Raw genomic sequence first — 72089 nt, forward strand, 5'->3', positions numbered from 1 at the left:
AACATTGTTTCCATAAGTAGTTCAAGATTCAAATACTGCTGAACTAAGTAGTGTTTAGTCTACTTGTATAAGTAGTACTATGAAGTACTTTTACTGTGTATTTTTCGATTAATCCTTTGTCAAAATCCATACCAAGGAACAAGAATAAGTCTTTTCACCCAGATTCATATACTGCTGAACTTAGCACTTCCTAGACTACTTGACCCAAAAAAACCCAAACATTGTTTCCATAAGTAGCTCAAGATTCAAATACTGCTGAACTAAGTAGTTTTTAGTCTACTTGTATAAGTAGTACTATGAAGTACTTTTACCGTGTACCTTTCGAGTAATCCTTTGGCAAAATCCTTACCAGAGAACAAAAATAAGTATTTTCGCCCAACTTTGATGTGGAATAAAAAACCTATTTTCCATAAGTAGTCCAATATTCATACATGGCTGACCTAAGTACCTCCTAGACTACTTGCTTGAATAATATGAAGTACTTTTACTGTATACTTTACTTTAAGTAATCCTTTGGCAAAATTCTTACCAGAGAACGAGAGTAAGTATTTTCGCTCCAACTTTAATGTGGAATAAAAAACATTTCTTTTAAAAATAGTTCAAGATGCATATACTGTTGAAGTAGTAGTTTGTCACCTTCATATTGGGCTGGATTAGTGGCAAGAAAGCGATAGGCTGGCGTAGCTGGCAGAGCAGGAAGAGGGCAAGATGGTGTGGCTAGCAAGACTAGCTGAGAGCAAGCTGGTGGCTGGAGAGTACCAAAGCATTCAAACATGTACAGTAGTTGTGGGATGACTGCTCTGTTGTTTCTGGCTTTTGATGTTATACATACCCAAGGTTGCTTTGATGTTGCAATAAACACACATACAAGCATCTCTTAAATTAGAATGATCTATTTCAAATACAAAATACTATTTACATTTTTTCACATTTTTAAAATAAAGAAAAAAATATACTTAAAATGTGTTTTTGAAAATTAAACAAAATGAACACCTTTAATTACATACATCTATCTAGTTATTTAAATTTTAAATCACACCATTGATTCAAACATGAAACACACTGTCATTCAAAGACCTTAAGATCCCCTTAAGATCTTAAGTCCTATGTGCACACAAAGCAATTCCAGTTGCCCGCCCTGGCATCTTTCAGTTGGTCTTTACTCTTCCCCAGGCACTGCACGTGTAACCATCTGCCACAGCTATCGCACCGTATCTGTAAACTGAAACAAGTGATTATAAAATCTAATTAACCTTTAATCAGAAATAATGGAGAAGATGTACAATAGAGGATAATTTCTCGTTATTGGCGAGGCAATCGGTCTTTATAATAATTTTCTCTTTAGATTTCTATATGACGTATTATGTCCACTTTATTACATGTAGCAACTAGTCTGTAGCATACTGGCCTCAAAGACTGGTGATGAATATCAAAATATACTAAGCCTCCAATATTTGAGGTATATCTTTCTGTGAGGATCCTTCATTTTAGAACTTTCAATATTTTATTAAACAATGTTACGCTTTACAATTTAAGTGAATCCTTGCAACATATTATATCATGTCTAATTTTTAAAACCAGGCCTTTTTTAAAATTCAAAAACTGTTCTAAGTATTACTTAAGTTTCTAGGACAAACCATCCATCTTATCACTGCCATTGGAAGTCTACGGTCACTACACTACAATTTTTACTTTTTGGTACTATTCATTGATAAGTTATGCAGTGCATGTGACCTGCTTATCCCTGCTTCCCATATTTTGAGAGTGACCGACAGGATGCTGGTGTGATGAAGAGGAGGACAACGTCTGAAAACACACAAGCCTCTTTTTCAGTGATCCCTTCTCCATTATGAGTGGTGCTTCAATGCATTCAAGGCATGCCATAAAAAGTAAGTAAAACCTATTTCAGCGAAGAATAGCAGAATTTCATATGATGGACTGTTTTGGTATGTTGATTATAGTAAAGCCACATATAATGAGTAAATGCAGCTTTAAATTGTATGCAGTGGACTGAGTTTTTTCAGGCAGGGTTTTCTCATGTTTCTCACCAAGGGCGCAATTTCCACTGGGGACAGGGGGGACATGTCCCCCCCACTTTTCAAAATCATGTTTTTGTCCCCCCCACTTTTTACAGTATGAAAACTAACAGTAGGCACAGGCTGTAATTGCAAAACAACAAGAAACCCTGCGTATACTGACCGCTCGGAACAACACCGTTACCTGTTGTATACTGGCTTCAGGCTGTACGATCGCTAAAACGCTGACGACCAGTGAGTAACGAGAGTAGCCTCTAACTTCATGAACGCAGCTCAAACCAACCCGGTGCCTCAGCATGGTGACCAAGCTTTGATAAATACACCGGATCAGCGCAAACTCACGCATTTCAGCCGGGTCGCTACCGGAGCTAAATAAAAAAATAAAATAAAATAAAAGCGCTCCTCGCGGTGGAGCTGAGAACAGCGGAGTTTCCTCTACTACAGCTGAACAGCTGACATGTGGTCAAGACGTACAGACCTGTCACAGTCTCACGGTGCATTTCATAATTATAAACTTCAACCTCAGAGCTCTCTGTCCTCAGACTGTCCTCACCTGTCCTGAACATCACACAGGGACAACATGGAGCCATGGAGCTGCTTGTGTGATTGGTTACTGAGTTGAGTTGATTTGTGTCTGACTGTCAGTCTGTGACCAACATTGTCTATGGTGCTGAAAGCTCAAGCAGGTTGATGTCTGGCTGAGTCAGTAGCTACCATGTCTTTGGTACAACACAAACATTAAATGGACACAGACAGTCTACAATTAACATGGTAGCTACATGGCTTAGACATGGTAGCCACTGACTCAGACAGTGACCTGTGTGCGTGTGTGTGTGTGTGTGTGTGTGTGTGTGTCAGAGGGGGTGATCTGTGGCATTGCCTTCTGCAGAAATATTTAGTGTGACTTTTTAAATAACTATCACAAGGGCCCATCGAGAATGCTCCTCCCTCTCTGTGCTGAGACCCACGCTCCGCCACTGGCAGTATGGCTAATGACAAAATAGTAGGCTAGGGTTAAATAGAAATGGCATGATTTAAGCTCTACGCAGGCAGAAATCGAGCGCACTATGCACGCACAAATTTGCCGTTCCTACTTGTGTCCCCCCCACCTCTGAAACTAAAGTTTCGCCCTTGTCCATGTGTCTCCTTCATTGTGTAATTTGGCGATAATTACACGTGGCTTGTCTCCTGGTTTTCTTTGCGCCAGGCCGCGATGTGAGCGCTCCACCACAATATCTTTGTCCATCTGGAAAACTTCCCGGAGTAGTTTTGAAACTGCCGTGGGAGAGCTTGATCCCAGCTGCTCCGCGACCCCCGTGATCCGAGTATTGCCTCTCCTCATCCTCCCCTCTAAGTCTTTACACTTTTCTTTTAAATCTTCCACTTTTTCCTGAGGTCCGTCACTGTGTTTTGTGTTGATACCACCTCGTCCGTCCACGTTGACAGTCCCTCCTCGGTGGCTCTCACATTAGCTTTCATGCGGTCAGTCTCAGCGCGGGCCGCCGTTGTATTGTTGGTGATTTCCGTTTTCACTGCCGTTATTTCCCTCTTTAATGATTCAAAATCGTCAGCCAAGGCATTCTTCAGCTCCTCTCTTATAATGGAGGTAATGTCTTTTCTTAAAGAGGAGAGGATATCAGGTGTCAACGTCTCCGCGGGAGTAGGCGAGGCCTGCGTGGCGTCTCCTGGACTCTTCCCCGAGGAGGCATTGGGCCTTGTGTTGGACGAGCCGTCGTATTTGTATTTTCGGAGATTGGACGCCATCCACTTCGATTTTACTTACTTTTGACACCGCTTTGGTATGTTAAAGGTGGGCTTTCAGTGTTTTTCGTGTAATTTAGGGTATAAAAGTCGTTTAATTATGAAATTATTAAGGATTCTGCAGGAGCTCCGAGAAACACATCTTACTCCATTGTGGCTCACTAGCGCCCCCCCAAATTCTGTTATTTTAATGCCAGGTCCACCCTTACATTGATACCTGCCAGGCTCAGCAGGAGAGTCTTTTAATTTTGTAGATGTTCCAGCTTTTGCCTTTTCTAATTATTTACTTGGATATGTTGAAATCTGCAGCAGTTGTACAGGTCGAATGTCAATATTTCCCCCGTGTTATTACACAAGCTCAACAGAGTATATCCTAGGACATCTAGAAAGAGAGGACAATACGAAGAAGTTTATTGTTCAAGTAACTTTATCTGTTCTTAACTCCTAATTCAGCCTACTCTTATATGTTTTACAATGGAAATATTAAAGTGAACATTAAAAAATATTATGGTAAATAACATGGAGTGATTCACACATGGCTGATCATGTGACCTGTGAAAACAGCAGGGTGTAGCCATGTCTGCCATCATAACAGCACATTGAGTATTCATTCGCTGTATGACTGATGACTAATATTAATACTGATGGCTTAATTTGACTTTTACAGTCTCATGTATAAATTAATGTCACTACAAGGTTAAGTCCCCCAAAACAATACAGCTGCCCTCTCATACTAATGACATAGATTATTGCAACACACAACTGTCATGTGACTGCAGATGTAATTTAAACATGCACACACACACACACACACACACACACACACACACACACACACACACACACACACACACACACACACACACACACACATTGCTGGCTCATTGCATCCTCCCCCATGTTTGCTAATATTACATTTAGGCCTCTTGCTCACATAAGACTAAAGCCATTTATTGCATTTATAATAAGGTTACTGAAGAGCTATAAATAAATAAATATTGCTAGCTAGATAAATATTTGTATGCAAATAAAATACTCAAAATATACAAGTGCTACAACAGAAACTTGCATGTTACAAAACAGTTCATCCCACGTACTCTATCTGGCAAAAATATTGTGGTCAACTTAAAATTTCTTCCAGTCCGTTGACTGCTATTTCTTGAGAACCTAAATTCTAGAAAGGGAACAGTTGGCAGGACACTGCAGAGATCCTTCCACAGGTTGAAATGAGGGTGAGTGTTTTCATTATCTCATTAATCTTTTGTAAATACAGGAAGATGTAAGAGTGACTTCCTGATGTATTTTAACGCATGTACAATGCTGCTATTTGACCTCTTAACTAATGCACAAGTGATTGTGTGCCTACAGTATATGAAAGCCCATAATGGCCAAAAGTGCAATTATTTTTTAAACTAATTAATCTCGTTATCTCACGAAGACAAGCTTTTGTTATCCTGAGATAACAAGATAAATGAATCCATTATAACAAGAAAACAAAAGGTTGTTCCCTCTCATCACTGATAGCTGAATGTTTAGTAGATCAGCAGTGCCATGCCAGCATGCACACATGGTGTCTTGACAAGTGTAGCAACAGATTTAAAGGTGTTATTGATCACATTCAGCCACTAAATGTGGCTTATTACATCTTTCCCACAAACTGGCAACTACTAAGACTGTTGCTGCTGACGAAACACAGTTACCACATGATATTAATGGCTTTATACTATTGGCTGACAAACCTTGTTGGATGCTGGAACCAACTGTCAGAATTAAATCATTTTGGACCTGACACATTTTTTCAAGTATTAACTCACAATCATAATAATGTTTTTAAGGAGAAGAGACACTTGCACCTTGCTACAAGCTCTGTAGATGTACTATTTAAAAAAAAACGATTATCAATATGACCTTTCAGCTGAAAAAGTCAGATCAAGGAATGCCCACAACTGATCAATATATCACATTGTACATCAATCTTTATAATGAATATATAGACACTATTAGCCTATACAATTCAAACACTCACCAATGTGGTTAGTTTCTTTTCCTGAGGCCCACGAGAGGTTGTAGTCTCCTGGACAGAAACACATGTGCTTTGAGTTGAACACTGTATGTCAGACTGTTGTTCATTCTTGCCTGACTCAACACAGAATAATAGACCATTAAAGCATTTTCAGCTGCTTACACCATTATTACATCCGTCACAGACTTACAGACTTGGCATAACAAACACTCAGCCAGCTACTCCTGTGTCTCACTCTAAAGAGTCTGTTCATAAACAAGCACTGCATTTTTACACCTATCACTTGCAGTAGTCAGAATGTAAATACTCTCATATCAAATCAATAAGTAAAACATTTATATGGAAAAAGTTAATACGGCTTGCTTTGAAACTCACAAACTCACCCCATAGTGCAGCGTGTATATGTCACAGTCCATTCTTATGGATCTAATGAAATCATTTGCTCATGATAAAAGATGTCATTATCTCCGGAAAACAACCTGTGTTATTCTGTGATAATGACATAAATAAATGTCGTCAAGTGATGTCACTTGAGTCAGTGTCGGCTGGGGATGAAGACCAAAACTAATACACTCTGGGGGTATGGATTTATAAAGAATTGAGTTTCCCAAATCTCTACCCGACCCCTCATCTCTGCTCAAGGCTATGCTAAAGAATAACAAAGACAGATGAGTTGCATTATGGGTAGGATGTATGGACTAAAAAGACGATGAACTAAAAAGGACACAGTCTCCTGTTCTGCTGCTTCAATTTTGATTATTTTTCATGTGTGTAGGATTTAGGGGGACCTCCTTTTGAATATATATTCATAATTATGTCTTCATTAATGTAAAATCACCCTGAAAATAATAGTTGTAGCACTTTTGCTTCCTAAGAATGGACCTATTCCACTGTCAATGCTAAATAGTAATCAACACATTCACACTATCAACTTTGATGCTCTACCTACCCCTCTAGCACCAGTTTTGCCCATGAAAGGCTTTGCACTCAAGTTAGCGATAATAAGTTATATGCTACGTCCAGTGATGTCATTTCTGTATGTTTACTTACTCAAATAACATAATTTGCAAACAAATCACTCTAGGTCACCAGGACCACCCCTAACTCAGACTTTTCTCTGTCTTTGTAGTGCTGCTTCAAGAAGTGATGCCAGAGTGGTAACAACAGCATCAAACTGAGAAGCATAGGGCTACTGACCAGGCTGCTATATTTGAAGCGTTGGGAGAAAGAACGGGGTGATAGTAACTGATAGTTTCTTTATTGTGCATTTTGTAAAAACTAATCCTGATTTATAATGTGCTAACTCAGTGGTTAAAATCTGGTTAGGTTTCGGCAAAAAAAGGAGAAACAAAAAAATCTTTCATGGGTCTGTGGTTACCAGGCCCGTCCACCATATTGCACCAACATGTTTCTATAGTAGTTCAGAGCAGACAAACCAAACAGTGGCTGTATAAAGGGCCCCTTCACGTTTTAGGCGGCCACCTTGGGTTCTCTGACATGACTGCAAGGGAAGAGTGAGTGGAGTCCCAATTGGAGGGTGGACCAATCTGCAACCTCACTGCTAGATGCCACTAAATCCTACACAGTGGACCTTGACATTGTCCACTGAGAGTCTGAAAATGTAATTGAAGTGTGATCCTAAATCATTGCAGTACTCTTAACAATGTAACAGATCAATATCACCTCCCCAGAGAATTCTTTATTAATCTGGCTTGCTTTCTCTCTAGTGAATAAGAGAAAAACAAGCGTTGTCTATATGTTTCACATTAAGATATTGCCCCCATCGTCATCAACGATAGGCCTACCAGTATAACAATAACTAAACTGACAATATTCAAGGAAAACGTTAGGTTTGGGGTTTTTGTTTGGACCCAAAATGCAGAGAACGGAGGCAGGTGTTCAGTCCAAGGGTGAACACAATGAGGTGAACGAGGAGGGCAGGCAGGCAAGACGGTGTGGTAAGGAGATGGTGGAGAGTGTGCTTCCAGGTGGGCTAGAGACGCTGGGAGGCAGGCAGAGAGACGCTGGAGAGATCTGTTTACCGAAGAAGGAAAAAACACAAGAATGAGCTGTGATCCAATATCCAAAAGGACTGTAGCAAAACACTGGAAACGTAGAGATTAAATTCACTCAGGAAGTAGCTCAAAAACTCTCATATCTTCACCATACATGACGGAGTAGTGAAGAGACCAGGGATATAGTCAGAGGCTGATGAGTTGATGGGATACAGGTGCGTCTCTTTGCTGCAGCGGGAACCGGTGACCATGCCCTCACACACAGACACACACACAAACACACATTCACAGGAAGAAGCAGGAGAAGTGGAACAAACAAAAACCCCAACTGCCATGGCAGGCACCATGACAGGAAAATATGTGTCTGTGCAGTGTTTGTTCAGAACACTGTCCACTGAAAAGTCCTCACTCAGTGAATGTGCTCCCTGGAGGTTTCAAGTATCAACATCACAATTGTGCTTCGAAACTAGTTTTAATGTCATAAAACCATCTTGTAGTTACACATCTAAAGCTGAGGTTTAAGGTGAGTACAAATAACTTTCACTCACTCACTGAATATGAAAACAAACTGCACATACATTGTTTGCACAGTGCAAGTCAAACTCCAAGTGAGGTAATAACTAGCAAAACACATTTTTGAGTAGAGGGGAGCTTTAAAGCTGCACAAGGTAATCTGCAAAATAGCACATAAATTTGAATCTTCTATATGACAAGACAATAATTACAGGGCCAGATGTTGTGGCTGTTTTTCCTTTATTAGGTAGAAATCTTGAATTATTTTTCGAATTACAGAGAAGATTTGAGTGTCGCAAATGTGAAGACTACTAAGCCTGTTGGTGTTGCTGCCCTTTTAAATCTAACAATATTTTAGTTTAACTTTCTTGCCTTTTGTGTCTTTTGCCCTCCTTTGGGGGAAAGGATAGCATGAGGGAGGGAATTAAGAACTGTTTGTTAGTGCTGGGGTTTTAGCCTTCTAATGCATTGATTAAAAAATTATATTCAATAATTGTGGGTGGCTTCATCAATTTTCAAAAAAGGTATATCTATATATATATACATATATGTGTGTGTGTATATGTATGTGTATATTATATACACATAATATATTTATACACACACACACACATACACACACATATATATATATATATATATACTGCCACAACTTTAAAACCACCTGCTTAATATAGTGCAGGTTCCCCTTGTGCTGCCAAAACAGCTCTGACCTGTCAAAGCATGGTCACAAGACCTCTGGTGGTGTCCTGTGGTGTCTGGCATCAGGACAGTGGATTCTTGGGGTCTTGTATGTTGGGGGGCTGGACATGGATCAGACTTGTTCCAGCCCGTCCCACAGGTGCTCAATCCGATTGGGGAATTTGATGACCTGGTCAACACCTTGAGCTCTTCCTTGTGTTCCTCAAGCCGCTCCTGATCCGTTGTGATGAGGGGGTGTACCTGGTCCACAACGGTGTTTGGATGGGTGGTGTGTGTCAAGTGGCATCCATATGAATGACAGCACCCAAGGTTTCCCAGCAGAACACTGAAAATCAGGCTAATTCACCCAAATTATTCATAAAGAGTGAGAGCAAAATTGTGTTATAAACCAATCTTGGAATTATGGAGCAGTTGAGGTGAAAAACATAATATCATGCAAGAAAGAGCTTTTGCAGCTCGTTTTTCTGAGTAAACAAACTGTAGCTGCAGACTCCAGAACACCAGAGCTGCTCTGGTCAACAACAAACGTCATTTAAAGGGGGAGATGACAGTCACGTGGTCATGTCAGCTTCCTGTTTACCGCCTGTTGTACCTTCAGACTGTAGTACACAGATTGCAACACCACTCTGCACTGCTGGGTCTTTCATCCATAACAAACATTTGCAGCACTGAGACCCCACAGTCACAGGCTCCAATATTGCATTACTTTAATCCGTTTATCATCATGGCCGTGGTTACTAAGGAGACATGACGACGTGACATTGAGGAAACGTGAGCAGGCCGGGAAGGATCCGGGAGATTTCCTGACTCCAGCTGACCGGAGTTGCTGAGAGTCCGCGATCACTTCAACAGATGTCTCAAACAAAACAATGGTGATGTGGAGGACTACAAAGGTCTGATATTGTCTCAAATGAGTATTTCGAGGTTTTTGAGTTAGTGGAAACGACCAACCAACGCCTGGGAAGCTGAACTAGCCTGTTAGCTAGTCGTGCTAACTCCGGTAGCAGCAGCTGCCGTGGTCCGAGTGGCTGGCTGTGCGGGCTGGCGACAGGGTTGTGTTCGGAGCGTGGAGCAGCTCGCCGGTGCCCTGAATTCAGGAAGACTCCCCGGCTCTGGCCCCCTCAAGCGGGCAGTCAGGAAGAAGCTGGCTGGGAAGGGATGGCCTGGTCGGTCTTCCCGTTCCAGAGGACAAGGCTCTGCGGTGTTTGAAGGAGGTCGAGTTCGGCTCGAGGCCACCACAGCGGGTCGAGGCGCTATGATGGCAGCCTCCCCCTCCGCGGCCGGCGGCTTCACGGCCACCGGTGTGTCGGTCAGAAAGAGCGAGGAGATAGCAGATTTGATAGATTTGTTTTCCAAGATGCAATACAGAGCAAAGGAAGTCACTCCTCGGGTAAGATTGGTCACTCAATGTACTTCAGCTACTTCACCATCTGTCGGAATCAAGGAAATTAAAGTGCCCTTGTACACCAGTAAAACATATTCTGTGGGTAGTGATATATAACCTCAACAACCTTAAGAAGCACTGCTCTGTTCGGCATACATGCGATCCACCAAGCTAGACTGTCTGTAAATGTGTTGTTCTGCATGGACTCCGCGTTCTTGATGCATTTCCTGCTGCGGTGTAACTCCTCTCCTGTATTTATAGCCTCATTAATGTCTGAAATGGATATGATTTTGATGAAAAACCACATTGCTAGCTGTATTTAATTACATTTTTGCCCTAGGAATATAGTCATCTGAGCAGTTCTCAAAATGTCATTGTATCTTCGATATGCTATTGCTCAATCAAGAAGAATTCAGTAAATTAATGTTTTGAAAGAAAAGTAGTTGTTTAGGGGTGGACAGCAAAATAGACTAAAGCTGTCTCATATCTGGCAAGTGCCTGATGGACAATGTCTGCAATTTTTAAATTGTAATGATCCCGAATTCCACACATGAGGACTTCATTGATGTTAATCCATACACAAGACATAATAACATATTGAATGGGTAAGCGAAATTCATATTACTGGTAGATATTGAAGTCTGCCTCTAAGTTTGCCACCCTCTGCCACGAAACTCAGTAGAGCGCATACCTCTGTCAAGGCCCAACAGCCCCCTTTAACTAAATCAAGCGTAATCCAATTGAAAACAACAACATATTTAATCCCCTAGATCCAGATTTTTTAAATCAATATCCATGAATTATTCCCTGAGAAATTAACAAAAATGTCAAAAAACGCCCCATCTCCCAATGTTACAGAAAGTGGGGAAAAAAATCCTTGATCCGTTTATTTGGATCCACACCAAAAGTTAATGAGGTCTATTCTGGGCTGAGACCCATCCTCCATCCAAGTTATGTGGAACACCATTCAATAGTTTTTTTGTTAACCTGCTGTCAAACCAACCAACAAACAGACAAGGGCAAAAGCATTAACTTATTTTTACAAGGACTGACGTCATTGTAATATATGTATCATCAAGCTAACTGTATAGTGGTAACATTGGTCTTGAATGCTACATGATTTATATCTTTGGATATACCTTCCATACTTTAAATTCCCAGATATTTATGATTGATCAGTGAATGTGGACTCCGTGGCTAGACCTTTAATATATCCAGTTTAGTTAACCATTTATTTCCATGCAAAATGACCCATTTCAAAGTTCTGTCATTTTCCGGATTAGGCTCTTTTTAAACCATGAGTTTTACTTTTGTTGTGTGTTTCTTTTCAGGTGGAGGAGATAGAGAAGCGTTGTCTGGAGTTATTTGCCAGAGATTACAAATACAGTATCATCCACAACGCCAATGGAGAGGTGTGCGGCCATTACCCCCGGCAGATCGTGTTCCTGGAGTATGAATGCACAGATGTTGAGAGAGACAGGTACCTCTCCACTACTCAGTCTGTCTGTCATGTTCAATACAAAGTCCAGTCCACTCAGTTACCAATTACCCTTTTGTGGTTGTTTGTGTCACTCCTCTAATCATGCACACCTTACTGCGATGCGGGGAGCAAAGGTCAGCCTCCATCTCCAGGCCCTCTGAACGCATCAAGGCAGCACAAGTATAAAGTCACTCTTCTGTCACATGAGGTCATATTGTAGCCTGAAAATTTTTTTTGCTATGATTCAATAAATGCTCATTTCTCACTGCTGATTAATGCATACTATTTTCCACTGTAGTGCTGGAAATGGACGATGTGCTCTAACATAGGAGGCTTTTCATATACTTCATTAAAAAAGCCTCCTTGTATGGCAAATCCCTCGTGCACAGAAAAAGTTTGCTCACAGCATAATGTTCCATTTCATAGTCTGGTCTGCAGTTTCCCACAGTTAAAGTAAGACACTGGGAAATAACTTTTGAGTTATTCATAGCAGCGTTTGTGTTGAGGTTAAATGAAAAATTGTGAACAAAAACATTTACAAAGAGTAAGTAGTAGTGTTGGAACAATTTGTCAGTCTGTAAGCTGATGGGGAGAAATTTAATTTACAAGTATCTATCAAGCAAAAACACGAAACGTGCACTGGTTCTAGCAAAGGGTGGCAATAAGAATAAAATCCTCACTCTACAACTTATTTTGTATACCAGTATTGATATATATCATGATATAGTGCCTTTTCTGGAAAATCATCAGACTGTTTCCAGATAAAGTATCTATTTTTGTCTTATCCAGTTAATTACATACCTGAAAAATCCAGGTCCATCACTTTCATTATATTTTTTGATGTCCTGACTGAAACAATGATCAGCTGGGCTGCCTGTGTCACTCCTCACCAGATGTTGGCTGCATTGCTGTTTGCCAACAGAAAAGAAGAAGAGACTTAGCCATTTTCATGTTGTTTTGTTGTTTCATTGTCAATGAAGATCTCTATCAAAACTGCCTGGAAACACTAATCTGGAAGCAAATGGGTTTCACACGAAACCAGCAGTTTACATTTTAGATGGCTTAAAGTAGATGTAGTCTGAATCACAAAAAAAACCCTTTGTTGGTTTTTTGGCAGTTTACTCTGGATTAAATTAAATGTTCTTGTGGCCTTTAAGATTTCCCCTGTGACTTATTTAACCCTTTAGATAAACATTCAAGTGTTCGTCTTTTTTATTGGCAGAATAGTAGCAGTCAGGCAGTTAAGATGTGTTGGTAGTGAATGTAATGAGATAATCAATAGTGGTTAAGTCTCGTTGAATGTCCCACTTAACTGTAACTTACATCTCAGAAGATAAGAATTGATTATGTGGAGGCGTCAGCAGTGTTAGCTTGTTTCAGCTGACTCTAAAGCGTGTAGTTAATGCTAACTGTTGTGATGCCAAGTGCTCTATAGTGGCATTTTCTGTATGACATGCTGAACTAGCCTGAAGTGGACTGACTGATGGATAACATGCTGTGGTTTGTGTGTGCAGGTTTGAAAGCACAGTGCAGATCAGTAAGCTGCAGGACCTGGTGAACCGGAGCAAGCTGGCTCGCTGCAGAGGGAGGTTTGTCTGTCCGGTCATCCTCTACAATGGCAAGGTACTGCTGCTCAGTCTCTACTCAGAGTTTCATATGGGTTATATTCCACTTTCTGTTCACAAGCAACAAATTCAAAACATTGTGTTAAAGTCCTGTCTTTATTGTTTCTGGTGTAAATTCCTGTAAATTCCTTCCTTCCTCGCTATTTACTGTCATGCTTGTTTCCATTTTGTTTGTTTTCTCCAACATTCCTAATTTCAGTTATTATTTAAAGGTACTATAGCCAAACTGACATAGATTGCTATTATTGGTCGGTCACAGCCTTTCACAGATATATTGGTATTGACGTATATGTTTTCTAATATGTGCTGATATGAAAACTTTTTGTAGTGATTATAAGCTTGATACCAGAACTTATTTTACTCCCTAGTATCAGTAGCAGCATTGCCCCTAAAATTGCTTTGGCTCTAAAAGGTCCAGGAGACTTTTTTTAAGAATAATCCTTTTTCCCACATGTATAGGTAGGTTTGTATGTAATGTACTATGAAAAGCATTTACAGTGTTAGTTACGCAATTACACAGAACATGACCCAACAGGTTAAAATCACAATTGTTCAGACTTTGCTCATGGACCACTAGACACAAAAATGATGTATCTGTTTCTATGAGATGCAAAAAAAAAGTGGGCTTGTGGTCTCAGATACTGTATGTCCCCTGCACTAAGAACAAATAATGGCAAAACAACACCCAAAAAACTTCAAAGTGCGTTACAACATCAAATTCATGTGGTTTAGGTTGCATTTGTCTGTGCTTAACACTGTCAGACTATCAATACATCTGAGGAATGAGACTGAACAACCCTGTGGATTGCAAAAGAAGGCATATTTAAGGCAGAGAGAGGTTGAGGGATCCCTCATGTAACAATGCAAACAAAATTCCAACTTGGAGCTGCTGTGCATTAAATCTTGTGTACTAGTCCGGTATGTTTTCTGTCCAGTCAAAAAGAGTCAATATCAGTCATACAAATAGCCTTTTTCTTTGTTTTTTTTATAGCAACAAATTCTGCCACATGTTTGTTTCACCTTCAATACTCCTTGCATTGTTCACCCCTTCACAGATGTTGGTAAAACACCTACTCTTGACATGGGAGTGATTAACAGCAGCTGATTGCAAGACCGTTGACATGATCAATACTCATTTTGTTACGCGTTTAGTTTTCCTGTTTTACTTCCTCTAAAAGAAAACATTGCCTCGTTCACATCTTAAAATTAGTGCATTTGTTAGAGCCCGACTGATACTCAATTTTTGGAACCAATGCCGATACCAATATTAGGGAGTAAGTAATGTGATTATCAAACACAGGTTTTGTAACAGAGGGCAGGATATTTACTATGTAAACAATACACTGTTACTGAAATGGCCTCAGCACACAGTACATTTCTCTGCGAATTGAATGATTATAAATCACCCCAAGCATGTTTTTCTGCATTATAATTCCTATATATTATTCTGCTAATAATCCATGGCAAATGGATATCATGCTCTAGTATTTGTAAGAAACTGTTCTGAAAGACAATAGCAGCACTGCAACTTTTTACTAAAACACACTGTGACGGGGATAAAAGCAGGGCTGGTTATAATTAGGGCTGGGACTTTGTAATTAATTAATCGAAATTAATCGCATTTTTAATCGCATATAAATATTTGACCTGAGAACAGTGAGAACCAATTTTTTTCATATGGGTTTTAGTATACCATTGAATAATGACTGAATACATAAGCTTAAGCAACAAAACATTGTTTTGTTTTTTTTCAAGGTGGTACTTAACCAAGAGGTTGAAGTCTTATGCACCGTGAGACAGTGACAGGTCTGTAGGCTACCTACGTCTTGACCACATGTCAGCTGTTCAGCTGCAGCAGAGGAAACTCCGCTGTTCTCAGCTCCACTGCGACGAGCGCTTTTGAAATTTAAAAAAAAAAAATTAAGCTCCAGTAGCGACCGGCTAAACGACGGGAGGATACTGTAAACCGGCGCAGATCCGGTGTGTTTATCAAAGCTTGGTCGCAGTGCTGAGGCACCAGGTCGGTTTGAGCTGCGTTCAGGCTACATTAAACTTTATAGATCCATGGGCAGTGATCAGTGTCGGCGGCTTTTTAACTCGTTAAATAATTGTGCTCCAGTATAATCGGTACGCCTGAAACTCATCCAGTGAGAAACGTTCCGCGGTGCAAAAATAAGTGCGATTAAAATGCGTTAATTTTTTTAACGCGTTAATTTTTGTGTAATTAATTAATCTTTATTAACGCGTTAAAGTCCCAGCCCTAGTTATAATATAATGCACAGATCTTCTGTGGCCGCCACTACCTCTTTTCTGTATGTTTAGGCCGGACAGGTGACAAGACTATTAATAATTTTTCAAGTTCACATGCTGGTATGAGCAGTAAAATGGTGCTGATCCTGTATGGTTTGTTCCTCATTACAGCATATATGCCGGTCGTCCACTCTGGCAGGATGGGGGGAGCTGTACGGACGCACAGGCTACAACTACATCTTCTCAGGTACAACACTAACAGGCACATGCATACACACACATACACAAAACTTAAATTTAGCCTAAACAGGGGAAGTTGTGATTGTCTTATTTTCCATGGTAGGTTTCAGTTCCCTGTATGCTCTCTGCCCTGTAGTGAGTAGTTGCAGCAGTTGTCAGACAGCTGCCAAAGTTTTCCTATTTGGACTTAATGTTCCTCTGAAAAATGACTGCGGGTTAGCTTCATTCATAATGAGTCAACAAATATAAAGAAATGTTTCTTTCCGGCACATATTGTGATGTGTAAGGTATAATGCCCAAAGAAGTGTCCATTTTCAGGAAATAATGGACAACGTGGAGGCCCACTTATACCATGGTCATTTCATGTGTTTTGCGATCATAGTATAACATTTTTCACAAACAGTAACTCTGTTTCCCTGGTAACACCTGAGAGTTTAGCTGAAAAGAGCCATTACAATTCCATCAGGTACTCATGTAATGGAAACGTTGTTCACTACTCCAGTAAATAGGATGGACTTTAAATACAACTTAGCAAAGGTAGATAAACTAGTCCGCTCAGCTCAATGAATCCTTTGGTTCAGCTGTTAGCCAGACATATTATGCTTGCAAGATTCAAAGTCAACAACATTGTGTATGGTCGACAAACGGTGAATATAATTTCACAGCATGTTTAACAACAAGACAAACTATCTAACCAGCCATGTCACTGTCCCCAAATAAAATTAAAAACCTTTCACTAACAAATGTGTGTCCGGCTGCAGCCTGAAGTAGTGAGTTAAACAGTGAACAGGATGTGGGAGGATCTCTTGATACAGTCAGCTCAGAGGAACAGTGTAGCGGCTGTAGTGAGGAGTAAACACACATAAAGTCAGTTTAATTAAACCAAAAGGGTTTACTCACCTATTCAGATTCAGACAACTTTATTAATCCCACCAGCTTGCCTTGCACACATACTAAAACGTACAGTAACATGTACACACAAAAATAGATTAGTAATAAATAAAAGAAGTATAAAATAGAATAAAATAAAATAGACCAGCAGATACATGAAAAACACAGGAGGCTTTCAATAAAAGATTGATAAAAGCAACAGAGGATGACAGGACTGATGAGTTAAGAGTTATCCATTACTTGTTACGGACAGTTCAGCCAGTGGACACTTAGGTTACCACATTTTAATTTACTACCACCCTGAATGTAGGCTTCTTGTTGCAGCGTGTGTGTTACAGCTAACCTGTGGCGTTCAGAGAATGATTCTCTCTCATTTTAGATACAGGATATCGCACCATTCAGAATGGTGAACAGCAAGTTTCAACGGAACTAATTAAGGAGTTCCAGAGGTGTCCTTATATCAAAACTTAATTTGCACCTTCCAGCCAATCAGAATCGAGTATTCACCCAGACCATGGTATAAGATAAAATTATGATGGAAGTAAGCAACAACCATGGTATGCTCTAGAAAATGTTTGCTGCAGTGATTTGTGTTAAGTGAGCTAAAATATGCAATGTGCAATGAGGGGTTATTATAGACAATATATGTGCACTTTCTTTCAGTTGAGTCTCCAGTTTGATTATGGCTACAGCTCATAATTATTTGTATTATGTATTTTATGACCCCCCACAGTAATTACTCAAAAGAGGACTAACATAAATAACCAAGCCAAGTTGCAGTTGAGAAGAAGATGATTTTTTTAAATAAACCACAACCGAACAAAAGGAAAACCCCCCCCCCCCAAAAAAAATCAAACAAACAAACTGATTGGCCGATCAAAATAAACAAAATAAGGACAGCCTCCCAGACCAACCCACAAGGGCCGCCGGAGCTGGGCTCTAACCCTCTACCCTAACACAAAGAAACAAACTAAACCTAACTGAAACAAAGCCACAAAAGGAGAGCTACTGAACCTCTCAGATAAACGCAACAAAACATAATACCACAGTCAGCTTCCAGGCTAACTGACTGCTGCTCTGGTCAGATGGCGGAAGGAAGAGAAAGTAGCCCCATTCACACTGCCCTTTGAGTGCGGGGATCCTGAGCCAATTCTCAGCATCCTCCTCTGTGTGAAAGTTTCAGATGCGGCGGGGGGTGAAATTTCACTGCGGCTCTGATGCGCCTCCGGAGGTAGTATCAGAGGTGCAGCAGAGGTGGATGAATGGATAACCCAGCGGCACAGAGTGGGGGCGTGACGATCTGATGGTGTTCACTGTCTGATAACTAAACAGATCCTTCACTCAACAAAATATAGAGAAATGTCCCACAAAGCAACGTTACAGGACCATCAGTAACGTAGTGACTGGTAGTGTCTTTGGCAACTTATATGAGGAAAGAAATACCGCAGTTATACGTGGAAAAGCCTCTGTCCTCCTGTCTGTCCGACTGACTCTTCGTCACATTCCTGCCCGAAAAACAGCGTCTGTCCCCGGCAAAAACTTTAACTCACCAAGTGTTTGTCTCCTTCACTATTGTGTTGTTGTAGTTACTGTCTTGAAAAAAAATCACTGCAACGGTCAGCCCTCCTGACCGCGACTTCAGTGAACTTTCCCCCAGAAAACAGCCTCCCTCCCCGCGAGTGAAAGACTCAGACAGCGTCCTGTTTACTGATGGTGATAATGTAATTATGTAATTTAGAGAGAAAAACGTAACTTTGTCACTTTCCAGGATGCATGGTGGGCCAGGATCTCAATCACAACACATTATAACTGCATCCATATGATTATAAACAGTCAGCATGTAATGTTTAGATTAACAGGAGGACACCGGGGGAAATGCTTTGAAAAAAACACACAGACGTCATCATCATCATGACATGTACACGTACGCCTCTTTTGGATCCACAGCGCCGGCTTGCTGTATGAATTAACACTGGTGCGTCTTTACGCCGGAGTTGCTTGGTTCTGTGTGAACAAACAGGTGTAGAATTGTCGAACCTCCGCTGCGGAGATCATGCAGAGTCTCTGTGTGAAAAGGGCTAATGAGAGCCTAGTGCCCTGCCCCCTCTTATTGGTTGTCCTCATTCAGTCAGACCACTTTCACCTGGGAAGGGAGGAGCCTAAGCATCAGCCACAGTTGCGTGTCCTGGCCAGCAGAGCATGTAACATCAATTGCTGTGCTGATAATTTTCTCAATTAATCCATTAATCATTTGATTTACAAAACAGGCCAAATGGGGAAAGGGAAAACTGGGAAAAAATGTTGTCATGATATCCTTAATATTAAGGATTTATTCTTAAATATTCAAAATAATATTCAGTTTACTTGGAACCATCAAATATAAATCAAAATGTCAATGATTAATCAGCTATTGGTTGTCAGGTAGTTTGATTGTTTGACTGCGCGTGTTTCTGATTGAATTTATAGTTACATTGTCAATCGTTAATAAAGTGTGAATTAGTAATAAGTTATGTTTGAATGTATTCTGATCCATGTCTATAGTATTTGAAGGAAAGAACTCATAGGTCAGCTCCAGACCTGCTGTCTGCAATCTGCTATGTGATGATGTGTAGGTCAAAGGTGTACACAGGTGTAACATTGGTGTGTGTTTCTTTACCTTCAGTGGGTTCTGTGATGCAGTAACAGGACCTCACGCAGTGCCAAAGTTTAGACTTTTAGTTTAGGTTCCTGATCTCTAAAGCCGTTTTTTTCACATATGAACATATGAGTTGCCCTTTCACACATGTGGCACACTGTTTTTGTGGTGATATCAACACTACTTGAACTTGTCCAAAATATGAACAGAAGACTGGAAAACAGTATACAGGCAAACAGGAAAGAACACCAAATAGTTGTAACATCAACATCATTAACATGACCACTCTCTCGCTTTGAATTCTCTTGAAAATCACCTGCTCTGTTCATATATGAGCTCAATAAGACATTACACATTGTACTAGGGAGCTGGCAGGGTGAAGTCCAGGCCAATTGATTAGGACGTTTGTGTTCACACATACAGCTCCTCTGGGTAATACCTGAACAATGTCACGATAGCAGTGCCTGTATAAAAGGCACTTTAAATACTTATACATGGCCTAAAACAGGTTTTGTGAACCATTAGGGAAAGAGGTTATCTGGAGAAGCCTGCAGACCCAGTCTGCTGACTGGGCTTTTACATTACCGCCATTCATTTGGCAGATGCCTTTATCCAAAGCACTTACAATAAGTGCGTTCAACCTCCATAAGAACAGGAGCGAGATGTCATCAGAAAGTGCATCCTTCCCAAACAAACAACTAAGAGTGTGCTCACACTTGCTGTATCAACTGCCCGTCTGTAATTATTACGACAAACACAAATAGTTGCTGGTCCACCTTAAAAGTTCTATGAGGACTGAAACTGCTAAAATCAGAATGGAATAGAATAAAGTAATATTCCATTAAATGCAACAAAAATAACATTAAACATAAATGTAGGCATTAACTAGTTTTTAATGTGACGTAATTTGATAATTTGCCTTATTCATTTACTTTTGTATTAATTCAACTATTTATTTACTTTCACATTTAATTAAAACAATTTTCGTTTACATTTCTTTATTAATTTCTGCTTCGTTATGCTGTTGTGGGGGCTATCAATTAAAGTGTGTCATGGAGTCAACTTTTCACTTCTTGGTTGATCGACACCAGAGTGCATAGATCTGACTACACATGCCTTGCTCCCACACCGGAGGCCTGGCTCACTTTGGGTCTTCAGCTAAAGATAAAGTTAGCTTGCTAGTCTTAATGTAGTACGTGTCTATAATTTTTTCAACCCACTCTGCATTCATGTGGGGCCTGCAAAGTATGACAGCTTCAATAGCTTGCATTACAATGATATGGGGATATTTGCTACTTGTATGTTTACAATGGTTTTTGAACTAAAATGTGTTATACATTTTTATAAAATCCCATGATGCTTAGGCCTAATATTCAAAATCCATATGTATCAAAAAATCGATATTTTTGACATCTCTATTCTCTACTGCAACTCGCTGTTACTCTTATATATGTTCACACAGATCACACATCAGTGATGAGCAGAAACTGGGTAATCATTTTGGGCTGCTGATTCATTTGTCAGGCTTATAATTGTTTTATAAATGTCATACAATATATACTTGCTTTGCATAAATGAGCATTAGGTAAATACATGTATTATTTAAGTTTGTATGTGTCCCTAAAATGATACTTATAATGACATTCCAAAATGTATGTGATTGCGAGTATAAAGGAGATGGCCCAGATGACAGAACATAGCAAAAGTCTTTCCTATTTTAAATCATCAATAAAAAATATTTTCAGTTGCTCTTATTCAGTGCCTGTTCCCAACACAATCACGTCCCTTATATCTGACTTAATATTCGCAGAGCGAAATGGCTCTAAAAGATACTATATTTAGAACTTAACTTGTTTTCAACCCTGAAACCAACCCAATAGGCTGGTATTTGAAATAACAAATGTTGTAAGTTTGTGTCCTAATCATTCGCCTCACTTTGAGTGATTATATTCTGTGTTTTTTCAGGGGGTGCTGATGATACATGGACAGAGTCTGAGGAGGTTCTAGAGGATGACAGCGCAGTCAGGTAATCAGTTCACTTTAACTAGATTAGTGCACAATGACCATCTGACACTGGTGTGTCTGTGAGCTCAGGCCATGTGTGACACTAATCACATGTGACAACAATAAAACACAACAGTGACTGACCTCATTGTAAAAAAGGAATACATTACTAACTGAGATATGGCTTTTAAACGTGTGATCAAAGTAAAACATCTTGCCAGAGATAGTCCATTTTATTCTGTTAATTTAATTTTCCTCCTTTTCTTCCTCTCTCCTCCTTTACTCCCTCCACACACTTTGTGTCTCCCTCCTTCCCTCTCCTCTCCTCAGGAATGGGGACTCCCAGCTCTTTGACAAGGTTCGAGGTCACGACATTAAGCTGCTGCGTTACCTCTCAGTTCGCTACATCTGTGACCTGATGGTGGAGAACAAGAAGGTTAAGTTTGGCCTAAAGTAAGGAACAGCACGGACTAGTTCTTCCACAAGCTGCCTGTTATTTAGGTCACTGTTTCCACTGGACTTTGTAGGGAGGCATCTGACTATAGACTCTTGTGTTTGGCTTCAGCTTCTGCCATGAATTGAATTAGGAGACTGAGTATGCTTGTGATTTTCCAGCTCTGTGTATATACACAGATCTTGGTTCTTGCTGCCACATCATTTATCATAGTTTAGGGGCTAATCCACTGCAGTTGTTGATATTGGCTGGTAGGCTACATGTGGAACAGAGGGTGCTGGTACTTTTTTGAAATATATATTTCATAAGAGATGGTTGACTGAAAATGCATAGTGAATGATCAAAGAGCAGCTGATATATGAGGACCAACCCCTAACCCTAAAGAAGGATGCAAGGAATGGAATAATGTTAGCCCAATAGTGAAAGGTAAACAATCAGTATAGCAATTATTCAACAGCATTTTAAAGAATGATTTAAATACAATGTAATACTTCAAATTCTGAATTACAAGAGCACTAACAATCAAAGGTTGGAGACCATATTTCCACTGCCAGCATTGTCCTTTGCATATGTGCCAAAATAAACACTGATACTGCTTCTGCTGTGGTTTTGCCCCTTTGGTCAGTAAAGAAGCCCTGTATTGTGCACAAAAATACTGTATTTGCCCATGAGTGTTCACAGTGATTCTCTTCCGGCTCTCTGCAGTGTGACTTCCTCCGAGAAGGCGGACAAGGCCCAACGCTATGCAGACTTCACTTTGCTCTCTGTGCCTTACCCAGGTAAGCTCCTCGTGTTAACGCTCTCAGTCACTCCAGTAGAACTCCACTATGAACTGCCCAGACCGACACTGTACACGAATACTGGGAAATATCTGAAGTAGACAGGTCTCCGTATTGTGGTGCCTTCTCCCTACAATATCCATGTGTTTGAATGCAAGCTATCTTAAGAAATGAACAGATTTCTACTTTTGCTTTTTACGTTCTTTATAATGTTGCTCTTGACAACAATGTTTAGGACATCAGGGAAAACCTGTGTAGTCCTCAGCAGCTTCAACAGTTGTCAAAAACATACAATACAAAAACCTTTACTTGACGAAGAGTGCCCCTGTCCGAGACCATAACATTACTCTGTTCATAGATTCATTGTACGTGCAGAGGACCAAGATGTTCACAGGAAGAGGACCAATAATTATCATTATTGTTATCGTTTAATTGATTAATTCATCACTTGAATGTGGTAGGTGGTCAGGTTTTTTTTCTGTTTCCCATTATCTATTCTGACTTTTGTTGTTAGAAATGTCTAATATGTAAAATCTGAATGATGTTGAGATTGCCATCTTTATGAAGAACCTTCATGATTAACTGGGGACCACTGTCGAACATTTTCAGTCTAATTTTGTCAGCAGGCAGCAGCATCACTTACACAGCTCTTTTTTAACACTGTAAAAATCCTCCTCAGTACATATTTGGGTCAAAATTCTTCAAAAACACAACACATACATCACAGCTATATCACACATCCTTGTTCACAAAGTTGTTCACTTTTCTTATTGAATTTATGAAAAAAATGGCCAATGCTATTTCAAATACTTTCACATCTATAACTGTGTGTAACATAGAGGGGAAAAATATTTTACTTTCAAATGATCGTTTTGAAGTCCTTTACAAAAAACGGACAGCACAAAACGAAAGTAGAAAGTAGCAGAACTAAAACATTTGTCCTGTTTTATCATTATGGAATAATGGACAAAAAAAACATCTCATCTCTCCCCTCATCTCATTTTCTTTTTGCCGCTTATCCATGAGGGTCGCGGGAGATGTTGCCTCTTTATCCCCCCCTTTCGGGGGGTTGCGGGGTTGCTGGAGCCAATCCCAGTTTCTTATGGGCGGAGGTTAGGGTATATTCCTGGACAAGTCGCCAGTTCATCGCAGGGCCCTTCCGGCGGCAGAGGCTGCCCCACAGGGTGCCAGCTGCACGCCAGGAGCAGTTTTGGGGTTCAGTATCTTGCTCAAGGATACTTTGGCATGTAGCTTGGTTCCGCCCAGGGGAGCCGGGTTTGAACCAGCCTGCTGCTCTACCCACTGAGCTGCAGCCGCGACCCCCCCCCCCCCCCCCCAAAAAAAAAAAAAAAACATGTTAAAATTATTGACATAATGTTCAATTTAATAAATCGGTCAAATCAGACACAACACACTTTCAAATGTCATGAAACAGGATTTAAAAACATAATAAAATAGTTTCTCACTAGAGAATGTGTTAATATTCTCAAACCATGTAAAAGAGTATGTAAAAGTATGGTTTTTGATTTTACATTTATGAAAACAGATTTTCCATGTAGTTTCTAAAGCTGGACCACAGTGTAATAAAGTCATAACAGTTTATTATTTGAATTTTGAAGAAAATTCCTTCATTTATGTAAATATGTCTTTCTTGTCTTTTTTTAGGATGCGAGTTTTTTAAGGACTACAAAGACCGAGACTACACAGCAGAGGGTCTGGTGTTCAACTGGAATCAGGTACAGAGCCTGCTGTGAGGCTACCCAGTCTGGGATTAAACAGTTGTTTGGCTCTGTAGTATTGATCTGATGTCACTGTGTCTTCACTGACAGGACTATGTGGACGCTCCTTTGACAATCCCTGTGTGCTTTACTCAGAACTTGAACATTGATTGGACACAATATCAGGTGACCTCCCCTCCTCTCCCCTCCCCTCCTCTCCCCTGCCCTCTGGTTGTGACTCAGTTTCTCTCAGTACGTGTTTGTGGTGTGTCACTGCCATCTGTTGTTCAACTTGCAAAGTGCTTTGGTCATGATTCACAACCACTTGCACTGCACACATACATTAATATTCACAGTGTGGTTTAAACCTCAGTGACTCATGTTAAGCAGCCAAACATAGTTTAAACCCACAGACCTTTATTTTAGAAGCCAATTAGCATATATGTAAAGCTGCATTTGAAGAAATGTGTATAAAATGATGTTGCAGCCTTAAACAACAGGGTTGGTCTTAAATGTTTAGTTTAATTAAAGAAAGAACTGGAAAAAGCTGATACAGAACATGCTGTATGATTCTGAAGATGATGTTTTCAACTTTAATGTAAGGGCCTGGTTTAAATCCTCACTGTGCAACCAAAGCTTTAATTTCTCTGTCGAAACAACAGTGTATTTACTCTTATGTGTGTGTGTTGTTCAGTCTTGGGACCTGGTGGAGCAGACCCAGAACTACCTGAAGCTGCTGCTCCACATCATCAACAGTGATGGTAGGTGGTGGTGGTGTTAGCGGGAGAAGGATCAGATAAAGTTGTGTTGAGGGTTCATAGTAGTTTTGGACTGTGACTGATGGCTGGTCAACTGATGGCTGACTTGCTTATTCCTTTCTTGTATTGATACAGAGCCAAATGTTTAGTCAACAGATATCAAAGTAATACCTTAAAATACTTCCAGACTTTAGCAGTACTCAATTAGGTAATAAATTTACAATGACACAGAAAAAAATCTAAGTTGCCATAGTCATTTTCAACCAACTGATTATTTGTAATAACTGAGAATATTGATCGTTAATTTACTTTATTAGTTAATGTTGATGATGGATTAATAATTTGAGTCATCTTTCAAACAAAGATTTATTCTAGTTTCAGGTTCTCAGTGTGCAGATTTGCTGCTTTTCTTTATCTTATATAACTGTAAAGTAAATATCTTTCCGTTTTGGATTGTTTGCCAGAAATAACAAGCGGCTTGAAGTTGTCACCTTGGGTTTGGGGAAATTGTATTGTTTTTTTAAAATAATATCATGACATTTTTATAGACATAATGATTTATTAATCATTCATGATATAAATAATCAGTTAGATGCAGCTCTAAATAATACAAGTGTGTGGTGCTTGTTTCAATTCACCTGTTTCAAGTGTGTACTGCTGTGGCCCAGAGCAACAACTATGCTAATACCCCCAGGAGAATGAACATATCACAAATTACTGTCTGTGTTAATCAGCTGCTCAGACATTATGTGACACTCAGTGAATACGTTGCATTATGTTTTATTATGCCTAATCAGAATATAGCATTTTTTTTTTTCAGTATCTTTATTTAAACAGGAGAGTAACTTAACAGAATCACCTTTTAAAAAAGGAGGAAGTAAAGGTGGAAAACTGAAAAAGCATTTTGACCAATAATTATTATTTTTTTTTTCAATAAGTGAAACTAAACATTCCTGTCTTACAGCTTGGCTACACTGCACACTACGTGTCCACTGTAATCAGTGAAATTGGCTACACCAGGCAAGACAGCAGCACATAAATCGTGCATATGTGCCACGGAAATACACCAGTCTTTAATTTATACTTTTTGTATAGTGGCCCTTTCACACAAAAATGTGTCAAAGTGTCAAAATGTTAGTTAAAATGAACTACCTGTATGCAGGAAATGACTACAGCTGGCATTGAGGTTTTGAGAGTTTCTATTATTATTTATTGTTTCCTCTCACCAGCATCATTTGATAAAGATTGGTAGTAAAATATTAAAAAAAAAAATTTGATCAGAGCTTAAATCATCAGGGCTCCCCCTTTGGGGTCTTGATCTACCAGTCAGATGGTGGTTGCACGGTGACTGTAGATGTTAACTTATCCATATTACACAAACTGAGTGAAAAGTGAGTTTCACAGTGCAGTTGTAGCCAGTTAAAAGATACATTCCACTGCACATCATTATGTTTTCAATGTAACAAAAGCATTAGGGTCCATGTTAACACAAAAAATCAACAGCCAGAGGCTGATGGTGTGGGTTTTTACTTTTTTTAACATTGATCATAGCAACTAGGGCTGAACAATTACTTGAAATAACATTGAACTCACAATATGTTGAAGTGCAATATGTAAATTTTTTGATAAAGGTACAGTAAAATGTGTGACGAGTGTTTGTGTGGTTCAGACACCAACAATTGTCGCATCATCATGATTTTAATAGTTTTTTAAAAACTAAAGTAGTTGTGCAAAAGTGATAATTCCCTCTAATTGTGAATCATATCACAATTATAATATCTCTCGAAATAGACTGACTATGATATTTTTTAGCCATTATTGTGCAGCCCAAATAAAAACTTTATCAGGCAATAATATGTCAGTGTTGTATCTACATGGTCTGCTGTCCAAAGTGACATGAAAAAAAAAACTGAATGCAGCACAAAGATGACTAATGTTTCAGTTCTTTGTTGCTCAGTTTGTAGTCTGTGGAAGGAGGCTGAGGTTAGTTCAGGTTAACTTATGTATGTATTCGTGCTTCAGTGTACAACCTATTAAATACTGGTTGTGTGAAATATATGCTAGTGTCCTTAAAGGATAATTTCATGTTTATATTGGTGGTGTGATGATAACTGAAGGATGAATGCTTCTCCATTGTAATGACCCTGTCTGCTCATAACGAACTTTTGATTTTAAATCAGCACATTCCAGTGTAGCTATTGGTCTTGAATGTGAAGATGTGTATTGTTGCAGATGAGAGTGGCCTCCTGGTGCACTGCATATCAGGCTGGGACCGAACGCCTCTGTTTGTGTCCCTCCTCAGGCTCTCTCTGTGGGCAGTAAGTTCTCACTTTTTCTTCTCTTTCTTGCCTTTTATCTCCTGTATTCTCCCCTGGTGTCTCGCCACACGACTCCCCGCCAGACGGCAGCTCATTTGGCCCCTCCAACATTCATTAGTAACTTCAGTAATCCCATGCTGGATCCATCTGCCTCAACCCTGGCCACCCTTCGCATTCATATCTCTCCATATAAAACTCATTTACCATATCAAACATGCACTATAATGAGTTTCTTCTGTCTCCTCTGCCTTTATAAAAAATAAAACCCTATGTTATAAATATGTAATTTTTTTTTCTCAAGATATGATCCACACTGGCAGCTTCTCATGAAATCACAGACCACACACGGAACTGTCTTTCAAACAGAATTTAAAAAAAATACAGTTTGGGTGTCTTGAGCTGGATGACGTCCTGTGGGTGATTGGCCCGTGGTGATTTATTTAACAAGGGATGTTTGAAATATTTGATTTGCTCATGTCATGTATTTTTCACAGGATGGTGCGGTGCATGCCAGCCTTGAGCCGGCCCAGATCCTGTATCTGACCATTGCTTACGACTGGTTCCTCTTCGGGTAAAAATAATCATCACTATCATAATTTCATGACTTCCCCATGAGCCATAATTCACAGCACACTAGTCAGCATAAATACTTTAAGGTGCATGTGCCGCTTGTCATTGCCATCTGGTCTGAGAAGCACTGTGTTTGTCCACGACGCATAATTGAAAAGTGGCTGGCTAATGAAGCATGGAGAGCAGTGGGAGAGGGAAGCCAGGACAACACAAGGCCGCTAGTACGCCTCTTGACCAAGTCCTTTATTCTCCACTCCACATTTGCTCTCTCTCTCTCTCTCTCTCTCTCTCTCTCTCCCACTCTCACTCTCTCTCTCACTCACTCACTCACTCACTCACTCACTCACACGCTCACACACACACACACACACACACACACACACATACACATACACACACACACACACACACACACACACACACACACACTCTTGGGATTCTCCTTTCATAATAACAAGCACAGTGTCTCCAATTTGAGCTCATCAGAGGCAGTCTCGTAAAAAGGCCCTTCACTGCCAGCTAGCCTGTGTAATTATGCATCAGCAGGCTTGCCCAAGCCCTCAGGACATTGTCCAAGTAGAAAGGATGTGGTTGTGTGTGTGTGAAAGAGAGAGAGAGATGAGTGATGAAGGAGTTGGATAAATTAGAGAAACAGACGGAGTGCTCATAGGTGCTGTACATGCTGGACTTAACCTCATCAGTCACAACTGAATGATATTTGGACTTGAGGTTATTTGTGGAGTAATCATTTGATTTCTGTACTCAGCTGTTGTCACTGTTACAAAGTCACTCTCAGGGGAGTGTAGTAGATTCTGCACCGGTGCTCGTAAACCTCTGAACATTTTTTTTTTAAGTAGTCAGTGTATGTTAATGGGGAAAACAATCAAAAAGCAAATCATGGTCCCCAGTGAAGTCCTTGACTTATGCTCTGTTTGGCTGAGTTAAAGGGTTCACTTTGCCCTGATTCCAAAATAAGCCTTTCCTCACTCAGCCCAGAGTAATATCCAGCGAAATAGTTTAATTTTATGTATGGAGGCTTTAGCAATGCTTGGTCACCATGGTGCCACAGATTTCTTTGTCAACTACTTGATAGGAACAACTCTTCGGTAGTAAGAGGATGCCGTGAAAACAGTGACCAGTTCTGTAATCATAATTGAATCTCACTGACTTATTACATCTAGTACTCATATAACAATGTTAACTAATGCAGGTTTAAGGGATTTTTTCATTTTTTTAAGGTTCTCTGCATGGACACAATGAGATTTTCTTGAGTAGTTTTTCGACATAAATTAGTAACAACCGGCAAATAAAGCGTTATATTTTTCTGTCTGTATTTGCAGTCATATGCTGCCAGATCGACTCTCCAAAGGGGAGGAGGTAAGTTTATATCACACTGAAGTTTTACATATTTTTTCTATGATTAGAATGGTTTAACTTTAATTTACTGAAAAGGGACTGACAGGAATGCGTTTTTCATCATCATCCTGATCCTGCTAAATAATATTCCTTGTGGAAGTTTTTGAGGTCGAAACGCAATTATTGTCATTGTCAGATTGTGAGAAAATTCCAAACAAAGTAAGGGCATGTTAGTGTTTAAATTGAGTAATGTGTCAGCAGAGGAAAAAATGATCAATTGAAAACATTGGAACATACTAAATTGTGATCCAACTGTAAGGAAATTGGAAGGAAATTGCAGCTTCATCTCCAAGTTTTGTTCTAAGGGTCATCAGGAATGTAATGTGCCAGATAAAACTGTGCAATTGCAGACGAAACATTTGTAGACTATAGACCCAGAAAATGCACACATTGTTCAATAAGTGGTCAAAAAGATCAACATCAGTGTCATGTTCTGGTGTCTGTCTGCAGAAAAACCTGTATCTACACCAAGAGCAGTTTCTGTGGAACAGAATCAAATATAGTCCCTTTTCTGTAGCTGCTAGCGACAGCTCACTGTGATGTTGTTCACTTCACACACACTACTGTTTCATTTGAAATAACAGTATGTATGAGGACACCTACTGGGTAGACTCATTTATCTTTGATGGCTGTGTTTCTGCTCTGATCAAAAATGTTTTTTTCTCCTTCAGATTTTCTTTTTTTGCTTCAATTTTTTGAAGCACATTGTCTCAGAGAAGTTCTCTGCTGTAAAGAAACTGAGGTGAGTTCCTCTATTTATCTTATTATGTTTTATATGTCTATTATCTTTCTTTCTTTCTTTCTTTCTTTCTTTCTTTCTTTCTTTCTTTCTTCTGTTTCCTGTCGGTCTGTCTGTCTCTCTCTAGTTAGCAATACTTTTCTGCTTGTCTTTTCTTTTGCTAAAGTTCACAGTAACACAGATACAGTAAATAACTAACTCACTGAATGACTGGTTTCTGGAGGCAAGCGTCAGCCATGTGAATCCAGTATTCTTTTTGATTCCCGATGATTTCATCAACATAATTTTCTTTTGTTTTCAGAAGGAAGAATTCCCACTTTAAAGACAGTGATTTCAATGTGGAAGAATTCTGCCAGTTAAGTAAGTCTGTGTGTCTCATATATTCCTGCCTACAAACAGGGTACCTCTGATAGACCTTTGATGGCGGTGACTCATTTAACGATCACATATTATATATGATACATTTTATACAGTGCATTCAGAAAGTATTCAGACAATCTACACTCAATACACCATAACGACAAAGCGTAAACATGCTTATTGGTCTGTTATGCATTGTCAGCTGTGAGACCTTTATATAGACAGGCGTGTGCCTCTCCAAATCATGTCCAATAAATTGAATTTACAGGTGGACTCCAGTCAAGCTAGAGAAACATCTTAAAGATGATCAAGAGAAATGGGAGGCACCTCAGCTAAATTTCAAGTGTCATAGCAAAGGGTCTGAATACTCATGTCAATGTGATGTTTCAGTTTTTCTGAATGCAATAATTTCAAAAATTTGAAAAAGGTTTCCACTTTGCCATTATGGTGTATTGAGTGTAGATTGATGAGGAGAAAAAATAATAGCATAAGGCTGCAACATAGCAAAGTGTGAAAAGAGTGTGTGTGTGTGTGTGTGTGTGTGTGTGTGTGTGTGTGTGTGTGTGTGTGTGTGTGTGTGTGTGTGTGTGTGTGTGTGTGTGTGTGTGTGTGTGTGTGTGTGTGTGTCGTGCATGGAGGAACAAAAACATAATGTTAGCTAGGGTTCAAACTGCCATGCTGCCTGGCATGGACAAATGGCTGATCGAAGGGTTGTACTCAGGTCCAAGATGGTGGATCACCAATTGTTTCTTTGATAGGATAGGGAAGAAACACAGAAACACTGGTGGTGCTCACACCATTAGCTCACTGATATCACATGTAGGTGTGATATGGTCCAGGCTGAAGGATTGTGTGTGTGTATGTTGTGGTGCCAGGTTAGAGAAGATGGTGAGTTGTATGGCAGAACCCTGAGTCTGTGTGAAGCATAATAGCGTCAAAATAGCTGTGTTGCAAAGCAAACTAATAACCTGACTACAAAATAACACCTGAAGAGTAAACAAACACATTGGTTGATGTAATGCACATGTGTTCAAAAAGTCCTGTGCTTATCCGTGCTATGCTAGGCTGTGTGCTTTCTAGGCCCAGTTCAACGTTGCCAGTCTTTGAAGAAAAGGTGCTGGTGGTTCCTTAGCTGACAAGCCAAGCAGGAGAACGTTGTAATCCCAATGTTGAACAGTGCTGTTCTTGCTTTGTATATCCTCATCTAAACATGTACAGTGAGCCACACAGCATGCTGTTGAGAAAAGCTCTCTTCCAAGGCTAGATGTTTTATGAGCGTAGTAAAGCTGTCTGTGGGATTTCAAATGAGGTTTTCTTAATTCTGGAACAGAACCCACCAGTTGTAGTTTCACTTCAGCTCTCCAAACACCTGGGTCTTTCCTCCTATAATATGTCAAAAGGGCTGCCGTGAAAAATGTCTGTCAACTTAGTAATGGGAACTAACAGCCCTGCTGTATGTTTGGTTTCAGAGTCAAGGGATCGTGGCAGTGTGACCAGTTTGAGCAGCGAGTTCTCCCTCATCACTGAGGAGGCTGGCGGTGCCTCCAGCCTCACCAACGATACTGTGGACATGTTCTCCAGCCAACAACAGGCCTCCAGCTGGTCAGTGTCACACACAGGCTCATAGAGTCAGGGATTTATTTCTCTGTTATACCATGGTCTGGGTGAATACTCGGTACGGATTGGCCGGAAGGTGTGAATCAACTTTTGATTTATGGACACTTCTGGACCTCCTCAAGTAGTTCCAGTGAAACTTCCAGTTTACTGTCAAAAAATAATGCGCTATATCCTGTATCTAAAATGAGCAGCATCAGCTGGTTGCAGACAGCTTGACTGTATGACAGACTATATAGGGATCTTGGGTGGCAGTAACCGCTTCAGGGTGTCGGGTCAGGACACTGTTGTAATGTTCAGGTGAGTGCATTAATAAGAGGCAGAGTCCTTTAATCCAGTTCAAGCTGTTTATCGGCATGTTGTGGGTGAGTGTGTGGTTGCTGCAATACAAGCACAGCAATACAGACTGATTAGAAATAAAGTACAACTTAAACATAAAAATAAACTGAGCTAGATATATATCTTTAACCAGATAACAACTGAAATACAGCTCCAGATTAGTTATGAACTTAAAGTCAGCATTAATCAATTAAACCTGAATGATCATTAGTCTATAGGCTTAGATGCAACATAAAAGGGACATACACTGTCACTGATCAATTAGCATTCAATGTGCAATGTATAAACAACAGAGATTAGCAATACAGCAGCATAAACCTCTGAGGCTATTGCTAGTTAGCGGCTAGCTCCACGTCATTCATTAGCGGCTAATTGTTCATCACATTATACAAACCGATGGCAAAACTACTGCTAAGTCATCAAAAGCGACGCACACACTAACGATCGTTCAGCCGATCTGTGTCTCTGCACCAATATACACGTCCGTGGTGCGTTCAAGGACCCAGAGACTGTTTGAATTTTCGTGTGTGGCATAAGCTTTTGTACATCGACGCTTGAAATAAATTAAATAAAAAAAAAAAATCATAATATTTTATTTACAACCCAAAGTGTAGTCCCTCAGTGCATCATCCTTTGAACACCTTAGGGTGGCTCTGTAACACACGAGCTGCAACAAAAAGCCTACACTCAGGGCTGTAGTAAATTAGAAAGTTGGTAGCTTATTCATGAAAAGGGTAAGTAACCCTGTTTGATTTTAAAAAGCTGGTAAACTGACTTTATGTGTGTTTACTCCTCACTACAGCCGCTACACTGTTCCTCTGAGCTGACTGTATCAAGAGATCCTCCCACATCCTGTTCACTGTTTAACTCACTACTTCAGGCTGCAGCCGGACACACATTTGTTAGTGAAAGGTTTTTAATTTTATTTGGGGACAGTGACATGGCTGGTTAGATAGTTTGTCTTGTTGTTAAACATGCTGTGAAATGATATTTACTGTTAGTCGACCGTACACAATGTTGTTGACTTTGAATCTTGCAAGCATAACTTTAGATGTCTGGCTAACAGCTGAGCTGAAGCATTCAATGAGCTGAGCGGACTAGTTTATCTCCTGTTGCTAAGTTATATCTAAGGTCCATCCTACAGTATTTACTGGAGTAGTGAACAACGTTTCCATTACATGAGAACCTGATAGGACTGTAATGACTGTTTCAGCTATTAGTCAAACTCTCAGGTTTTTTTCAGGGAAATGGAGTTACTGCTTGTGAAAAACTTCATATTTTGATCATAAAACACACAAAAAAAAATTTTTCTTTGGCAAGTGACCATGGTATAAGCTGGATAATGCCCTTCACGGTGTCCATTGTTCCATTAGGAATTAACGGACTTCACAGAGGCCTCCATGTCATACATTAATTCCTGATAATGGACACCTTATCGGACTTTAGCCCTTACTTAATGTTTAATCATGTGTTTTAGAGAGTTAATATATGGGTGTTTATCATTCATATTTAATCAATATGTTTGAGTTTGAGAGTTTCCATGAACACCAGCCCTCAGAACAACATGTATGTCAGGGTTCAGACTGAAAACTGCACTGCTTTACAAAAACTCAAGAGGCAGCCTTGGTGAAGGCGTTCTCTGCTACAGGTGCCAGTGAGACACTGAAATATGAGCAACAGACATAAGAGATAACACTCACCAACTGATATAATCCTTAAAAAAGCCCAAAATTACCTGACGGTCCACAGCTGTACTGGAGCTGTGTCGACAGTCACGTGCAAAACCTCACCAAATCAAGATCACCATGATCTGTCATATCATACTCTATCTATAATCCCTGAGGCCAAGGACAACACTTTTCACTTTTAATACTTGCGCACAGGAAATGGGTCAAGTCCATAACATGCAACCCCAGGGGGTCCTAACAGCTCTTAGGTCATCCAAGTACATATATACACAAAAACACATATTCACAAGAATCACTATGAAAAATAGAAGAACAAGGAAAAATATGCAAATTCCAACCATAATAGCTTCACACAGGCTTTCCCACACGCACCCGATAAGTTTGTGAGAGTTCAGGGCTGTCATACTGTGGAATCAGCAAGTGCTTGAAGACTCTCTGATTGACTTTGTGAGCCCCACACCTTGTTGACTGTACTCAAGGTGAACAACCCACAATGCATTGCATTGTGACATTAAAATGTTATTGACAGTTAAATTCAACATCATAAGACCGTACAAATATCCATCCCATATTAACCTCACTATCTCAGTGACATTGATGTTAGTAGTAGCAATACATTGTTTATGTCCAGGAATGCACTTGCACTTCACTTTCAAACTTGGTGTGTTGAAGGATGACGTGTCAAAAGAAAGAAGAGAAGTGCAACATGGCAACGGGAGCCAGACCCAACTTTTTATTTTTGGCCAGGCAACAGTGCGTCATGCCAGAGCTGTCTGTGTTCAGACCATCTCTGTGCCAACGCAGTGGTCTCTTTCAGTGTTTTTTAATGCAGTGCTGATGTCAATCCTAATAAGGCCATGGCCCCAGAATTGGACTGATTTGGAACAAAGTAATGAAACAGCATCTTTCTCCAGTTCACCATCAAAACATGTATATTAGGTTAATTCTCTGGTCAGTTCCCTTGACCAAGGCACCAACCTATCTCTGGAGTTGGTTCCCGGGCGCTGTATGTTGGCTGCCCACTGCTCCTCAGGGATGGGTTACATGCAGAGAACCAGTTTCACAACAGGTTCATTGTATGATAAATAAAGATTATTCTATTATAATTGATGGCCGACATCAATGTCATCAATCATTTGATAAACTTGCATCACAGGCTGTTAGCGCTGCAATGGTGCCCCTCCTCTTTCTCATTGTCTTCCTCTTCCTCCTCTTCTTCTTCTTCTTCCTCTTCCTCTTCCTCTTCCTCCTCCTCCTCTGTGGATGTTGATGTGTTCTTTCTCTCCTCAGGAGAAAAGGTACCACCTCCTCTCCTCAGATGGTTGTTTGGAATAAACAGAACCCTCTGGAAGAGCACCTCTCCCATCCACTCAACGAGGCCAGGTCTTCCAGCTCATCCTCCTCAAACCAATCAGAACACGGTGTCACACGCACTGGTAGCAGTCCATTGGCTGTCCCCGGAAGAAGGTGAGTGACTCCAAACAACTCCATCATCCAGTCCAAGTTCCCACGCCATCTTGTTTTTCTACACACAATTAACTTCAGTAATGTAAATTTTGGATGATCACCAGAAGCACAGTGCTTTTACCACCGCACAGCACAAGCACCACTGCCTTTGGTAAAGATCTTGATCCAGCTAGCATGTGCATTTATTTTGAAAGTGGCACTACGCCATAAAAACAGTTTTAATTTTTATGAATTTTTCAACCCAGATCAGTCAGAATCTGACCCAGTGACAGCCATAAAGAATAACTATAACAACTATATAGAAATAGCCAATGTATCTTCTCACTGATGGTCTTGTATCCAAATCTGTGACCAATTCTGCTCGATTAAAATATTCATACAGTAATTCTAATATTTGGTTAAATGTCTCTTTTAAGCCATCCACAAGCTTCTGGTCGTCCTCTGGCTGAATTTTTAACCACTCCTCTTGACAGAATTGGTGAAGTTCAACAAGATTTTTTGACTTCCTGGCACAGACTTGTTTCTTCAGCACAGTCCACATGTTCTCAATGGGGTTCAAGTCAGGACTTTGTGAAGGCCATTCCGAAACCTCAGTTCTAGCCTGATTCAGTCGTTCCTTTACCCCTTTTGATGTGTGTTTGGGATCACTGTCCTGTTGGAACACCCAAGTGCCCCCAAGACCCAATCTTCTGCTGACTGTTTTACTTCAGTTGAGCTTTAAGGTGCTGCATCTGGATCGAGGGCTTCTTTCTTGCACGGCAGCCTCTCAGCTCATGTTGATGTAAAACACAATTGACTGTGGACACTGTCACCTGTCTTCCAGCAGCTTCTACTTCATTGCAGACTTGCTTTTTGGTGGTTGTTGGTGGACTCTTGACCATCCTGACCATTTTGCTCTCAGCAGCAGATGATAGTTTGTATTTTCTTCCTGATGGTGGCAGTGACACAACTGTTTCATGCACTTTATACTTACAAACAGTTGTTTGTACAGAATCTTGGGACTTGTAACTGTTTCCTGACTTGTTCAAATCAATAATGGGCTCTTTCAGATCAATGCTGAGCTTTTTAGACTTTCCCATTGTAGTGTTTGTGGCTGAGTCTAGTGGGTGTATCAAACAAGCCCTATTAAAATGGGCCCAGAAAATTCACCAGATGTTATTATTCATTATCACTCAGAAGAAGTTATGAGGCCATGCTACAAAGAACATTTGATTCACACAACTTTCTATAATCACCTAAACTGGTTGTTCAAATCCCTGTGTGTATATTTTTGATCCAGCAGATTTGGCCACATTTTTAGAAGACCTATAATAGATTCATTATTGAACCAAACTTTGTTTTCTGTGACAAAGTAGTATGTGTTCACTCACTCCATCACAGAAAAATGAGAGTTGTATAAATCATTGGACTCAAGACTGCCATGATATACATGTTCTTTACAAGTGGATGTAAGTAAGGCATCGGTATTAAACTGAGACTGTTTCATAACAATTTAAAAATCCTTGTAATTTCTTTGAACATGACTTACAGGTGTTTTAGTTGAAACTAAAATGATCAATAAAATGTCAAGAATAATAGTTTTGATGTAATGACGTCAGTGAATTGTGCTGGAGAGATATTAACTGAAGTTAGCATACTAATCAGTTAGCCCTGCCAGTTGCCAGTCCAAAGCTTCTGTGCTAGTGGTGTTAACACCAGCACTACCCTGTTGCTCTGAGCTCCTAGTCTGGACCACTAGATGCATGTCTAAATGAGCTCACTAACTAATGACAGCTACAGTTAGCAGTTACTCTGGTGATATGCCGCTCTGTTTGTTCTGAGTATGAATTTGACAGTTGGCCAATTCTTAAATATAGCACCTTTTTAACCAGAAAGCCACATATAAGTAGTTATTTATAAAAACCTTTCTGTGATGTGGAAATGATCTCATCTCTAAGTCTAAGACTAGACTAAGTCTTGACTTGACTGAAGTGGTTGCAATACAGGACACATATGTGTCTAAGCTTGTCTTTGTATGAGCTTGATGAACAATGTGCAGAATAATACTTTTACTAATAATAATACTAACACTGTTTTTCTTTTGTACTGCATTATATAAGAAGAAATCTGTCAATTTTGTTGATTTGAGATTTATAGATCACAGGGCTGTCACTTTTTATTTGAACTCTGAACATTCATTCAAATGTGGGGTGAAAAGTTCATAGTGGAGCTGTAATAACCTGTTCGATATGTAACGTCAGTACATATACTTATGTAACCCTCTTATTTAAGACTCCCTCCCTTTCATTCCCCCTCCGGCTTTCTCACTCATTCCAAGGGGAAAAAGGAAAATCGATTAATCATATTTATTGATAATTATCAAAGGCAAACTCCATGTAAACAGATAGGGCATGCAGAAGCCACTGCTAGCAGTAGCAGCAGCAGCAGCAGCAGCAGTGCCAGCCAGCCAGCCAGCCAGCCAGTCTGTGTCTGTCTGTCTAATAACTATGATGTTCTCAAAAAAGTTTTCATTATGCATTGAGGAAGACCTTTGCATACGTGGATGCTTGGTAACTAAGTTCCAGATGTGACTACCTGTTCCACCTGTTAATTCTCGTTTTTATTTGTCTCTCAGGTTAGCAGCAGACTACACTCGGTCAGGTTCCTCCCTCTCTACAGAGTATGGGAGTTGGCAGATAGTTTCGGGCTGTGGCAGCATCCATGACCACGCTCACTTCCCACTACCTCTGGCCTCAGTTTCATCCACCTCGTCTGCTGTCGCTGCTGCCTACGACTCCCCACTGCCCTTCAGTTTTCAAGATGAAGGACCCAGTGGACGGATGTAAGTAACACATCCTCTCCACCACTGTCCCTAAGATTTTCTGTTAATGAAAACAAGTCCGTCAGTCCTGTATATTCCAGGTGTTTCAGTTCAGGGGGGACAGGGATTTAAATCCATTACACAAATGTGTAAATGAGAACAACTATGTCACTGTTTTCCCAGCTTTCTGAAGACTTAGGTGCATGTATTTGGTTAGGGGGTTTGGGGGTTCTCCCTTTTATGTTTTTTTGAATTAAAAAAATGCAATTTGACAACATTTGGGACCATTATTATATCTGCATACAAAAAGTTTGAAAGCTAGAGCACATATTAAACAAAACAAAATGCTTGATGATAAAACTAAGGAAGTCCACGGGGGACCTTGTACAACCATTAAACCCTGCAAAAGTAATTTAGTATTGATGCTCTGATCTGACATTCATTTGGCTTAGGTGGTGCTGCACCTAAGCCTTATAATGGTTGAGGAAACTGTATAACATCACTGCAAACATAAAGTACAGCAATCTTTGTTTTGTCCCCCTCCATGTGTGCAGTGTTGGCATATATGTCGGCCATACAATGTAACAAAATAGCGCAGTAGAAAAGTGGTAAATAAAACTAAGAACTTTAGAAACAGTGTTTGTCCAAGAGAAAGCATTTACTTTGTCCAGATCAGTGCCTATCTTGATCAGTATACTTTAAAAAACAATTAAGTAAGAGAAATGAACATCACTCAGCAGAGGTGGTTTCCTGTCGGGAAACTGCAGTTTTTGTGGCTGATCTCTGCCCCCCTACTGAACCGAGCGATAGACAAGGAGGAGGATCAGGGAGGATGAGTTTTCCACCAGGTTCTCCCTCTGACTCATCCTTCTGCTCAAGGCACACAGCAGGGGAAACATTTTAATTTTTGCTTGATCTGACTGCCAAATTAAATCTGTCCTGGCAACATCGCTAGCAGTCTGAAAAGGCAAACAGCATCTTTCTATCTTAATTCTGACTGAATGAGAGAAACTGGGAAGAAGGGCAAGAAGCAGAGAGATGTTGATGATGATGATGAGGAGGGTGTGAGCTCTGTGATGGTCAATTCAGGAGTACATTGTGGCCCAAGTGGGGCTGATCCAAACTGTCTCTGCCTGCATCATTCTGTTCTTTTCTCCTCTGATTTCTTCACAGGCTTTTTTTCCTTTTCTTCTTTCTGTTTTACAGCACTTTAAAAATCAGATTTCCCCCCCTAACTTTTTTCTTCCTGTCTTCTTATCCTGCTCTCTCCCTCCTTCCTCTCTCCTCTGCAGGTGTCCCTTCCCCTCTGAGCGTCAGGCTCGTCTGGAGGCGGTGCGGGAAGTCTTCCTTGCAGCCTACAGCTCCACCGTTGGCCTCAAGTCATCAGCACCCAGCCCCTCCGGTGCCATCTCCGGCCTGCTGGAGCAGTTTGCCCGTGGAGTAGGCCTCCGGGGCACCAACGCCATCGTCTGAGCCCTCTTAATGTGACTTCAGACTCTCCTTCTGCTTTCATCCATCCATCCGCAGCTGATTCTACATGTCTGGACTTGGTACAATAAAGTGCCAACCATCTCTGTTCAGTTCAGGGGTGAAGCATTCTATTTTTTTATGAATTTCTTTTGATTTTGTTTTCAAACCTTATAAGCCAGGATGTCATTTTGTCTGTGCTTCTCTGGCTTTTCTCTGGACTTTTAATCTTCCATGTTGAGTTCATCTGTCACATTCAGGGAGGGAAATCTTTCAGCCACAGAATCAAAAAGGGATAAAATATACATTGCTGAGGACATGGGATGTGTACCTGTTTCAAGCAAGATAAAAATAATTCTTCCTTGATCTTTTCACTACTTTTAAAATCCCTAAAGTGGCTGTCACATGAACAGGAAGATATATGTTTTTAGTTATCTTGTTTTGTGCTGCTATTCTTAATCCAAGCAGAGAAAGTTATTTTATTCAGGTGGATTTTGAAGATGAGATAAATACAGCACTTAGTGTGGTCTGACAGAAATGGTACCAGGCTGTTTTTGGTTTCTAATTCGGCACAGTTGATTGAAATCAAAATATCTTAGCAGTTTAAGCTAACCGCTGTGAGGTCTAGACTTAAAGGATAAGGCTGAATTTTTAAAAGACTTTGGCTGCTATAATAATTCCTTCTGATGGTGAAGTCAGCCCTCCTCCTTGCTGTAGACAAAAAATTGCAGTCCTTGTTAAGCTGAAGCTAATATGAAGCTTCAGCAGTTTGAGTAAGTGGATGTGTTATGTCCTGTCAGATTCTGTGACTTGGTTAGGAATTTCAGTTACAGACTGAAAGTCTACAGGGACTGTTATTGATTGCCTCACAGAGCACAGTTTTGTGGAAATCGTAATCTAGAGGCTGAAGTGACGATCTTTTCCCCTTGACCAGTCTAATGTCTCGTATCCTCCACTTGAGTCCATATCCAACCATTTCTTCTTCTTCAGTAGCACTGACATGGTAGCACAAGAGGCACTGAGCATTGTGGTAGCAAATCTGAACCGAATGCCTTTTCAATGTTCTTTCTCATTGGACTCCAGTGAAGTGAGGTCCATGTGACGCCTGCCTGTGCTGAGAGTTCCGCCCAGCTGTTAACCCACAACTATAGTTCAAAAACACGTGTACCTTCTTTCAGGTCACACTTAGACTTTTCTACCCAGGCGACTCTCAGCTGGATTCACATGTTCAAGCCATCTTCTTCAGAGAATTCAGTTTTTATTTTAAGCTAGCTTGTCGGTGTTTGTCAGCTGCTGTACCTCAGGACCTTTTGTTGTGCCTTTTTTATCTTCAGTGACACTGGCTCAGATCTCTTCTTCCTCTGGTCCAGTTTAAGTTGCTTTTTTTGTTATTTAAATGGTTTGAAGAAGCTTGGGGTGTTTGCAGCTGATTGTTGATGACAGTGAGAGCATTAGTAGCATTAGCCTTGTGAAGAAGCTTTTGCGTTGCTGCTTTATCACCCATTTGGTTGCAGGACTGTAAGACTTGTTTTTTTGGACAGTAACATACAGCTCATGAGTCTTATGCACACCCCTGATTAGGTTGGTGAGAAGGGATTTCAGCTAGTTGAACTCATTGTCGTGTCCGAAGAGGATTTTATTAATTTAAGAAGTAATTCTAGGAGGAGTTTGGGGGAAAATGTGTTCACTTTCTTTCATGGTGAGATGAGAAGATAGTCATCAGTCATGTCTCGGTTCAGCACAGAGCTAGAACTGGGAGGTGTTTAGCCTAGATTACCATAAAGACTGAGGTGGAAGCTTATTTAGATGTTGTATTTAGCTTGTTGAAGTGATAACCAAACAGAGACTGTTTTATCTGTTAGCCCAGTGGTTGTGAGCAGCGTCTCTGGATTCCTTTGGGTTAAACAAACAAGATTTTGATCAGTCAGTTTTAGGTGTATTTTACAGAGTGGACTTAGTGAGGCTAGCTGTTTCCCGTTGTTTTTAGTCTTTATGCTCAGTTAGCTGACATGAAAGTGGTATTGATTTTCACATCTCACTCTCAGAGAGAATTTGAATTGACATTTCCCAAAAAGTTGAACTGTTCTTTTAACTGTCAGAATTTGAAGTCTGGCTGTTTTGAAGCCACGTGAGTCCTTATCCCTTTATCCTTGAAAGCAGTAAGGAATTTGTTTCATTGACTGCCTGCATCAGTTCTCTGCCTGGGCTGTCAAAATGGTTGAATTTCGTACCCCTGCACAAAGTGACAGTCGAACAGTCTGTCCAGCTTTATTTGAGAATTTCAGGCATGGCCTCATCTCCCTGTCCGGTCTCAAGCTTTGTTTTTAAGATCATTTTTTGAAGAGGAGATTTCATTTCATATTCATATAATTTGTTGTTATTTTGGTATAATTTCTACTGTCGCTGTTTAGCAGCCAATCACAGGGCACTTTCTCAAGCATTGTCATTTTCAAATGGCTGAAAAATGTATGTAAAAAAAAAAAAAAAAGTCTCATTCTGAGTTACTTCAGATTTTCCCAAATAACTTTCTCACTCAGTTTGTCACTTTTTCACTCGCTGGTTTTGCATGACATCCTCCACATTTATCTCAAGTGCGGCATATGATGGTTTTATTTGTTTTACAAATTAATTTTTATTTCAGAATCTTTTATTGAAATGCTGCATTGCACTCATCCAAGGAGTGTTCTTCTTTGTACAGTTGATGCATTTTTAAGTAATTCTATCTTTTTGTTTTATTCATTGTTGGCAGGTGGCAGGCTACAATGAAAGCTGAACTGAGCAGCAGGTGGCAATTGTGAATAAATGAAAAAACAGAACAAATTTGGGACTTGCTCATTTATTTATTTCTTGTTCATATTAAATTGCTTTAACACATGAAATGGGATATCAGGAAGTATGAGGATTCAAACGGTAAGTGAAAGTGTCAGAAGTCAAATTGTTATTCTAAGCAAAAAGGGGCTTTGTCAGCATCAAATCATGGCTAGAATAACGGTTTGGAAGGGGGCAGTGCACAAATTATAAAACACTTCAGAAACTGGATCAGTCGTAGCCAAAGCACGATCAGGCAGAGCCAAAGTGACAACACATCAAGGTCAGTTCACTGAGAGATCGAAAAGCAACTTCATCACAGAAACATAATTGACTAAATAAACAACACATCAGCAGTCGTCCTGTCCATAGAAAGTTGTTTCATTCCCTCAAAGTAGAGGCAGACACAAGTTATTGCTACTGGTTTATTTGAAGTTTTCTCTCCAAATCCACCGCGAAAACTAAACACACATTGTCAAGAAAATAAAAGTTAGACCATGTAAACTTTACATAACAATAGCATGCACAGCATGTGAAATAACATTTTTACAAAGTAAAATGCAGCCAAACCAAACAAAATACTTAATTGGCTGCATGCTGCAAAAAGGTGATAGCCTACAGTTATGGCAACTATCCATGCTTACTGCTTGCCAATGCTGCTGTCTAAGAGTCCTACTCCTGCCAGAGCAGCCCAACAAGATTGTCAGGTAACTTTGCTGACCCTTCAAAATAAAGGCACTATTACATTTACCAGATCAAACAATGTTTAAAGGACAAATGCAACTCAATCATGACATTGGTCTTAGAAAAACTATACAAATTATGAAACAATATTATATATAGATATATATATTGCCACCTCTTTTGAAGTGAGATCTTCTCTGCCAAATTGTCCAGGTGGGGGCAGAATGATCATGGACTTCATTATAAGGATTTGGTTTGGAGTTAAAGGTTCAGGTCCAGATGGGTCAGTCAAATATTCAGCAGTGAGTGGTCTGCTGTTAATGATCGCCATAACTTCATACAGGAAAAAGAGGTGCTATCGAGCCTTTGTGCTGACTGGTCACATCCTATTAGGCGCACATTTCCTCTTGAATGCGATGAATGCTCTCAAAGCACTGATAAATGTGTCAGTTGTCATCAATCATCTCTATATGTATGGCCCTTGAATACAGACAGGTAAGTAAGAGACCGTATCTTTTCAGACCTTTCTTCCATCTTAGACTGGACCAAAGCAGTCTATGCCTGTGTAGGTGAAAGGTGGAGTCGTTTCTGTTCGATCTTGTGGTAAGTCACCCATTCTTTGTTCTTCTGTACGTTTTCTGTACCTTTTGCACTTGACACATTTGAAGATGTGTGATGAGACTGCACTGCTTTATCCCAGGATCCACCATCCATTAGCTTGCAGTTCATTCATCATCATTCCATGTCCTTAATGATTTACCTTTTCAGGAAGATGCTTGATAAGTAGAGCTGGTTTGTGGTTGCTCTTTGCCAGATGTTTTTCATGTGTGGGTGAAGCGTTGCTCGACTTAGGAGTCCTCCCACCCTTAGGATACCTTCTTTGTCCAAGAATGGACTTAGCTTGTACAGCTTACTGTCCTTGGACTTAGTAACTGCTTTCTTTAGTATCAAGCTTGATGTGTGCTGTTATACTTCAACATTCAGGTGAGTTTAACCAAGTTACTTGGTCTTAGTATTTTAGATTGAGAGATGAGAGGACGAGTTTTCGGATCAGGCTGAATCCCTACACTTGCACTTATACTGATGTAAGTAAGGAAAAATAAAAGGAAAAAGAAGAGCAGTGACAAACCATGGCTCACCAGGGGTTTACTGAATGCATGCAAGAAAAAGAACACTATGTACAGGGAATGTATTAAATATAGAGGTAAAGACCAAGAAATCAAGGTACAAAAACAAATTAACAGATACAATGAGAAAATGTAAAAAAGAGTATTTTGATAATGAGCTAGAGATCAATATAAACAACATTAAGAGAACATGGGATATACTAAGTAAAATTATCAGAAACAAATCGACCAGCACTGGCTACTCTAGTCATTTTATTGACAATGGAAAAGTTGTCAGTAACATGAATGAAGTGGCAGATGGTTTTAATAAATTCTTCGTCTCGGTGGGCCCCAAATTGGCTGGGGAAATAGTACCACCGGAGGAAAGCAGTGCAGAGCTAATTTATGGAAGTAGAAATCCAGCAACAATGTTCCTGAGAAAAGTTGACGAGACAGAGATTATTGAACTTGTTAATAAATTCAAAAATAAAAGATCTACTGACAGGAATGGAATTGATATGATGTTAGTTAAGGAAGTAATTTCGGCCATTGTAGTACCTCTAACCCACATCTGTAACCTATCCTTCCAGTTGGGCTGCTTCCCAGACAAAATGAAAACAGCGAAAGTAATCCCACTGTTCAAAGCAGGAAATAAAAACTCATATACAAATTACAGACCATTCTCAATTTTATCTCAATTTTCAAAAATACTTGAAAAACTTTTTGTTGCCAGACTGGACTGCTTTGTTGAAACAAATTATTAATTGATTGTCAATACGGGTTCAGAGACGGTAGATCAACCTCAATGGCCTTGATGGAACTTATGGAAGAGCTTTCAAGTGCTGTTGATAAGAAGAAGTTTGCAGTGGGGGTTTTCATAGACCTGGGGGGTATTTCAGAAAGCGGGTTTTGTGAAAACTCTGAGTTTGTTAACCCTGAGACGAGAGAAACTCTTAGTTTTCAGTTCCAGAAAGAGAGATAACTTAAACTCTGGGTCTGTTACTGCGGTAACTGACTCTGTGAACCTAACCTGCTCACTGGCAGGTTTACCTGAAGAAACCCTGAGTCTGACGGAACTGTCTGACAGCAGCTGTCCTTTCCTTCTCAGTCCGATCATGTTGAAGCAGAAATAGTTTTACACCAGGAGGAGAATTTAGATTCATTTAGATGAGCTCTCACTCCCTGACGAGGACTGAACCGAACAGTAGACCGCTTCTCATCAGTCCGTCATTTATATTCTCCGGCCGCGCAGCGAATATCAGGCTACACGTCATCGCTGATGTGCTCTCAGGTCTGAACCATCCTCTGCGTTTTTCTTTTGTTTTTTAATCACTTCGCAGGTTAATCAATCACCTTCCAGCAGCCAGAAAAAGAGAAATAACTCACATTTCATTTGGCTTTCAGTATTTCCCACAGATAGCTACAAAAGTAACCATCAGTATAGCCTATTGTATTTTTTCCAACAACGTAATTTCAAAGTCCGTGTTTATAGTTTGCCGCCGCATCGAGTATAAGATTAAATGACTTCTAGTTCAATCTGTAGACAGTAGGCTACGTGTGTGTCTGCCTCTAATGTTGGGTCCTGGGGGTGAGTGACGCCCTCAGCCTCTGGTCACCCAGCGACCTGACCCAGGACCAGCTCCTCTGCCTCTGGTCACCCAGCGAGCTGACTCAGGACCAGCTCCTCAGCCTCTGGTCACCCAGCGAGCTGACTCAGGACCAGCTCCTCAGCCTCTGGTCACCCAGCGACCTGACCCAGGACCAGCTCCTCTGCCTCTGGTCACCCAGCGACCTGACCCAGGACCAGCTCCTCTGCTTCTGGTCACCCAGCGACCTGACTCAGGACCAGCTCCTCAGCCTCTGGTCACCCAGCGACCTGACCCAGGACCAGCTCCTCAGCCTCTGGTCATCCAGCGACCTGACTCAGGACCAGCTCCTCTGCCTCTGGTCACCCAGCGACCTGACCCAGGACCAGCTCCTCAGCCTCTGGTCACCCAGCGACCTGACTCAGGACCAGCTCCTCAGCCTCTGGTCACCCAGCGAGCTGACTCAGGACCAGCTCCTCAGCCTCTGGTCACCCAGCGAGCTGACTCAGGACCAGCTCCTCAGCCTCTGGTCACCCAGCGAGCTGACTCAGGACCAGCTCCTCACCACTTCATGTTCATCTACTCAGCAGGATGTTAGGACACAGATGTGTGTTAAACAGCATCTGTTGGTGGTAAAAGCTACTACAAGTTACAATATCCAATGAATAAACTTTGACTTTGTTTATTATGTGAAATTAAACCAAAGTGAGGAGCCATCGTGAGACTGTTTTTATATTTCATTTTCAGCTGCTTTAAATTAAATAAAATAGCCTAAAATAAAATAAAACATTGAACAACATTCAACCACTTCCTCAAAGGCTAATATAAAATAAAGTGATGTTAAATTCAAAATAAAAAGACAGTCAGTGATTTTTGTTACGGCCGCAGCCGTGTTCCTTTTTTTTCCCCCTAGAAAATGTCTGCTTCCTGTTTTCTCCCCTGTTGCCATGGTGAATCACAGTATCGGAGCTCCACTGATGATGGCTTTTTACTAGTCGTCAGGCACGAGCTCAACTCAGAATTAACATACTCAGAGTCGACTTACCTAACTCAGATCAGCTGTTCTGGAACTGAAAACTCAGAGTTTCACTTCACAGGGTAAGTCAACTCAGAGTTCAGGGTTAGCCTCAGAGTTTGTTGAACCTCCTTTCTGGAATACCCTCCTGAAGAAAGCATTTGACACGATAGACCATGATATTATGTTGAAGAAAATGGAAAGGTTTGGAGTAAGAGGAGTGTGACTGGAATGGCTAAAGAGCTACATCAGAAATAGGACCCAGTATGTACAGGTTGGTGATGCCATGTCCAAGACAGCAGATATTACATGTGGAGTGCCGCAGGGTTCAATAGTTGGACCAAAATTATTCATTATGTATATAAACAACATCTGTCATGTGTCCAATATTTTAAAATATGTAATTTTTGCTGACGACACCAATATTTTCTGTACAGATGACTGTTTACAGAGGTTAATGGAGAAGGTGTCAGTAGAATTAGGTAAACTGAAATTGTGGTTTGATGCAAATAAGCTATCTTTGAATGTGAAAAAAAACAAATTTATGATTTTTGGAAATCGCAAAACCCACTTAACAACGTAAGCAAACTTAAGGATAGAGGAGATGGAACTAGACAGAGTATATGAAAACACATTTTTAGGAGTAAGGATAGACCACAAATTCAGTTGGAAACCACAGGTGAACCAAGTCAGATCCAAAATTTCCAGAAGCATCGGTGTGATGAACAAAGTCAAACACCTTCTAAACTTCAGATCTATGAACCTCCTTTACTGCACCTTGATTCTGCCATATTTAACTTACTGTGTTGAGATATGGGGTAATGCCTGCAAAACTACGCTACAGACAGTATGCACAGTACAAAAAAAAGCAATAAGAATAGTAAATAATGTTGGTTTTTATGATCATACCAATTCACTATTTATAAAGACAAAAACACTTAAATTCATGGACTCGGTAGACCAGAAAACTGCATTACTCATGTACAAATCCAGAAATAACCTGCTTCCTTACAACATACAATCCATGTTCAAAGAGAGAGAGGGGGGTTACGCCCTCAGAAACAAACTAAATTGGAAACAGCCCGTCTACAATACAGATATGAAAAGCAGGTGCATTTCTGTTTGTGGCGTGAAGTTATGGAATGCATTACCTGATGAACTAAAATACAGTAAGAATGTGCTAATATTTAAAAAAAGGTACAAAGATATGATGATAGATAAATACAGACTTGCTCCTGGGTAACCAAACAATGGAGAGCAATGAGTATTATAATTATAACTACTTGTGAAAAAATAGATGTATGTATGTATGTTTGTATCTATGTATGTGAATGTATAATATATCTAAGCATGTACTGTGTGTATAGGTGTATTTGTGATGCATATGTTTGTACGTAGGTATGTATATGCTTCTTGTTTTGATTGATATGTAAGAAAAGGAGGGGCTATATATAAGCTGAGGCTTCTGCCCCTATCCTTTGGTTGTGACCAGAGTTTATACTCTCTGAGTGACCAATACATTTCATTCATTCATTCATTCATTCAAGTGTGTAGATTTACATGTTACTTTAATTGGAAAAAGTAGATTTGAACTGATTTGGGTTCAGTTATTTAGTCATAACGTGTGCTCCATTACCCAACTGTTGCGCAGGTTGAATGCTGAATCAGTCTGCTTTCTCATTTTTTTAGATTTAATGTAGGTGAACCCTATCAGTCACATGACCACAGATGGTTGGACAGAGACATGTTATTATTACAGAGTCTAAATGCTGATTCTCTTCTTGTTTTTGATGTGTTTTACTTTCAGGCTATGTTATTTAGGTGAAATACAATTTTTGTGTCTTTATTAAAGGGGCACTGTGTAGCTTTTATATAGTAAATCCAAACTCAGAGTTTTGATATTTGCAGTGTTAATGAGGTAATCATACCAACTCAGAAATAGTTATTTTCTCCATAACTGTATGTACAGGCTGTTTAAGAAAATAAGTTCCCAAGAACACTGTTTGAAGCTAGAAAGGTGGCAGGGTCTGACAAATATATACAAAGTGAAATTGTATGAGATTGTGTTGTTGTTTCAAAGTCAGTTTGTTTGTTCAGTTTATTCAGTCATGAAAGTGAAGAGTTTGTTTATTTAGTTTGTTTAGGCGTAAAACAATCAGACAGTGAAGATCTTTCACTTCTGATAAAGTTGCACCTTTAAATAATTTGATGAAGAGGAAGAAAGGATGATTACAGAAAACTGTCCTTAAAATTTGACGGGAAGAGATTTGTTGTGTAAGCTACACGCCACCACTCATTGTACTCCAGATTGACTGTATTTAGCTTTGCCAGACAACCGAGTGTGGTAACACTTTATAATAACCATCATTAGTAAGTCCTTTATAAGACATTAGTTAATGATGAACAAATCATGAACAAAACATTAATAAACCTTTGTAAATGATTAGTTAACATACTAAATTAACATATCACAAATATGTTGTAAGTCATCTGCAAATGACTTGTTAACCATGGAATATTCATGAACAAATCATTAGTAAATGATTACTTAATGATTTGTTGATATATTATGAATGACTTGTGAGTGATTACAAGAAATTATTATTAATGAATGCTGTTAACATATCACAAATATGTTGCAAGTCATCTACAACTGATTAGTTAATTATGAAATATTCATGAAATAATCTTTAGTAAATGTTTACCTAAAGATTTGTCATGTAATGCAGGGGTAGACAATAAGGGAAATTTGAAAATGAAGATCACTGGCCCCACCATTGTAACCACTGGCCCAGGAATCAATCCCCATAATAACGAAAAAGAACAATTTTATTTAATAACATTTATTTTAATACTGCAGTACTGAGGTACAAAAGTGCAAACAGTGCTGCATTACTCAAGCACAATCAGTTCTTCCTCCATCTCCTCCTCAGTTGGTTGATTTTTGCGTCCCCCTCCATGTTACAGGGCGTTTTACTTGACACATGCTAAAAAAACAAGATAAGATTTACAGCCTCACCCCACACCATGTTCTCTAATGCAGACATCAAGTTTAAATATTTGACCAACAGTCTTTTACAGGAGGATGATCTGAACAGCTGTTCTATTCACACTTAAAATGTTTTTTGTCTTTTCAATGTAATTTTCAATCTATGAAATCAATCTGTGCCTTTTTTTTGCCAAGCTTCTCTCAAGTTTTACTCTTTCAAATAATCAACCATCTACAGAACTTTTCAGTACGCTATTTTTCTACTTCTTCTTCTCATCATCATTATCATTAATTATTATTAATAATATTGTTTAAAGTGAGCCTCTTATCGTTTAACAGAAAAATACATCATACAAACAGCAACGTTTGCAGCCTTCTCAGTCTGATGGCGAGTTATCACCTTTCTGTCATCACTAACATACTGTTAGTAATCAAAGAAGCTCTGAGGCTTTGTTCTATATCTAATAATACAAGATTTCAGCATTGAGCCACAATCAGGCAACATTCATGATTCAATACAGTCAAACTAAACAAAAACTTTTTTTTTTTTTTTTTTTTTTTCCCCAAACAGAATACAAACACACCAGTAGAAAAGAAAATACATTAATACATTTAAAAAAAAAAAAAAAAAGAAGCAGCAACACATATTCACTGATATCAGTGGTGTATTTACGCATATATGTACATGCATGTCCATACACATACATCCCCATATATATAGGCTACACATATACATACATATTTACAAGCTCATGCATACACATAGTGTACATTTTATGTTATGGTCTACCTATCTAGGTAAGGTACAGATTCGGGGTTAAACTAAACTAATCAAGAGTCCCTTTTAGAAAATTTCTCCAAACTTGAGAGTAGTGGCAACCAAAATTCTTGAAAAATATGACCACAATTATTTTTTTCCAAAGTTAATCTTTCTAAGGGTAAAAATACTGAAATCTGATCCATGAAAATCCTAAAGGTTGGAGGGGAATCATCTTTCCAAAATAGGAGTATACATTTCTTAGCAAAGTATGTAATCATAATTAATATCCTGCATTTTTTCCTATCTAACTGAAGATTCAACAAATCATTTAGCAAATACAAACTGGGGCTTAAATCATATTTTATTTTCAAAACAGATTGTGTAAAAGAATGAATTGAGTTCCAAAAACTTTGTAAAAGATCACATTCCCAAAACATAAGCATAAATGTCCCATCCATCCTTTTACATCTAGGACATTTTGCTGAAATATCCTTTGAAATTTTGTGCATTTTTGTCAGTGTTAGATATATTTTATGGATGAATTTAAAATTAGATTCCTTAATTTTATTACTAGTATATGGGAAATGTGTTCTTTCACAGATGTTTAACCAGGTGTTTTCTTCAAAGTTCATCCCTAGCTCCTTCTCCCATATCTTCATTAATATCTGGAAAGATGATTGACCTCCTTTTGAGAGAATATTATAGAATTCACTTATCTTCCCCTTTATTGTCTCTGAGGACATAAATATTTCTTCTATCTCTGATATTCCAAATCACAATTTGTTTTCTTTAATAAGTGAATGAACAAGATTCCGAATTTGTAAATATTTAAAAAAGTCTTTGTTAGGAATGTTGTATTCCGATCTTAAGTCATTGAAGGATTTTAATTGCGTGTTCATTTTAAATAAATTTTTAAATTGTATTAAACCAGAGCTTGTCCATTCCCCTATATTGATTGTTGTTTGAATGTTCAGATCTGAATTTGATAAATAGGGGAGTAAATAGAGGTACAAGAGGTAATACCGTATTTTTTCATACAGTCTTCCCATGTAAGCAGAGTATTAAAACAGAAAAACATTTGTCCATTTTCTTTTTCTTTTCAAAGTGATTTTTAAATAACAAAGAAACCAGGGGTGGAGGTTTAAACAACTCTGCTTCCATCTGAACCCACAGGGACTCCTGTCTCCCCAATATCCATGACACCATGTTCCTTAACTGGGCTGCCCAAAAGTAATATTGCAGATTAGGGAGACCAAGACCTCCCATGGATTCCGGCTTCATAAGGGTCATTAGGCTGATCCTAGGTTTCTTATTGTTCCAAATGAATTTTGAGATGCAACTATTTAATAATTTTTAAAAATCCACAGCTAAGAAACATGGTAACATCTGGAAAAGGAAGTTAAGTCTTGGAAGAACATTCATTCTAATAACATTTATTCGTCCTAATAATGATAATGGTAGGGAGGACCAATTTAACAAGTCTGATTTAATCCTGTGTACAAGGGGGGTGTAATTTTCCTTAAAGAGATGGTCTAAATTGGGAGTAATATTTATACCCAAATATTTAAAACCTTCTGGTGTCCAGTAAAAGCTACAGGATGTAAGCATTTTTTCCGATGGCAATTTTATTGAAATTTATCCTATATCCGGAGTAGTTTCCAAATTGTTGAAATGTGTTTTGTAAGTGTGATATTGATTTCTCTGGATCTGTAATGTATAGAAGAATATCATCAGCATATAAGGAAATTTTATGTTCATAGTTATTAATCTTTAAACCTTGAATGCTTGTGTTATCTCTTATATTTGCTGCCAGCGGTTCAATCACCAAAGCGAAAAACAATGGCTACAAGGGACAGCCCTGCCTTGTCCCCCTGGTTAGGGAAAAGAAGTCGGAACAGCTGCCATTGGTTATGACTGCAGCTTTCGGACAATTATAAATCATTTTAATCCATTCAGTAAAGTTAACACCCAAATTAAATTTTTGTAAAACGGAAAAAAGAAAACTCCACTCCACCCTGTCAAAAGCCTTCTCTGCATCTAAAGATAGAAGGAGGGAAGGCTTTTGCTGGTTATTGAAATAGTCTATTACATTCAAAGCTCTCCTTATATTATCAGCAGCATATCTCCCCTTTATGAAACCCGACTGGTCTGGATTGATCAACTTAGGCAAAACAGACTCCAGTCTTTTTGCCAGTAATTTAGTGATGATCTTATAGTCATGATCCAAGAGGCTTATAGGTCTATATGATGAGCACTGTAGAGGATCTTTACCATTCTTATGTAAAACACTAATATGTGCTAAGTTCATTGATTGAGGAAGTAATCTTTTATAACAGAAATTATTCATCATTGCCATGAAAATCGGTTGAATCTCCGACCAGAATTCCTTATAAAATTCGACTGAAAAACCATCTGGTCCTGGACTTTTATTTATGGGCATTGAGTCAATTGTAAGCAAGATTTCTGTTTCTGTAAATGGAGAATTTAAGCGGTGTCGATCCTGCACAGATACTTCAGGTAGCTTAGTATTTTTTAAAGGTAATCATCTAAAGCATCCTGTAAATGTCCATCTTGTGACTTATAGAGATTGTTATAAAATTCAAAAAATGCTTGGTTTATCTCTTTTGGGTGATAGGTTACCCTATTGTCCTTAAAATGAATAGCTTTAATAGTCTTCTCAGCCTGCTCCTTCTTTAATTGATGAGCTAATAATTTACCTGGTTTGTTTCCAAATTCATATTCCTTTTGTCGAACATAGTTCATCTTTTGTATGATCTCATCTGAGATATTAAGGCTTAATTTTGCTCTGGCGACAGTTAATTGTCTCCAATTATCCTCAGTGGATGCACTCTTATGAAGTTTTTCACATCGTATTACTTCTCTCTCTAGTTCTTTTCTTTTAGTACGTTTTTCACGATTTTTGAATGAAGCATATGAAATAATAAGTCCTCTTAATGTGACTTTCGCTGCTTCCCAAATAATGTTGGGGTCTAAGGAAGGATCAACAAAAACTTCTTATTGATCATCATTATAAAGTTTCAGGGCGTTCCTGTAACCATAACTCACGGTGCCAGAGGGGAGGGAGAGACGCTGAATGAAGCCGTTAACACAGATACACTGCGGACAAAGTCCAGACTATAGTTGTTATTTCACACATGTAGCACACAACAGGAGACTCTCCGTGTAAGATGAGTTCTCACGTGCTGACTAAACTCAATTGATAACGTAGAAGCACGACGACTCCTTGCTAGCTAAGCAGCTAAACTTTAGCGCCGCTCCGTGTTGAGATCCCGCCCTGTGTGGGTCACTGCACTGTCATTGGTCAGGCGCGCACACGCTGTTAACGATACAATTGGCTGTAGAGTGTGACAATCTGTCAATAAAAATCAGCCAACAGTTCTCCTCCGATCTACATTGATCTCATAAGTCGCCTCTGTTACGTTTGAATGACGGAAATCCGTCGTAGCGACGGAGAACTTTAATCCATGCTGGCCCCACCGGGCCAGTGCTTGGAGCGTTCTGGTGGCCCTGACGGTTTTAAAAGTACGTCCGGGCCACCGGGCCATTTATATTGTCGACCCCTGTAATGAAAGAGGCCTGTTCTTCATCTTTTATAACTCATGTGTAAATGTATTACTGAATCATCTATAAGTCATTTACAAGTGCTTTTGCATCCCCCTAATCTAAAGTGTAAACACCCCTTGCTGCATCTGAAACTTTCACACACAGAGGCGGATGCAGAGAATTGGTACAGGATCCCTGCATGCAAACGGCTGTGTGAAAAGGGCTAGTGCGGCGGCCAGGATGCAAACCAGCGTCCCGTGGTTTAAAATGCAATGGCTGGCAGCGTACTTAACCACTCGACCATGGTTTCATACCTACATTAGCATGAGTATTAATGATTACTAATATTAAATTTAAAAAAATCTAAACTACGATAACTCTTTTTAGGATTACTTAAGTTTAATTATACATAAATATGCTGGCGTCTTAAATAGGTGACGATTCAAATAGCTGGCTAATGTGGTAAATTGGTGTATTTTGAGAGAAGCAGTTTTACAAACAGACCATATACCCGCCCCTACGGAGCACTCGAAAAAAAGGGAAGGAACGCACCCAAGGCGGCATCCGTCATTTGATTGGTCCACACTCTAGCTGTCTCCCTATTGCGCAGGGAGGCCTTGAGTCTGAGCAGACACCTCAACCTGAGAGGAGGTGCTTGTCCTGAGTGCGTGCACATTAGATCTGAGCATGTAGACTTTAGATCTGAGCGAGCACAGGACATATTGAATGTGAGCGAAATTTTTGTGTGCAAGAAGAAATGTGAGTACAAGCATGTGATTTTTGAGTTCATTTTGAAAGAAAGCAGCAGACATCTCAGTACAAGCACACAATGTGAGCATGAGGAGAATAAATCTGAGCACGAGAAGGAGCTGTCACTGAAAAGGAATGTAATCATGCTCTCAAACTGAAAATCTACGCTCTTGATTAAAAATAGGATAATTCTTCCATACTAAAATGGTATGCTACTTCCTTGGTACATGAAAAGTTGAAATTTAAGATTAGAGGGCTGCTGAAAAGTTTGTAAATAACTTACTTACATATATAGATAATTTGTGGCAGGTAAGGAAGAACTACAAATGATATGAACACATTCTCTGGTGATGAAGTGTTTACACTTTAGATTAGGGGGATGCAAAAGCACTTGCAAATGACTTATAGATGATTCAGTAATACATTTACACATGAGCTATAAAAGATGAAGAACTTTCATTACATAACAAATCATTAAGTAATCATTTACTAATGATTTGTTCATGAATATTCCATGGTTAACAAGTCATTTGCAGATGACTTACAACATAGTTGTGATATGTTAATTTAGTATTAACTAATCATTTACAAAGGTTTATTAATGTTTTGTTCATCATTAACTAATGTCTTATAAAGGACTTACTAATGATCGTTATTATAAAGTGCTACCCAGAGGGTTTCAAGTGATGCAGTGTTTACAGTCTGCCCATGATTGTATGTTTTGCTGGACTTTGCCAGAGTGTAACGTGATTGACATTTTCACGATGCCACACATTCAGAGCGTTGCCAAAATATCACCAGCTTGTGCGTCATTGATGTCTGCCATAAGACCTATATTAAATTGTTGTTGTGTTGCTGCAGTCAATCCTACAGAAGAATACAAAAATGTATGCTATCCTTATCAAAACACACAAGATCGTTTAATAAGTGAGCAGTTTCTACTGAATCTTCTCTGTTGGAAGTACGTCCAGTAGCATACAAAATACAGAACATACATTACACATATATAATATATAAAATTGAAATTAAAATTAACAGTAGCTACAGTAAACAGTGCAAATAGAGGTACATAAATTGTCCATTGTCTATTATCTATTGTCCTCCCTGCCTTTTACTGAGAGCTGTTGTACAGTCTGATGGCCAGGGGATGAAAGAGTTTTTGAGTCTGTTGGTGGAGCTGGACTGGTGCACTGTTGCAGTACGCTGATGATTTATTAATTGCTTCTCCATCTAAAGAGGCCTGCCACATTGACTCTGTTTTGTTGCTGAAAAGACTGGCTGAGTGTGGCCACAAAGCTTCTTTACAGAAATTGCAGTATTGTCAGCCTGAGGTCACCTATCTGGCTTATGTGTTGAGAGACGGTCAGCGACTGTTGTCTCCTGACAGAGTGAAACTTCTGACCAACATGTTATTGCCATGAACAAAAAAAACCCAACTGCTGTTCCGGCCATGCCAGGGTGTATCAGGTGGCTGCTGTTGTAATCATGATAGATAAATCTGCTCCTGTTGTACTGGCCAGTGACTGTGTTGTACATGTTGCACATTCAGTGCTACACATTTTGAACACTTCCGCTACACAACACATGACAGCTGCACGTCATTCAGGTTATGAAGTGATCACTTTGTCTAGCCCACACATCACTGTAAAACGCTCGCCACCTCTAAATCCAGCCACATTTCTAGCTCACATAGAGTTTAAAATTGAACACAACTGTGATCTTGAAACCAGAACATCCTCCAGACCAGATCTCATGCAGACACCAATACCTAATTCTGATCTTATCTTGTATACTGACGGCTTTTCCTCTCGTTCGTCTGATAACACACAACTGGCTGACTATGCAGTAGTGAATGATATAAGCAGGCCCAAAGAGAGGGCTAAAAAGCCTCCTCCTCCTTCTTCTCCTGCTGATCAGACTCTGCCAAGAGGCGGAGCAAGATGACCCTGGGGCTCCAGGTCAGGAGACAGAGAGTGAGAAAACAGACAAGTCTCACAGCCAGTACAAGGGCTCTCGTATTCAATCCAGTGAGCTGGGTGCCAATCTAGCACCACATGTGAAAACAAATGGTACTGAGATAACGATATCAGTACACAGAGAGGATGTAGGATGCACCACACAAACACACTCCACACCGGTTGACAACACAACAGACACAGAGAGAGGCAAGGAGAACACACACACTGACGCAGATACAGAAATGACTGTTCAACATGTTTTGGTCTCATCCCTTCATAGAGATAAGAGAGATGGGGGAGGGTGATCTTTGACTGTCCTATTAACGGATGCAAAATGAATAGCTGTTTCCTAGCATCCCATAATCATAACACAGGGGGAGGATGGACATGGGATATTATTGATCCAAATCTAGTAGAACTGAGACATGCATCCACAGAATCCACGAGTGATTTAGACTCCCAGACTCTTGATAGAGGAGGTACCTGACCTGTGGTGCTTCACCAAATAGCAGCTGACCAGAAAAACAGATTGCGCTGAATGGTCAGCAAGCTATCCAAGTGACCCTCGAAACCCACAAAGCTACCAGCTTACCCAAACAAGTAGGACAAACAGCACCCAGATTAGAGTAAATCAATGCCGCTGTTGAATTTATGTTACCCGTAGATTCCACCGGATACGTTACGGCTGCCTTACAGCTGCGTTACAGCTCCGCCACGGCAGCGGAGCTGATCAGTTGCACTCTAGTCTATGTTAACTTCCACCAGGTCCGCTGCGCTGCGTCCCTGCGGAGCAGATACGCAGGACTTCTATTCTGGCGGATGCCAAAGCACAACGCAGCAATTCAGCCGAATTCAGCACAGAGCAGACAGGAAGTCAGACACGAAACAACAACAAGACATCCGGTTAATTTTCAAAATAAAACTCTCCATGTTGATACAAGCACAAAAACTTCAAAAAGGAGACAAATACAAGCTCTTCTTCTAATCCTTCGGTCGGGAACACTTCGTGTTGTTGTGTTTATAACACAATATATTTATAATATATTTATATTTATAACTGCAGTTGTGCGTGATTATATAATTTTCGCGGAAATTCTTTGGTTTCATAACTACAGCTGTTCGGCGGAGCTGCACCGTGGCGGACTCAAAACGCAGCTGGTGGGGGTTGCCGGACAAGGACGACGGAGCAAAACCATGCCGGAGTTGTAACGCAGCGGACATGTATCCAGTGGAATCTTGGGGTTAGACTATGTACGAGAAAGAAATATTTGTAACTGTTGGATCTGTCTAAATATGCAGAAATCCATCCATTCTCCTATGTTCACCCCAATCCCTTTCTCTAAAGCTGATTATCATTTTTAAATTGGAATAACTTAGCTGCCAGAATGGAGGAGAAAACTGATGATTGTTATTCCAGACCTGCTCCAGAAATGTTATGAGTACAACATGCCAAAAGAAAAAAAAAAAAGAAACTACACAAATGTTATCTTATATCTTGTCCAATATTTTGTGCCTATTTATTTTCTTTAGTCTAACTAATAGGAAGCAGAGTGGGCTTATAAATAGGCCTACGTACTTCTGTGTTAAAGATATGAGTCAGACCAGGTTAACACATAGCCTTCTTCTGATTACTGAAGGGAAATGAAGTAGTTTAAGTAATGGTTTACTCTTAAAGCATCAACTTTAAATAGGCCTAAAGCAACTACTACAAAAGCACAAGATTTAAGCCTGGCAGAGACACAATTATAGGCTAATAAATAACATGGGTCAGATAATTTCAGATAGGCTTTTAAAAGGGTGACATTGCATGAAATGCCTATTGTGTCAGTTGCCATCACACTGGCCTAGCCAATAGGCCTATGTTATGCATAATTAACTTGAGCTACAATAGCTTTTCACAGCTGGACTCCCTGTTATGATGTCATGGTCATTTTTAATGTTCATAAATTCAATTAGGCTAAAAAAAAAATAGCCTATCTGTAACCTAAATCCTGTTCTGTAATTATTCTATTTATCTATCTTACCTTAATCAGCACCTAGCCTGTCTAAAACCCTCTAGATTTCTAGACATTTCACCACTTTTCTAACTGCCCCCCCACCAGTGGCGGTCCTAGCTTGCATGACACCCTGGGCGAACCTCACCTTCAGCGGCGGCGGAATTCTGATTCTGATTCTGATTCTTAATCCCCTGCTTCACCGCTCCCTCGCACCAGTAGGGAGAGCTGAGGTCCAGAGGTGAACCTATCCCCCTCCCCCTCTTCCACAACCTCTGTATGTGACACTTTCTCAGCAGCAGCTAGTGGTGTGCAATACTGCAAGATTTGGTATCGATCCGATACCAAGTAAATACAGGGCCCTCTCTGCGGCCTCTAGGATGTTCCTGATGGCTCTCTTGGATTGCAGTCCTTTCACTCCAAGGAGTTTGAGGGTTTGCAGAAGTGAATGGCCAGCGAAGCCTCGGCACCCGACCTCGACTGGCTGACAGAGGGTTTTCCAGCCGTTGTACCGGCACTCTGTGCTGAGCTCTGTGTACTTGGCTCTGTGTTCTTTCGTTCGTTGGCCTCTTCAATCCGGTCTTCCCTGGGGACAGTCAGTTCCAGGATGACCACTTGCTTGGTGGACTCGTACCATATCTGGGCGGAGAGAAGTGGTTGTGATGTTGTCTGGGAACTTGAGCTGTCTTCCAAGGTTGACTTGAAGCTGCCAGTCACAAGCGGTGGTGAGGAGCCCCCCTGTAGAGCTAGGCTGGTGATGTTGTGCCTTTTGCCCTGCTCTAATGAAGGTGATTGAGTGTTTTGGGGCTGCCTGGGTCTTGCTGTGCTGGATCGCTGTGCAGATGGAGTCCACCAAAGCTCTTGGCACTTGGTCGTGGCGCCAGCGGTACCGCCCCTCCCCTAGCACTTTCGAGCAACTGTTTAGGATGTGCTCCAGGGTGCCCCTCTTCAGCTTGCACTCGGGAGTGTCTACTAGGCCCCAGGTGTGCAGGTTGGCCGGGCTTGGGAGGACGTCATAAACTGATTGGACGAGAAACTTGATGCAAGATGGTTCTGCTTTTCAGAGTTTGCCCAGGTGATCTTGCGGGGATCTGCATGCTCCCACCTGGTCCATGCTCCTTGTTTGGACATGCTGACCATCTTGCTGCAGCGTTCTTCCTAAACCTCTGCTCATATCTCGTCCTGGATCAGTTGGCGCTTCTCCTTTCTGTGGGCCAGGTCTTAACGTGGCTTGGGAAAGCAACCGAGACCTGCTCGTCCCATTGCCATGGAACCCACCAGCGTTTTATGCCTCAGTCGCGCTTCAGCTTTAGTGACGGCTTCTTGCGGCTGCCACTTCCTCCCAGTCTTCACGAGGATTCCTGCTGACGTGACTTTGGCGTCTCCTCTCTGGAGTGGGTGACTTTAAACTCCTCTGTTAGGCCACTGAAAGGGAGGTGCAGCTTGGTGGAATGGCCGTACAGGGCGTTGCTGCTCAAGGACCGAGGGAGCCCCAGCCATCTCCTGAGAAATTGGCTGATGGACTTCTCTAGAGCCTTTACCGTGGTTAGAGTATTCTTGGCAGGACTCCATGCTGGTAGATCCAGGCTTTGAATTTTCCTGGGAGACCGGATTTGTCAATTGCTGTGAGCCAGGTGGTCAGGTCGCTCTTATTTTGTTGTATGGCAGCTGAGTCCTTCAGGGAGCTGTCAAAGATTTTGCCCATGCTCTTGACTGGTTTTTCGGTCATTGATGGAATTCTGGTCTCTCCAAGGGAAAAGCGGAACTGGTCAGACACTTTACCCTTTTTCAGGACCAGAGACCTGGACTTAGCGGGCTTGAAGCGCATCCTTGCCCAGGAGATGAGCCGTTCAAGCCCCTGAGGGAGCCACCTGCGACCTGGAACAGATGTTGTCATTACTGTTATGTCGTCCATAAAGGCTCTTATGGGGAGCTGCCGGGTCCCAGTTCTTGACTTGGGCCCTCTGCATTCCACCTTGGCAGACTTAACAATCATGTTCATGGCCAGTGAGAAGAGGGGTACAGAGATCGTTCAGCCGGTAATTATCCCCTTCTCAAGGCGATGCCAGGCAGATGTTGCTTGGCCTGAGGAGACTCACGCGCTGAAGTTGTTATAGTAGTCCATGATGAGGTTGCTGATCTTGTCAGTAACATGGTGTCTTGCCAGTGCGGTTTCGACGAGCTTGTGTGGAATAGATCCGTAGGGGTTGGCTAAGTCAAGCCAGAGAGCTTCCAGGTCTCCTTTGCTCTCTCTTGCCTCCCAGATCAGCTGCGTCACCACACCCGTGTGCTCCAGACATCCAGGTACTCCTGGGACTCCTCCCTTTTGGACTGAGGTATCAATATGAGGTATGTGTTCCTCAAGAGGAAGTCTGTCAGACGTTGGGACGCGATCTTGAAAAAGATCTTGCTCTCGACACTGAGCAGCGAGATGATGCGAAAGTGCTCAATGTTGCAAGAGCCCTCCTCTTTCGGGATCCAGACTCCCTCAGCGTACCTCCATTGTGCAGCGACTTTCCCTCTGCGCCAGATCACCTTTAGGATCTTCCAGAGTCTTTTGAGGAGCTGTGGGCACTGCTTGTAGACTTTGTAGGGTACACCGCTGGGGCCGGGGGCAGATCTAGATCTTGCAGCTCTGTCAGCGCTGTTGAATTGGGTCCCTGGTTCTCGTGTTCTCTCAGGGTGTCACTGAAGGTGGCGTGGAGATGATGGTCGATCTCCTCTACAGGGCAAGCGAGGTGACCACTTCACTTCTGGCCCAGTAGCTTCTTGGTAAAGCCGAAGGGATTGCCAATAAAAGCACTGCGTTTCTGAGCCCTTTCCTTGCCCTTCCTTCGGTGCCATTCTGCCCTCCTCAATGAGATAAGTCTCTTCCTTATGATGTTTGTGAGTTCTGACAGGGCAGGCCTTTCGTCTTCCTTGGCCATCCTGAACTGACATCTCAGGGATTGTAGCTCTTGTCTCAGCTGACTAATCTTGGCTTCTCGCCGGTTGAGCTTCGCTGGTCGACATTGCCCTTTGAGATGGAATCCAGGCACTTGTCAGCATCCTCATCCAGCTTTAGCCACTCTTTGTTGTTAGCGGCAGGCCACTTCACTCTACGATGTTCCGATTTCCTGCTTGGTGGAGGGACTTGCGTTGCTTGGAGGTTCCGGGTGCTGTGGGGAGATTCCGGACCTGGCTCCTCCTCCGTCTCACCAGGTTCTGCAGCTGGCGCAACAGTTTCTGGCAAACAGCGGGGTGGAACACTTCCATCAATCCCTAAAAAATGGCATCAGAGCACATCAGGCCCAGGACTGTTCATTTAAACAAGCCATACGTCTGACACTGTTACACTACCATACTACCCAGCATTCGACCACAGAGGTCTCCCCATCCTCACTCATGCTGGGTAGGGAGTTAAACCTACCACTGGACAGGCTCTGCCCCACCGCAGCCCAGAACACACTCACACCAGTCAAAGCCTCAGTCACCCGCCGTCAGAAGCAGATGAAACAGTGGTTTGACAAGAAAAAGAGGGTCAGGGTACCAGATATCACTGTGACAGACAGGGTGAGAGCTCGCCGACTGCACAGGGAGAACACACATGCTCCCATTCAATGTGCCTAATTTTTGTGTATGTTTGGTGTCCATGTGGATTGGATATACAGCATACCCAGGACCTGTGGGAGGCAGGGTGTAGGAACAAAACCAGGAAATTAGAAGCTCTATCTGACCCACTTACAGGCCCTGCTAAAATAATGGCAGACAAATGGGGAAAGAATGTGGTTGAGGATGTTCAGCTTTGGCAGTGTCACCCATGGGGTGTTTCCATTGAAAGGCACATTAAGCAGAGAATGTTTAAGATGGTGTAGAGTATGTTAGAAGAAAGGGTAAAAGGAAAGAAAGCAGGGAAGAAAAAGATAGACTTTTTTCAAAATCAGTAGCGGGATTAATAGTGAAACATTAATTGGAAAAAGAAAGGAAGAAGGAGAAACAAGTAGGGCCAGAAATAGGGTTCTACCTCCTCCATATGCCGTCTCCACACCTACAGGGCATACAGCCCTTTCTCAACGACACCTCCTCCACATGAGATGGATACCACCCTGCAGCAAAGCAACACTAGGAAGACTCTGAAAGGGAGGGGGGAGGGGACCCAATATACCCTGACCTTTCAGCCCTCTCTCTATCTCCTAAAAAGCCACAGACTAACCCTGCTTCTCCAAGAAAGCCTTTTTCTCCAATAGTAGCTTCTTTTGACTACTGGTTGCGGAGTCAAAGTGACAGAGGGGATAATGTTCCTGAACTCCCTGCCGAGGCAAACAGGGAAGCAGACTCTCATTGAGATCCAGAAGTGTTTGTACACAGGCCAGGTCAGCTGAACGAATTGAAGGAACTTGCAGGGAACTACCTGACACCCAAAAGACTGGAGATGGGTGGGCCACAGAATCCTGGATAAAGATGGCAGTCTCAACAGGACAGCAAGGGGAGAAGGAGACTGGGTCCACTTCCACCAAAAGAGCAGCCTATTCTATGCTGCAGATGGGAATGCTATGGGCATATGTTACATGATTGTCCCATTCCTGAGCTTAATCAGCAAGAAGGACGAGATCCAGAAGAATCCTGGGCACATGCACCACCTAAGGTGACTGTTCATTTATCAGGGTTCCTGTTGACACAGCCATAGGAGACAACGGAGGAAGGTCAGAGCACTGAGCAGCACATAGACAAAAGCACATTTAGACACAAATATTGACAATGACACACACACACACACACACACACACACACACACGCACACAAAAAGTTACACTCATTGACTTCTAAAGACTAAGCATTGGTTCCAACAGTATCTGATAGCTTGAGGGCTCTAAGCAAGTTTGATTTTGGGAATATAAAAGATGCACCTTCTGTTATTGTATGGTCAAAATCAACTTTTAGACCAGGTAAAAAACTATATCCATGCACAAGTCAATTTTCCCCTACAGGCTCCATCTCGCTGTTAGCCAGTCTGGTGACTGTTTTCATTACAGTCATTCAAGATTTCCAGTGTCTTGATGTGGACCGTGGCAGCCTCGCAACTTCAGAGAAAATCGGCAAACTCTCTGAGGTGTCCTTAAAACCAAACTTGGGCAAGGTTTGGATCTTGTCTATATGATTTTGCGATTGTAAATGGGCTTCCAAAATCTCCCATGCAGCAACATAGGCAGATTTGGTTCAGAGTAGGAAATAGCCATCAAGTGCTTTCTTAGCTTGCCCACTTACATATCTGTGGAGGTTGTATATCTTCTCCTTGTCTTGAATGTTCTTCTGGTCAATCAGTGTTTCAATGGAGAGTTTCCAGTCAATGTATTGCAATGGCTCCCCACTGAAATTCTGTTGGCACATAAAGCGCCTGCCAGCACCTTAACAAGCTCTCTCGTACTGTCATTTGAGGAGGTGGTCACAGCTTGTGTTATGGGAGACAAATGGGGCAGAGGACTTCGTTTACTGCTACCATCTTATGTTCTTGAAAGTCTTTCCGCTCTTCTTCAATCTTCACCTAATTTTAGACCTGCATCCTCGCACGTGCTGTGTTAAGATCTTTCACTGCCTCCAACTGATGTACCTTTTGTTTTTCCTCTAGAGTCTTTTGTAGAACTGCATGCTCTTTTTCCAGTTGAGCTTTAATTCTAGCTTCCCTTTTCCTCTCTCTGCATTCTTTGTTGCAGCTCTTCTGCTTCTTGTTTTAAATGGCGCCTTGCGGCTGCTGCCTCTTGTTCAGCTATCTTCCTTTTAGTTTCTGCTTCTAGGTGCTGTATTTCCAATTATTTTTCTTGAAGCAGTGTCAGCTTCTTGTTGTTTTACAGAAGACCTAAAAAGTGTATGTAACCTTTAACTGTGGCATTTACAATGAAAACATTTATTGACCTTTTACATTTGGCTTAGATGTGTCTATAAATGGCAAGCTTCAAATAAATGATGTAATAAGTCAAACATTAACCTCACACCACAGTAAGCATTCACAGCTAAAGTCTTTGAGCAAGGGCGCATGGCATCTGTCCGACTTCCCATTTGTCCGACTTCCCATTTCTCCGACCATACATTTCTTAATTTTTGCGTCCATAAGTCTGACTCTCTATTTCTCCGACTACCCAAAATTTCGACTTCCCATTTCTCCGACCATACATTTCTATGTTTTTTCGTCCATTAGTCCGACCTCCCATTTCCCCAACTTAAGTATGCCCGGTGTTACAACTGCCAGTACTTACGACAGTGTGTTAGACCGACTAATCCGGCCCAGAAGCAGGATAGACTGAGATATCAACTTAATCTCCTGTATTTTGACGGTGCCACAGTGTAGTCAAAAGCGCGTGGGTCCTGCTCCTGTTCCTTTTATTTTTTAAGACATGTGCACAGATGTGATACAGTCAGTGAAAGCTTAATTAATAAACAAAGTCTTGGCATCCGAAGGAGGAGATGCCTTGAACGGAAGCAGACCGTGGTGGATTTCAATCACACACGCCGACCCCAAATGTTGCAACTTTAGAAAATGTTATCCAGGAAAAAAAAAGACTTACAAACACGGACCAAAACGGCTCCATAATACGCACAAAAATCCAAAAGAAACTAAAGTTAAAAAAAAAAAAAAATCTCTGCATGACATTTTGTTCAGTGAAATCCACAGACAAGGCGGCTGCACAAGTGGGGTGTTAATTGATGCCCACTTGCATCGATGAACAGTCCGAGATTTCATTTTAATTCCCTCGAAGCACAGGCAGACACAAGTGGCTTTCTTGCTACTGGTTTATTTGAAGTTTTCTCTCCAAATTCACTGTTAGACCATATTAACATAACAATTGCATGCACAGCGTGTGAAATAACATTTACGAAAAGTAAAATACAGAAAAAACTAAACAAAAAACCTCATTGGCTTACATGCTGCAAAAAGGGAATAGCCTTCAGTCTTCAGAGGATCATCAACTTTCCTTTCACCGGAACACAACTATCCATGTTTACTGCTTGCCGGTGCTGCTGTCTAAGAGTCCTTCTAAGAGCAGCCTAACGAGATTCTCAGGTAACTTTGCTGAGCCTTCAAAATAAAGGTACTATTACATATACTAAATAAAACAATGTTTAAATGAATCCTCAATCATAACATTGGTCTTAGAAAAAACAAACAAATTATGAAACAATATAATGGCAACAGTTACTGTCTGTCTTGTACTGTCTTAAAGGACGAGCTGCAGTTTCTAAACCACTTCTCAGGAGGGAAACAAAGACACACATATTTTACCTCCTCAGGGACTAAATGTAACAAACTCTGTGTATATTCAGGTGTAGAAATCTGTGTACACACAAAAGGAAACATGCATTCGCAGTCTTTTTGTCAGATTTATAAAACCCCACTGCTTTCTCTGCTTGTAGCCTAAATTGCGCATTGACAGTGTCCTCTTGCAACGCCGAAGCCGCCATTATGTCATGTGGCACAGTCAGGGGCGCCGCTAGGGATTTTGGGCCCCATGAAAAGAATCTTTACAGGGCCCCCCAACACAGCGGCGAAATTTTGTTGATGCTATTTTAGCATATAATTTCATCATCATTAGGGGCCTCTCTGGGCCCCCCTCAATCATGGGCCCCTAGAATCCGTCTCCTTTACCCCCCCTTTTCGGCGCCCCTGGACACAGTGATTACGCACGGCTATAGCCCTTTATATAGTGCTGGTCACACCTGAAGGTATTCTAACTCCCTAATTATACAGGAAAATGATCTTTATTTACAAATATAAAGATCATGCATTTATCTGTTTATTTACATAAGGATCATTATCATTATTTTTATCATAATGCATTCTGACAAACATATTTAGAGAAGACAGTAAAAACAAAGATAACTTGTGCATCACTGTGTGATCATAGTGAAGGTTTTTTAAACCACAGGTGTAATCCTAACACAATTAAGTGAAAAAAACAGCTCAAAGTCATGTGACGCTAGCATAAATGTCCTTCTTTAAGTTATTTTCAAGTCCGTCAATCACGTCTCCGATTGCTTTAATACTTTACAAAATTGCAGAATGGCAGATTCACAGAAGAACATGACCGCAAAAATGCAAGACATGAGGGTTTTGAGGTCAACAGCCCAGGTGTCAACAACTGCTGTGGACCGAGAAGAAGCAGTCTTGATACGAATGACGGAGGTGGAGAGGAGAGTGGGGATGCTGGAGGATGCTAATCAGGAAGATCAAATTCAGCTAAAGAAGAATCCTCCAGTTACAAAATCCAAGCTGGCGACGCTGGAGGACTGGCTAGCCAAGGCAGAAGACTTTCTCAATGACCTACTAGCGGACTCTCTTGGCATTAATCCTCCACTGAGTGGTTTTGAGATAGACCGAGCGCATAGGATCCACGCTAGTGCTATTAATCGCAAGTTACAGTAGTTCTTTCTAATAAGATAACTACTCAACTGAACTTGCACTGCACAACTGCACAACTGCACTATACCTTACCTAATTTACAGTAAAATGATCTACTGCATGAACACATCACAAACGCCTCAAAGGATCTGAACATTGTTTATGACCAGTTGATATGCATTGACATTCCTGACCATGACACAAGTTGCAGAGTAGACACCTGTGAAGCAGTAACAAAGACTGTCATTGAGACTGCAAAGGGGCAGCTAAACACAGGAAAAGCTGAAAGTCAAGGGGATGAATGACAAGGTGGGAAAGAGACAGAGCCTGTATTTAAGCCTGCAGCCTCAGAAAAGATGAGCATCAAATCTCCCCCTCCTCTGCTCATTCTGGAAGTAATTCAAGAATCACATCCAGACATTCATGCCAGTCCTCTGCCAGAAGACAAGACGCAGCTGCTGAAGTTGCTGCAAATGAGGCCACTTTAGAAGTGCTGTTGGAACAAGAAAGTCGGATTGTAGAAATTCTAAGACTCGAAGATGAAGCTGCCAATTTATGAGCTAAACAGGAGGCTGAAAATGCAGAGAGACAAAGGGTGTTAGAGTCCAAGCACAGACAACTAGAGCGACTGGATACAATTAAGAAGTTAAAGGCGTAGATGTTCAGACAAAGAAATAGACAAGCTGCTCCATCAGCATGTCCCTTTGAAAGAAAGGAAGGAAGTAAAGCACAAGAGTAGCCCGTTGCAATGGCACTCCCCACCCCAAGTTTTGACACATCCAAGGCAAGAAGAAAGCACAGCAGCTCTTGTTAGAGCTTTTGCAGAGTCCATCAGTGCGAGTTGTCTTCCTATACCTGAACCAACAATGACTAGAATGTTTCCTTTCAGACTCTCATTGACAGGAAAAACATACCAGCGGAAGAAATGATATAATATCTGCATATGTGGGTGGATCTGCCAAGAAGGCTATAGAGAGCTACTTCCTGCTAGGAACACAGTCAGCCTACAATGCAGCATGGACTATCCTAGAAGAGAGATACGGCAATCCACTCCTCAGGGTTAGGGTTAGGGTTTCAGAGACAAGACAAGCTCAGAGACAAGCTCGATGCATGGCCCAAGATAAGCTCCAAAGGCAGTGTGGAACTTCAAGAGCTCACCGACTTCCTTCGCAGCTGTGAGGGTGCCATGTCACAGATCAAGGGTCTTGAAGTACTCAATGACTGCGATGAAAATCAGAAAATGAGCTTTCTCAGATGAGAAAGCTGCTACTACAAATTGTTTCTACTGCGAGAAGGCAGGTCACAGTCTACAGAAGTGTCATAAATTTATGGATGAGACAATCACAAGTTTTTTCAAGTTTGAGTCAAAGTGTAAGTTACTTCAAGGGTGTATAGAGGCTCAACAATACAGATATTGAATAAAAGAGAATAATTAATGCCAAAGAGATGCACTTTTTTAAAGTTATTTTTAATTCTTATTTTCATGTATTTGTGTAGAAGAGAGCAACGGTTTAAAAACACAAATAAAGAAAATTTGTGGTGGAAATACAATAAACCCTCAGATTCTAGATGATCATGTAATTTTATAATTATAAAATATAATTAATTAATATTAAGTAATCTTAATATTTAGTAAAAGCCTTTTTTGCTCAGGCAATAACTGTACCATCAAGCTCTATGATCATTGTATCCCTAATGTATCTGTTCGTGTCATGCATCAACATATTTGTGTAAGGTGACAGACAGCAGAGAGGCTGGAGGAGATGGAGGAGGAGAGGCCAGAGAAGGTAGAGGAAGAGAGGCAGGAGGAGGTATAGAAGGAGAGGCTGGAGCAGATGAAGGAAGAGAGGCAGGAGGAGGTAGAAAAGGAGAGGCTGGAGGAGATAGAGGAGGAGAAGCTGAAAGAGAGGCTGAAAATTCACAGGTGAGGTTAAATAATGATGGATATGTTAGTCATGAGATTCAGCACTGTGACAAATGTTAGTGTGATGATGATCTGAATAGCAATGCTTCACCCATGTGGCTTTAAAATCAGAGCTTTATATCAAGTCTAGTGTTCAAAGAGGCCTCATCATGTATTACTAGTGTGTATGTGTTTACAGTAGTTGCTATACAGTTGTCAAATGTATATTGTGGTTTATTCCTCGTATGTTCCTTATTTAACCTATAACATCTGCATGACGTGAAATTATGATTGCTAATGCGAAAAAATGTCAACTTTCAGGAGTGCTGCCTTGGAGCACTTTTGTGTCCCCACCAATCTCAAAATCAAACCTACTCCCTTGGCTTTGGCTGTTTGGCCATTGCTCAAAGGATTGTGAAAACAGGAAAACCTGTGACACATGAGAAAAAACATCCAACCTGCCCCCATGACAATCGCACCAAAGAAGAAAGGACATCAACAAAGAGTGACAGAACAGTGTCAAGTCAAGGGAAGGAAAGATGGATCACCCACAAGATAAAGCAGCAAGAACATCACATGAGGCGACATCCAATAGAGCAGCAGTTCTCAAACTTTTTTAGCCGCGCACCCCCTTCTATGTCCCAACCGGGTTGACGCACCCCCAATCCCCCACACCTTTAAAAAACAAACAAAATGCAACAAGCTTTTTTATATGTTTAATCATGCTCAAATGACCAGAACACACATATAATAAAATAATCACGATCACAACAATGCGCTCTGGCATTTGAATTAATCTGAAACACTGTAACACAGTTTCAATATAATGCAACAAAGTTATGCGCAAGCTTCCACTTTTAAGAGCAAAGAGGATGGATCACAGGCTCAGGATCAGAGGCAGAAAGAAGATAAATTGGGGAAACTGTAATTGTGTAATTATCAGACTGCCATTACATTTTTCATCTCGCGCACCCCCTGGCGGCAGCTCCACACTTTGGGAATCCCTGCAATAGAGTAATCCAGATTGTCAAAGATACTCATATGTCCGCCATCATTCCAGTATGGGTGTCGGCTGCAAGTTAGCCAGATTGCAAAGTCATCGCTCCTCAACAAAGCTGTGATGTCGGCCTGCTAATTGGCTACAACTGTCCTCAAGCTCTCGTCCCATGACAGGTGGTACATGGTAAAGAAAATCAGCCCTTTGCACTGAGAATGGACTTGGGATGGAGTGTAGTTGGCTATGGCAACCCATGTCTCAACTATGGAGATGCAACAGGAGTGAGTCATCAGGTAATTGTGAAGCAAGTGTTGCCAGGTCTTCAGTCCTCTTCAACCCTCGCAAGCGAAGTGCATTATGTCTGTAGAACACAGATCAAGGAAGTTGTCTCACCTGCCGACATCATCAAGTTGCTGGAATCAGACTTTGTTGAAAGAGCTTCAGAGGATGGACACATTTCTCAAGAGGATCCACTTGAAATGAAAGTCCACTTTGGCGCAGCATCTTCACCTGGTTTAGCCAACTATGGACTCAAGCACCTTGCTGCTGAAGGACAAGGATGCTTCAGTGAAGATACCATCAAGTTCACTCAGACCAACTTCTACATTGATGATGGCTTGTCAAGTGCAGTGACCGAAAGCCAAGCAATACAACTAGTGAAGGAAGCAAGAGAGTTCTGCAGTATGGGCAAACTTCGCCTGCACAAGGTAATCTCCAACAGCAAGGAAGTTCTAGCCACTATTCCCAAAACAGAATGTGCCGTAGCTGCCCAAGACCTGGATATGGCACTGGGTGAACTACACATGGAGAGAGCGCTTAGCGTACAGTGGTGTGTGGCATCAGATGAGTTCCAGTTCAGGGTGGTTGTCAAGGAAAATCCACTTACCCGAAGTTGTGTCTACTGTAGCTACAGTATTTGATCTGCTCGGATTTGTGGCACCCTTCATTCTGTTGGGAAAGCAGATGTGTCGGGACAAGCTCAGTTGGGATGACACCTTACCTGATGACCTCCAACCTCTGTGGGAATCTTAGCTCCATGACCTGCGAAACCTGGCTGGCGTAAATATCCAGAGATGCTACATACCACCAAGCTTCAAGGTCCAGCAATATCAGCTAAATCATTTCTCCTATGCATAGTGCTCATACCTCAGAGCAGTCAGCACATCAAGTGAAGTTCACTGCTCCTTAGCCATGGGAAGATCAAGAGATTCCCCTACTAAGATAACAACCATACCACGACATGAGCTGTCAGCAGCAGTGGTAGCTGTGCGCACCAGCGACATGCAAAGGACAGAACTGGAATTTGACTGCTCACAAGAAATCTTCTGGACTGATTCTAAGGTTGTACTTTGCTACAAAAAAATGAAATCTTCTGGCTTCATTTTTATGTATCAAACTGCGTGTAACGCATCAAGCAAAGTACAGAGTCTGCACAATGGATGTATGTGGTTTCTGCAGAGAATCCAGCAGACCACGTCTCAAGGGTTAGGGTTAGGGCTCACAGCTTGGCAGCTCGTAGCTTTGAACTGGTTCACAGGCACAGACCTTCTTTGGCAGA

General features: G+C 40.8%; 1 protein-coding gene and 1 long non-coding RNA gene across 3 annotated transcripts; one reads left to right on the forward strand and one right to left on the reverse strand.

The window, feature by feature from the left end:
* Positions 1 to 1001: 1001 nt before the first annotated feature.
* LOC311254400 lies at positions 1002 to 9149 on the reverse strand. The gene is made up of 4 exons (XR_014622251.1): positions 9062 to 9149; positions 7985 to 8063; positions 5824 to 7854; positions 1002 to 1222 (listed from the first exon to the last, which is right to left on the reverse strand). It is a non-coding gene; the product is annotated as an uncharacterized lncRNA (long non-coding RNA).
* Positions 9150 to 9624: 475 nt separating this feature from the next.
* On the forward strand, positions 9625 to 42866 carry mtmr14 (myotubularin related protein 14). 2 transcript variants are annotated; one of them, XR_014622250.1, is made up of 20 exons: positions 9625 to 10440; positions 11766 to 11914; positions 13429 to 13537; positions 15961 to 16036; positions 21521 to 21581; positions 21890 to 22012; positions 22719 to 22792; positions 24458 to 24528; positions 24622 to 24696; positions 25205 to 25271; positions 27501 to 27586; positions 28081 to 28157; positions 29497 to 29533; positions 30244 to 30314; positions 30613 to 30671; positions 32141 to 32273; positions 35603 to 35779; positions 38394 to 38600; positions 39872 to 40167; positions 42796 to 42866. XR_014622250.1 is itself a non-coding variant. In XM_084348139.1 (19 exons), exons 1-19 carry the CDS (start codon positions 10306 to 10308, stop codon positions 40050 to 40052), a joined length of 1968 nt encoding a protein of 655 aa, XP_084204265.1. In that variant the 5' UTR covers positions 9625 to 10305; the 3' UTR covers positions 40053 to 40192. The 2 variants fall into 2 exon arrangements, 1 of the variants encoding a protein (XP_084204265.1); XM_084348139.1 differs by lacking the exon at positions 42796 to 42866 and having other exon boundaries at positions 39872 to 40192.
* The last annotated feature ends 29223 nt before the right edge of the window (positions 42867 to 72089 follow it).

Source organism: Pagrus pagrus, assembly GCF_965226575.1.
Source record: "Pagrus pagrus genome assembly, chromosome: 3".
In the NCBI taxonomy this organism is placed as follows: Eukaryota; Metazoa; Chordata; class Actinopteri; order Spariformes; family Sparidae; genus Pagrus; species Pagrus pagrus.

What these genes read in the sequence shown, in the direction of transcription:
- mtmr14 (XM_084348139.1), top strand. Translation starts at nt 10,306, where the DNA reads ATGATGGCAGCCTCCCCCTCCGCGGCCGGCGGCTTCACGGCCACCGGT. An exon ending in TGGTGTTCAACTGGAATCAG is followed by an intron (nt 24,529 to 24,621) that starts GTACAGAGCCTG and finishes CTTCACTGACAG; the next exon opens with GACTATGTGGACGCTCCTTT. An exon ending in TCTGCTGTAAAGAAACTGAG is followed by an intron (nt 30,315 to 30,612) that starts GTGAGTTCCTCT and finishes TTTTGTTTTCAG; the next exon opens with AAGGAAGAATTCCCACTTTA.